Source organism: Apodemus sylvaticus, chromosome 4, assembly GCF_947179515.1.
Source record: "Apodemus sylvaticus chromosome 4, mApoSyl1.1, whole genome shotgun sequence".
Lineage (NCBI taxonomy): Eukaryota > Metazoa > Chordata > Mammalia > Rodentia > Muridae > Apodemus > Apodemus sylvaticus.
In genome coordinates this window covers 8,785,152-8,857,240 of record NC_067475.1, presented here as the reverse complement: position 1 = coordinate 8,857,240, position 72,089 = coordinate 8,785,152, and the positions used below count along the sequence as shown (strand labels likewise).

The 72,089-nt window shown below is 40.8% G+C and overlaps 1 protein-coding gene across 1 annotated transcript; it reads right to left on the bottom strand.

Moving 5' to 3' along the window:
- Nucleotides 1-18,388: 18,388 nt before the first annotated feature.
- Ptgfr (prostaglandin F receptor) lies at nucleotides 18,389-53,732 on the bottom strand. Its single transcript, XM_052178951.1, has 3 exons — nucleotides 53,478-53,732; nucleotides 51,174-52,049; nucleotides 18,389-21,995 (listed from the first exon to the last, which is right to left on the bottom strand). The coding sequence occupies exons 2-3, from the start codon at nucleotides 51,975-51,977 to the stop codon at nucleotides 21,693-21,695; spliced, it is 1,107 nt and encodes a 368-aa protein (XP_052034911.1). The 5' UTR covers nucleotides 51,978-52,049; nucleotides 53,478-53,732; the 3' UTR covers nucleotides 18,389-21,692.
- Nucleotides 53,733-72,089: the final 18,357 nt, after the last annotated feature.

Below are 72,089 nucleotides of genomic sequence, written 5' to 3'. Positions count from 1 at the left end.
GCTTTTTAATACTGCATGAAATTGAAGGTAGTATTTTATTAATGGAAAAATACATATGTGCTATTGTTTGTGGTTTTCAATTATCAATTGTATTGGTTTCTTCCCAAGTTTTCAAAAATGTGTGGGTTGTTGGGTTATTCTGAAAGGTCACTGGGTTTAATTTTAGCATCTCCCTATTTTGTCTGGTTTTTAAGTTATCATTTTTTCATCTTCTCCACTTCATTTTGGCATGGAAGCTGTCCCCCCTATACAACTGGAACTTTTCTTAATAGGACAGTGTGGAAATTGGGGTAGATTCTCCTTTTCACATCAGTCCTTTTAGCATTTCTGAGAGAGCATGACAACTGTCAACCCTTTAAGGTACTTACCAGGATATGCTACACATTGCTCTAAACATCATTATACTACATCTAAACAAAGAAATACAGTGGTCTTGTGTTCTTCCTCCCTTCTTGTAGTTCAACATTAACTGGAATGAAAGCCATACTCTGTTGGTGAATGCAATGCAGTTATGTAATGTAAATGTAATGCAGTGATGTAAATGCAATGCAGTGATGTAATGTCACATTCAATAGCAACAAAGCCAGTCACTTCAAAATCAGTGGGCAGTACTGGCTAAAATTAACACCAATGATTTTAATATTAAATTTGATTGTTAATAAATAAAATAGATCTTGATGGTTGTTACTCTGAATACCATTCTTAGAAGAAAGATCACTTCCTCAGTCAAATCCCAGAAGATCATTTACATACAAATCACCTGGGGGCAGTGAGAATATGTGTGCATTTGATTATATGTTGATACCAAGAACAGACTTCAGAATTTAATGGAGTCATCAGTCAGACAGAGACTTGGAAGCCTTGTCCTTCCTTAATCCCCTTGCCAAATGAATGAGCCTCATGATCATTGAGATCTTCAAGCCTTCCATAATTTCTTGACCAGTATTAGCTTTTTCTCATCCACATCAAAAAAAAAAAATCAAAGGATTCTAGATGTAATTTTTGCTTTAAAATTTTCAAGGTAAAGTAAATAAATTTAATTTGCTTTTATAGCATGTAGCTCCATATTCAGATTTTGAACTGTGAAGTCCCATGCAGCTGTAGAGTCCTAGAGGGACATAGAATCCATTCTCTTCTGCAGTGGTGTCTACTATTGGCCATCTACCATTTATTCTCATTGTTCCTAGCCCCAGTGACAACACTGATTTACACTGATTCTCTACCTTCTGGCCTCTGTGCCAGTTCATATGACCCACTGACCCAGATGTGACATGAGCAGGCATGACTTCCTGAAAGAAAGGAAGTCTAAGCACCTGGTACCCACTTGATAGTGAAGCTTATTAAGCTCATAGCAGAATTTTCATGTCCAGAGCCTTCTACCACTACACACCCACGTACAGTTCCTCATGTTTGCTTGGAAACCACTTTACTGATGGAGACATCTCAATACCCCCCTCCAATAAATATTAGAGAAATAAAGGAAGGTTAAAGTACCATGCTACTTGTGATATATTGTATCCATATTAATTATTCTATGCAAATTAGAGAGAAGCCATCATTCGATATTTTAACAGAAATGTTATAAATGTCTGTTACTGGCATGTCTCTGAGATGCCAGCTGCTAATTTGAATGTATAGAGCAGTTCTAAATCAACTTGTAGAAAAAGATAGATATAAAGTCATACTGAGTATTCTGGAGGAAAACTTTTCAAATACTGAAATTCAAACTAAATGTCACAATTTAGTTTGTGTCTCCATGCATAATGAATCAGTGGAATGCAATTTGGATTTAGGATGCTTTGCATAAAGTGATTAGTGACAGGATTTGAGTTATTGCCACTGCCTCTTCTTGCAAAGAAAGCCTACAAGTTTTAGTGGCTGCAAAAGAGCAGCTATTGATTGTCAACAGCTCAAAGGCTTTACGGACCTCTGAACCATAGCAGGGCGCAAAGAGCAAAAGGACAACAGGGCTTCCTGGCCCATCCTGTGAAGTCACAGCGGCTCCTTCCTGGCAGTTTCCTCATCTCTAAAACAGAACAACAGTTCTGCTTTTGATCCTCCCACAAGGCACTGACCTGAAATGACAATATTTAATATCAAGAAACAACTTTATAAAACTGTCTGGTTTTAAATTTTGAGTTAAAACAATTTACAAACTCACCAACAAATGTTTTACACATTGAAGTTAAGTTCATGCTTTACTAATGAACTGGAGTTTTTGCATTCATTGGGAACTTGTTTATTTAAAAGCTTCAGTTAGCCTGATTGTAGTCCTGCTTTAAACAACTACTTTAAAACAAACAAACAAACAAACAAACAAAAACCCTCAAAGCTCTCCACTTCCTCCAGCATAGCTTCCTGAATCCTGAGAGGAGAGGGCTGCTGAAGACATCCCATTTGGGACCGAGTTTTCCAAAGTCCCTCACTCTGCACATTGTCCAGTTGAGGTTCTGTGCAGTTGTAGTTCTACGTATTAGTTCACATCTACACAGGAGGAAGCTTCCTCAATTATGGCTGAGCGAGACAGTAATCTGTGGGTGTGGTGGAATGTCGCTGAGAGTCATTTTAGTGCTGTTTCTTCAGCAAAACAATAGTATTTGGTTTTCCCCTAGCTCCATGGCCTATCCAGGTTCCTGGCAGAAAGCAAGTTAAAGGGGGAGGATGACTCCATGGAAGCAGTGCCCTTCGCACACACTAGGACTGATGCACGTACAAACTCACCAAGATCACTTTCGCAGGGTGCAAATGTTCAGGCCAGACAGGGCCCCAATGCTGAGACGTAAAGTAGACATGGCCCAAACCAAGAGGCTATCTCCAGTTGCGAAGTGTTTGCAAAGGGAAAAAAAGAGGTTTCTCCAGTGGAGTCCTCCCTGAATATATTAACCACAAGTCAGGATAGGCCCCCTGCCCAGCAGTGAGGGGCAACACAAAATGAACTCAATGCTATTTTTGTAGATTTCTTCTCTCATATTGTTTTGGACATTTTTTTGTCTTACTCATCTTTTGCTTGTGTATAATGGTTTCCATTTTGGTGTTTTTGTGTGTGCTCTCTCTCTCTCTCTCTCTCTCTCCTCTCTCTCTCTCTCTCTCTCTCTCTCTCTCTCTGTCTTAGAATTGTGTGGGTAAAGAGGTGGAGAGGAGGATCTGGGAAGAGTTAAAGGAAGAAAAAGCATTATCCAAATATACTATATGAAAATAATTAGTTGAAATCTTAATGGTTAAATGGAAACAAGTATAACCTTTGTTTTGTGAAAAATCCAGTACAGGTTTCCCGGAGTATGCAGGGTCGGTGTCTGTCTGTTGCTTATCATCTTTCTGAGTCCAAGGCTAAGGCAGTTTTCACCTTTAGTGTATGGCTCTGTGGATTACTCTGGATGGTGCAATTACCCCTCCTTTAGAAAAGAAGAAAAATTGCATACAAGAGATTTTCTAGCCAGCCCCAAAGAAGTACAAATGTACAGTCTACGTTCTACTCAGTGGAACTCCGTCTCCAGTCTTAGTTGCAAGCTTCTGGAAATGCAGGCTTCTCCCGTGCTCAGTACACAGGGCATCATGATCATGTGCACTGCACCTCATCCTTTCCCAGGGTCCAGAAAAATACACACGATGTCATCCACAGCTTGGGTGGCTGTGAAGACTTAACGCAGGAAAATTCTACCATCTCTTCCTAGTTGACATTTTAAATATAACAAACTTATGGCTGTGACTGAAGTGTGACTCTTCTTCCCAAAACCTAAATGCTAATGTCCTATCCCCTCCACTTCCAAAAATGGGTACATTTGGGAAAAGGTATTTAAAGAGGTAAATAAGTTAAAATCTGTTGTGGAGGTGGACCCTAATCCTGTTGTGACTGATAACGTATATACAGGAGACACAGACACAGAGAGGAACCTTATGAGGACCAGGCATAGGCCAGCTGTGGGCAAGACAACGAGAGAGGCCTTACCGGAACCAAACTTGTTGATATTTTGAATCTATAGTTACAGTTTCTAGAACTGTTCAAATGAGTTTCTCTTTTAAGTCCCCAGCTGTGAAACAGTCCCATGGCATGCACAGCAAGTCAATGTTCTCATTTTACTCCTACAACAGAAACAAAAGTCACTTTAATGTATAAGGTATAAGTGGCAGGGTAGGACTACAGCAAACATCGTTCAGTAAAACCCGACATGCATAATGTGCTACCGAGTGGACAAATGGCGTTGGGCTTTGATTGATTTTGTTTTGTTTTGTTTTGTTTTCTAATGTAAGAAACATTTAAGACTTACACTTCACAGTGACCCCATGTGTATACACCACCATATTTAAGCATGTTTGTGTCCTTGTTACTTTGTGTTAAGACTTCCTGGATACAAGATCTTCATCAGATACTTGATTTGAAATTCTGAGTTACTTGTCTCTTATCTGCTGAACAGTGTGCCTGACTTAAAAAAATTATTTTATTTAAATAAATCTGACTTCATTCTTTCTTTGGTGAATTATGCTTTTGACATTATGTACAAAACTCATTACCAAAACAAAAAAAATGTGGATTTCTGCTATGCTTCTTTTCTGAGTATTTTTTTTATTCGATATAATTTATTTACATTTCAAATGATTTCCCCTCTTCTAGCCCCCCCACTCCCCGAAAGTCCCGCAAGCCCCCTTCTCTTCCCCTGTCCTCCCACCCACCCCTTCCCACTTCCCCGTTCTGGTTTTGCTGAATACTGTTTCACTGAGTCTTTCCAGAACCAGGGGCCACTCCTCCTTTCTTCTTGTACCTCATTTGATGTGTGGATTATGTTTTGGGTATTCCAGTTTTCTAGGTTAATATCCACTTATTAGTGAGTGCATACCATGATTCACCTTTTGAGTCTGGGTTACCTCACTTAGTATGATATTCTATAGCTCCATCCATTTGCCTAAGAATTTCATGAATTCATTGTTTCTAATGGCTGAATAGTACTCCATTGTGTAGATATACCACATTTTTTGCATCCACTCTTCTGTTGAGGGATACCTGGGTTCTTTCCAGCATCTGGCAATTACAAATAGGGCTGCTATGAACATAGTAGAACATGTATCCTTATTACATGGTGGGGAGTCTTCTGGGTATATGCCCAGGAGTGGTATAGCAGGATCTTCTGGAAGTAAGGTGCCCAGTTTTCGGAGGAACCGCCAGACTGATTTCCAGAGTGGTTGTACCAATTTGCAACCCCACCAGCAGTGGAGAAGTGTTCCTCTTTCTCCACACCCTCTCCAACACCTGCTGTCTCCTGAATTTTTAATCTTAGCCATTCTGACTGGTGTAAGATGAAATCTTAGGGTTGTTTTGATTTGCATTTCCCTAATGACTAATGAAGTTGAGCATTTTTTAAGATGCTTCTCCGCCATCCGAAGTTCTTCAGGTGAGAATTCTTTGTTTAACTCTGTACCCCATTTTTAATAGGGTTGTTTGGTTTTCTGGAGTCTAACTTCTTGAGTTCTTTATATATATTGGATATTAGCCCTCTATCTGATGTAGGATTGGTGAAGATCTTTTCCCAATTTGTTGGTTGCCGATTTGTCCTCTTGATGGTGTCCTTTGCCTTACAGAAACTTTGTAATTTTATGAGGTCCCATTTGTCAATTCTTGCTCTTAGAGCATACGCTATTGGTGTTCTGTTCAGAAACTTTCTCCCTGTACCGATGTCCTCAAGGGTCTTCCCCAGTTTTTTTTCTATTAGCCTCAGAGTGTCTGGCTTTATGTGGAGGTCCTTGATCCATTTGGATTTGAGCTTAGTACAAGGAGACAAGGATGGATCAATTCGCATTCTTCTGCATGCTGACCTCCAGTTGAACCAGCACCATTTGTTGAAAAGGTTATCTTTTTTCCATTGGATGCTTTCAGCCTCTTTGTCGAGGATCAAGTGGCCATAGGTGTGTGGGTTCATTTCTGGATCTTCAATCCTGTTCCATTGATCCTCCTGCCTGTCACTGTACCAATACCATGCAGTTTTTAACACTATTGCTCTGTAGTATTGCGTGAGGTCAGGGATACTGATTCCCCCAGATTTCCTTTTGTTGCTGAGAATAGTTTTAGCTATCCTGGGTTTTTTGTTGTTCCAGATGAATTTGATAATTGCTCTTTCTAACTCTGTGAAGAATTGAGTTGGGATTTTGATGGGTATTGCATTGAATCTGTATAGTGCTTTAGGCAAAATGGCCATTTTAACTATATTGATTCTACCGATCCATGAGCATGGGAGGTTTTCCCATTTTTTGAGGTCTTCTTCCATTTCCTTCTTCAGAGTCTTGAAGTTCTTGTCATACAGATCTTTCACATGTTTGGTAAGAGTCACCCCAAGATACTTTATACTGTTTGTGGCTATTGTGAAGGGGGTCATTTCCCTAATTTCTTTCTCAGCCTGCTTATCCTTTGAGTATAGGAAGGCCACTGATTTGCTTGAGTTGACTTTATAACCTGCCACTTTGCTGAAGTTGTTTATCAGCTGTAGGAGCTCTCTAGTGGAGTTCTTTGGGTCACTTAGGTAGACGATCATGTCGTCTGCAAATAATGATAGTTTGACTTCTTCCTTTCCAGTTTGTATCCCTTTGACCTCCTTATGTTGTCGAATTGCCCGAGCTAGTACCTCAAGTACAATATTGAAAAGATAAGGAGAAAGGGGGCAGCCTTGTCTGGTCCCTGATTTCAGTGGGATTGCTTCAAGTTTCTCTCCATTTAGTTTGATGCTGGCTACCGGTTTGCTGTATATTGCTTTTACTATGTTTAGGTATGGGCCTTGAATTCCTGTTCTCTCCAAGACTTTAAGCATGAAGGGATGCTGAATTTTGTCAAATGCTTTTTCAGCATCCAATGAAATGACCATGTGGTTTTGTTCTTTGAGTTTGTTTATGTAGTGGATTGTATTGATGGATTTCCGTATATTGAACCAACCCTGCATTCCCGGGATAAAGCCTACTTGATCATGGTGGATGATCGTTTTGATGTGTTCTTGGATTCAGTTGGCAAGAATTTTATTGAGTATTTTTGCATCGATGTTCATAAGGGAAATTGGTCTGAAGTTCTCTTTCTTTGTTGGATCTTTGTGTGGCTTTGGTATCAGCGTAATTGTGGCTTCATAGAAGGAATTGGGTAGTGTTCCTTCTGTTTCTATTTTGTGGAATAGTTTGAAGCGTATTGGTGTTAACTCTTCTTTGAAGGTCTGGTAGAATTCTGCACTGAAGCCATCTGGTCCTGTGCTTTTTTTGGTTGGAAGACTTTCTATGACTCCTTCTATTTCTTTAGGCATTATGGGACTGTTTAGATGGTCTAGTTGGTCCTGATTTAATTTTGGTATTTGGTATCTGTCAAGGAAATTGTCCGTTTCCTCCAGATTCTCCAGTTGTGTTGAGTATAGGCTCTTGTAGTAGGATCTGATGATTTTTTGGATTTCCTCAGTTTCCGTTGTTATATCTTCCTTTTCATTTCTAAGTTTGTTAATTTGGATACTTTCTCTGTGCCCTTTGGTCATTCTGGCTAAGGGTTTATCTATCTTGTTGATTTTCTCAAAGAACCAGCTCCTGGTATTGTTGATTTTTTGTATGGTTCTCTTTGTTTCTACTTGATTGATTTCGGCCCTGAGTTTGATGATTTCCTGCCTTCTACTCCTCCTGGGCGAAATAGCTTCTTTTTGTTCCAGGGCTTTCAGGTGTGTCATTAAGCTGGTAATGTATGCTCTCTCCATTTTCTTTTTGGAGGCACTCAGGGCTATGAGTTTTCCTCTTAGCACTGCTTTCATTGTGTCCCATAGATTTGGGTATGTTGTGTTTTCATTTTCATTGTGTTCTAAAAAGTCTTTAATTTCTTTCTTTATTTCTTCCTTGACCAAGGTATCATTGAGTAGAGTATTGTTCAGTTTCCACGTGTATGTGGGCTTTCTGTTGTCTCTGTTGCTATTGAAGACCACTTTTACTCCATAGTGATCAGATAGGAGGCATGGGATTAGTTCGATCTTCTTATATTTGTTGAGGTCTGTCTTGTGACCAATTATATGGTCGATTTTGGAGAAGGTACCATGAGGTGCTGAGAAAAAGGTATATTCTTTTGTTTTAGGATAGAATGTTCTATATATATCTGTTAAATCTAATTGGTCCAAAGCTTCAATTAGTTTCATTGTGTCCCTGTTTAGTTTCTGATTTCCTGATCGGTCCATTGAGGAAAGTGCAGTGTTGAAGTCACCCACAATTATTGTGTTAGGTGCAATGTGTGCTTTTAGTTTTAATAAAGTTTCTTTTACGAAAGAGGGTGCCCTTGCATTTGGGGCATAGATGTTCAGGATTGACAGTTCTTCTTTTTGTATTTTTCCTTTGACCAGCAAGAAGTGTCCCTCAGGGTCTCTTTTGATGACTTTGGGTTGAAAGTCAATTTTATCTGATATTAAAATGGCTACTCCAGCTTGTTTCCTGAGACCATTTGCTTGTAAAATTGTCTTCCAGCCTTTTACTCTAAGGTAGTGTTTGTCTTTGACCCTGAGGTGTGTTTCCTGTAAGCAGCAAAATGTAGGGTCCCGTTTACGTATCCATTCAGTTAGTCTGTGTCTTTTTATTGGGGCATTAAGTCCATTGATGTTAAGAGATATTAAGGAATAGTGATTGTTACTTCCTATCATTTTTGATGTTATTTTTTAAATTTGAATGCTTAACTTCTTTTGGGTTTGATGAAAGGTTACTATCTTGCTTTTTCCAGGGTGAAGTTTCCCTCCTTGTATTGGTGTTGTCCTCCTATTATCCTTTTTAGGGCCGGGTTTGTGGACAGATACTGGGTAAACTTGGCTTTGTCATGAAATATCTTAGTTTCTCCATCTATGGTGATTGAGAGTTTTGCTGGATATAGTAGTTTTGGTTGGCATTTGTGTTCTCTTAGAGTCTGCATGAGATCTGCCCAGGACCTTCTAGCCTTCATAGTCTCAGGTGAAAAGTCTGCTGTGATTCTGATAGGTCTTCCTTTATATGTTACTTGGCCTTTTTCTCTTACTGCCTTTAGTATTCTTTCTTTGTTTAGAACATTTGGTGTTTTGATTATTATGTGACGGGAAGTATTTCTGTTCTGGTCCAGTCTGTTTGGAGTTCTGTAGGCTTCTTGTATATTCATGGGCATCTCTCTCTTTAGGTTAGGGACGTTTTCTTCCATAATTTTATTGAAGATATTTGCTGGCCCTTTAAGTTGTAAATCTTCACTCTCATCTATGCCTATAATCCTTAGGTTTGGTCTTCTCATTGTGTCCTGGATTTCCTGGATATTTTGGGTTACAAGCTTTTTGCATTTTGCATTTTCTTTAACTGTTGAGTCCATGGTTTCTATGGAATCTTCAGCATCTGAGATTCTTTCTTCTTATCTCTTGTATTCTGTTGTTGATATTTGTATCTCTGTCCCCTGATTTCTTCCCAAGGCTTTCTATCTCCAAAGTTGTCTCCCTTTGAGTTTTCTTAGTTGTTTCTACTTCTGATTTTAGATCCTGGATGGTTTTGCTTAGCTCCTTCACTTGCATGTTTGTGTTTTCCTGTAATTCTTTAAGAGATTTTTGTGTTTCCTCTTTCATGAGCTCAGCCTGTTGACCAAAGTTCTCTTGTATTTCTTTAAGAGATTTTTGTGTTTCGTCTTTCATGACCTCAGCCTGTTGAGCAAAGTTCTCCTGTATTTCTTTAAGTGTTTTTTGCATTTCCTCCTTGTTGGCTTTTGTATTCTCCTGGATTTCTTTCAATGATTTTTGTGTTTCCCTTGCAAGGGCTTCTAACTTTTGATCCATTTTCTCCTGAATTTCTTTATGTATGACCTTCATGTGTTCCTGTACCAGCATCATGACCAGTGATTTTAAATCCAAATCTTGTTTTACTGGTGTGATGGGGTATCCAGGACATGTTGGTAGAGGAGAATTGGGTTCAGATGTTGCCATATTGCCTTGATTTCTGTTAGTGACGTTCCTGCGTTTGCCTTTTGCCATCTAGATCTCACTGGTGTTAGTTTATCTTGTCAGTGCTGGACTCACCAGTGCAAGCTGCCCCTTCCCAGTTGGCCTCTGGTGCACAGCTTACCTCCTGCACTGCTTGTAGACAGTGTGCTGCTGCCCAGGCTGTTCCGATCCCAAAGCAGGCACCCGAAGGCTCCCGCTGGGGCCCGCTGGATTCACTGGAGCACACTGACTTCTCCCAGCTGGCCGCCCGGAAGCCCAGCTAGCCACTTGCAGGACTTGGAGATGTAATGCTGCCGCCCAGACTGATCTGGATCCAGAAGCGGAGAGAGTAGAGCTAAGGGCTTCTGCCTGAGGCCTTGCCCCAGATTGTGTCTGTGGAGCAGATGGAGCCCGTGTGCACTCCCAGGGAGTGCCGACGGTGTATGCTACTGTGACCTCCCCTGTGTTCCGCTCACTCCGCTGGGCAGCCGATCTGCCAACCGGGCTGTCGCACACAAGGTTAGCCTGGCCGCCCAGTCCCTGAGTCCAGGCAAAAGCCTGGGAGGCCAAGGTCCGAGCAAAGTTCCCCTAGGGCTATGACTGTTAATTGGGTTTGCCAGGTGACTAGGATGGCGGGTGTGCACGCCCGCGCTCCCTGAAAGCGCCGGGAGAGTCTGCTTTGCTAACAATCACCTGGGCGGGTTGACTCACAGATGGCCCACCAAGCTGCCCAGTTCTTGGGGTCAGTCCTGTGCCTTTTGGGGCCTGGACCCCCGCTTTGTTAGCCTTAGGCTATGCCTGTTACAGGTCTGCCCGCCTGAGCTCTCTGTGGTCCTGCAGGCAAAATGGCGGCGGCGGCGCGCTCGCAGGCCTGGGCAAAAAACCTCCTGGTTGGGTTGGCACCCCGATGGCCCCCCGACCCGCCCAGGGCCTGGGTGCAGGCCAATGCCCGTCGGGCTCAGACCACCGCGGTGTTGGCCTCAGATTATGTTTGTGTACCTCAGTCTGTCCGATTCCTGGAGTACGGAACCAAGATGGATGCTCCTCTCCTGACTGGTGGGAGGCCGAGTTCTGAAGTGGCCTCCATGCAGGAAAGGCGCCGCACAACTGCAGCTGCTTGCTGTCCGGCTGGTCAGCGAAGGTCAGTGGTCGTGGGCGCAGGGCCTAACTGGTCCCTGTGACGCCTTGGTTCCACTGCTGATGGCCCTTCAGCTGGAGCAGCCACTGCTGCCGCTGCCGCCGCCGCTGCCGCCGCCGCCGATCTCCTTTTCTGAGTCTTACAGCTCTGTATTTTACATGTAAGTTTCTCATGTACCGAGATAATTTTTATGTAGTCTGAGGCATGTGCTGAGACTTTTTCTTGCTTATGGTGTTGAATGCTTGTCTTATCATATTTATTAGATATCATTTTAACTATATATCTATTGCATGTATGACATGTTATATTCAGGGCCCAAGTAAAAAGGCAAATACAATGTTCTACATTCAAAAATTATTAATCAGTTTAATACTGACCTCAAAACATTAAATCAAGCACAGCGTGCATCTGAGTTCAGGGTCTTGTGTTGCTGTTGGGCCTGTCCCACACCCATGAATCCAACTGTCTTGTCATATCTGTTCCTCTAGTTGTACCCCTGTGCCTTCCTTCATTGCTGTGAAAAAGCCAAAGCTCAGGTGATGTGACTTCTTCAACCATCCTTTTCAGAAATTCTCTACTACTCTGTTTCTGACACTATTCGGCTACTAATACACACAAAACAGCTTGCTGAGGCATTCATTGGATTATGGGTCCATAGCTGAAATTGAAAAAAAAAAAAAAACTGGAAGCTTAACGGTGAGTCTTCAAATCCACAAAATGTCTCACTGATTTGTATTTTTTAATATATCTTTCATTCCAACCATTTGCCTAAAAATTTCATGAATTCACAAGAAGAAGGAAGGAGAGGGCCCTGGTCCTAGAAAGGCTTGATGCAGCAATGTAGGGGATTACCAGGACAGAGAAGTAAGAAGGGGGTGATTGGGGAATTGGTGGAGGGAAGGGGGCTTATGGGACTTAAGGGGAGAGGGGAACCTGGAAAGGAGAAAACATTTGGAATGTAAACAAATATAGAAAATAAAAAAATAAAAAAAGAATATACAAATAAAAACAAAAATAGAAAGTAGGAAAAAATATTTTTAATTAACAGTTACCAATTTCAGCATATAGATCCTGTATATATTTTGTTATATTTCTATATAAAAGGGATATTTTGTTGATACCATTTTGATTTAGATTTTGTTGATAACATTTAGATTTTTGTGGACCTTTTTAAAATTTCAAACTAATTGCTCCATAGTGATACTGTGATTGATGTTTATCTGTAGATCTTGTAGTCCATGACATTGATAATTCCATCTCTAAATCCTAAGAAATATTGTAGATATGTCCATGTAGATACAGCAAGAACAGAGACAACTGTGCTTCTCCACCCATGTCCATTTACAAGTGCATTCCCACAGTCCTCTGTAGACCCATGAACTGTGTAAGCTTTCCTTTGTGTTACTGAAATAAAGATTATAACCAATAACACTCATAAATTTAATCAGTGTGCTTTTGTGTGCTTAAAGAAGCTAACAATTCTATTAAAGCAGTTTATATTTAATGAGCAGATCTCTGCACTGCGCCATATAGTCATCTCTAAGCCAACAGAGTATCCGGCATCCTTGCCTGTTAACTCATACATCAGACTCCATCTTTGTTTCTCTGTACCTGCCCCTGCAACCTGTTTTTTATTTAATTACATTTTATAAGAATGATAATCTTGTTTAAATTATCCACACAAATTCTTGTTTTATTTCATGAGACTAAACAGCTTTTAAATAATCCACCATAATTTCTATACTTTCTTCTAATTGTATCTTCTAGATCAGTGACCTGGACCTTTTCTTTCTTTCCTTTTTTTCTGAAAAAGGGGGTAAGTTTATAGAAAGCCAGATACACAGATTGCCCATTGAACTATTGAATTCACAGGTAATATAAAATGCATAGTTGTTCCTCTCTGATTCGCTACTTGGGCAGTCCACTGGACCGCTGGTTGTCATCTCTTTAGCCAGGAGTGGAATCGTCTACATAGATATGTTATAGAACAGACGGTGGAAATTTTAAGAGGAAACTAGATTATTAACTCTTTTCTCAGCAAGTCCCTTTCTGCTGACTATTCAAATACTGCAACTGAAGCGGGCCCTGGCTGACTCACCAAGACACTGAGCCGCTCCCCCAGCTCGCTGCTCTCAGGAATTATTCACTTTGGTTTCTCAGTAGCAGATCTTGTTTTCAGACTGTTGATCTTAATCTCTTAAGGTCTCCGATCTATATCACCATGGATAGTAGCACAAACATCAAGAATACACTTCCTACACTTCTGACAACTGATAGACTGATATTAAAGTGGGATCCATCCTGTGTCTGCTGAAGGCCTGCATTCATATTCGAAGGTGTCTATCTTCTCCTTAACTCTTTACACAGAGGACACGGGAGGAAGATAAACCCCCTCTTGTCTCCTCTTATGTAAGTAGTCATCCCACTGTCAGGGCTCCACCCTGATCACCCCCATGTAACTAGTTACCAGCAAAGTCCGACCTTCACCTTCCACTAGTGGGGATTGGAGTTTCAGTATCTGAATTTAGAGCAATGCTAATGTTCCGTTCATATCACTGTTGTTGATATTGCTTAATGATTTTGAGTTTTAAAGTAATTTTTCAGAGTTTCCCAGAAACTAATCAATTATCTCAGGTATAAAGATTAAGGTATGATTATATATAGATGTAGATATAGATATAGATATAGAGATAGAGATAGATAGAGATAGAGATAGATATAGAAAGATATTGCATTCTGTCATATCTGAGTAAGTTAAAGTAAAATGAAGAGGTCAAATTATTGCTAGAGTGTCTAGTGCATAGAACTACACCAATACTTAGAGATTCAGTCATTAACAGTGCAGCCCTTCAATATCCAAAAACAGTATCCAGATGAAAAACATAAAAACCTGAACAGTTCCCTATGCCAACTCATAAATTGGAGACTCTCCTAAATTATTATGTAAGAATCATTTATTTCCTTTCCTCCCCTTCCACCAGTTTATTTGATAAATCATTTGTATTAATGTACAAATATATAGTACATTATATTATTGTACATTATATAATATATATTGTATATGTTGTTCATTCTTCAACTTTGGTTGTGAATTCTTTCATGTTGGTGCCTTTGTCTCTTTAACACAGGTCAGGTTTTGGTTTTATTTCAGTTACTGTGAGATACTACAGGCTCCTTGTGCTTTCCCTAACCTGATCCAAGAAGCAACCATTATCCAGCACACGACTAATTTCACTCCAATATGACACCAATAAACCAATATTTAGGCACCAGAAAAGAATTTGACATAATTAGGAACCAGCCAGCAATATTTGCTCAGAAACTTCAGGAAGAGCAGGATGCCAAGGACCATCAGCCTGAACAATAGCAAACCGGATGCAGAACTCATTAAAATAAATAAGCCTGTGGCTGGCAGGTCAGTGGGAGATGGGGAAGCAAGGCTTACAGTTGAGATATTATTAAGATACAAGATGGTCTCCTGGGAAAGTTGAGTAGGCAATTGCTTCTTACCATAGTCCATGGAGTTGCTATGTATCTGTGGGAAAACAATTCATGTAAAGAGAGTGGAGAACTGCTTAGTATTGTATGAATGAATTGCACTACTGCTGCCTGCCTATTTTCTCAGAACTGAAACACTTCCCTTACAAGGAAGAAGAAACTTCACACAACTTACCTACCTCAGGAAGCTCAAAAGGGACTGGGTTCACAAGGCCTCAGCCCAAGCTTAAAAGCAGCGAGCAATTGCAGAGGAGACAAATCTATAGATTGTGTGTGGTGTGTGTGTGTGTGTGTGTGTGTGTGTGTGTGTGTGTGTTGAATTTTTTTATTATTGCTATTATTTTTGTTTGTAAGTTGGGCTCTTTTTATTGGTGTTTTTATTTCCTTAAGAATACATGTTCCACTATGTTCATAGCAGCCCTATTTATAATTGCCAGAAGTTGAAAAGAACCCAGGTATCCCTCAACAGAAGAGTGGATGCAAAAAATGTGGTATATCTACACAATGGAGTACTATTCAGCCATTAGAAACAATGAATTCTTGAAATTCTTAGGCAAATGGATGGAGCTGGAGAATATCATACTAAGTGAGGTAACCCAGACTCAAAAAATGAATCATGGTATGCACTCACTAATAAGTGGATATTAACCTAGAAAACTGGAATACCCAAAACATAATCCACACATCAAATGAGGTACAAGAAGAACGGAGGAGTGGCCCCTTGTTCTGAAAAGACTCAGTGAAGCAGTATAGAGCAAAATCAGAACAGGGAAGTGGGAAGGGTTGGGTGGGAAAACAGGGGGAGGGAAGGGGACTGATGGGAATTTCGGGGAGTGGGGGTCCAGAAAAGGGGAAATCATTTGAAATGTAAATAAATATATCAATAAATTAAAAAAGAATATATCCATTAAAAAAATTAAAAACATATACATATATGAAAAAATTGAAATGGAATCATTAAATAGCAGGGGAGACACAGCTCCAAATAGATTATCTCTTGTTTACCAAATGAAGCCTCCAATTCCAGGAATAGGTTGTATCTAATCAAGTTGTTGGCCAAAGGTACCTAATGAATACCACTAATGAACCCAAGCTGTTGGTTTCTCTACACAATTGATGGTAAAATCCTATTGCTAAAGACAACACCTACACAACTTAGTAAACATAGAGAAGTCAGTCTGGTGCTTAACATAAATCCCTAACCCCTACTGACTACTGTTTATGGTACAGAAAGGTACTCTGCATATTACCAGAAGAGAAATGGAAACAACAAACAAGTTAGAAACCCTGTCATATAAAATAATGACCAGCCTGCAAGACATACTGCTGCAGTAATGATAATTAGAATATATTGCATATTTGAAAATTGCCAGGAGAATGGATTTGGAGTATTCACTAAGAAAGAAAGCATGAGTTAAGAAATGTTAAAAAAATAAAAATAAAATAAAAATTTTAAAAATGCTAAAAAAAAGAATACCATTTAGATTACATTAAAACTTTAATAAACAAATTTCTTCAGGATAAGACTTGATTATCAATTTATTTTTATTTCACTTTCATCCACTGATGCCACTCTAACCCCATTTTGTAGAATCCATTGTAATAATTGACTTGCCATAGAACAAAAGCATTACCCTCCCATCTTATTTGGGAATAAATACTCAGTGCTCATCTAGAAAGCCAACACGGATTAAAGAGCTTTTTACTACAGTCAGAAGTGATTTTAAAACCAACTGGACTCAAACAAGAGTGGAAAATACCAAGATCAAAGAAGAATAGAACTATTATAAACATTGGAATTGTAGAGAAGAAACAGAAAAACAATCCAAATGGCCTTGAATTCTTCCAAGAAGAAAGGAATGGAGAGAAAGACCAAAAGGAAAAAGTTGAGCTACAGACTCAAACTCCAAACAATATTCTAAGAGACTAGTATAGAAATGTTGTTTTCTGAACAATCTTTTGGCAGCTATTAAAAGGCTAGAGACCAGCTACCCCTCGTTTCACTCCCTTTAGGAGTTGTTTTTATACAACTTCTTGTCTGTGTTCCTTCTGCATTTTTTCCTATTCAATTTGCTTAGGGTTGGGGAAAACTCAGGCTAGGTATAAAATGGCCAGTATGAAAATGGTGGTGAAATTTTGCATTTTTACAAAGCTTCTTTGTTCGTTGTACATTTTTAATGCTTTTAAGAAGGTAAGAGTGGTTTATTTTTATCTATGTTGAAATCATTGGTGCTGCCTACCAGTTATTTCTAAGCTGTGGGGTGTTTTATCCCATCTTTACCTGTTCCCTTTGATATCAGACAGCTGCATTGCTTGCTTCATCTGGAGGTGGGTGAGTGAGGATCATACCCCCAATCAAGGCTTCAGCAGCCTGTTAGGTACTCCATACGCTCCTCCCTCTGGAGTGAACAGTAGCATGTAACGGCAGCTAATTCATGTTTGAGTTCTCTGATCCCAATGACCAAACTGCTGCCTAGACAAGAGCCACGGGCAAAAAACACACCTTTGTGAGGATTGTGGCTCCGACATTTGAGGCTGTTTGACATGGTGGCCATTTGTAGACTGCTTGACTATTGCTACCCCACCAGATTTTAGAACCAGTGAGATCTGAACTATGGTGTGCCCAGGGAAAGTGAAGCTCGGATAAAAGAACCGCAGAGGTCACATAAGAGAGGGCAGGAAAGGAGAAACAAAAGCATGAAAAGAAAATTGAAGTTCTTCCCTCCCGGCAACAAACATAAATGAAAATTCCCCTTTGAGAGTCCCATATTTGTATGACTTTCTAAAGCTAACTTCTCAGGGTTCATATTCATCTATGCTGATCATAAAAATATTTAAAGTTTCAAGCTAGCTAAAGCTTTTAAATAACATGCAGTGCATACTAATGCAAGTAACAGTATATACATATCTTTATCATATACTCTTTTACTACAAGTATGAAGAACACAAAATGTATTTATTCACATAACAACAACAACAACAACAACAACAACAAAAACAACACTCACTTCCTCTCCAATTGAAATGTGTCAGGAATGACTTGAAGTCCACCACTATTTGCCAGGTGGTAAATTCTTCTGACAACCAGGTGAAGAATTAAGAAAATGTACAGTTTCTGTCTATATTCTGACCATAGCAAACAGTTCGTTTGTAGCTCTTGGTGGCACACAGTGAAGCAGGCAAGCAACTGCCTACCCTGTCTCAGTCTACATATTTAGCAAGTACCCTTATTTAGGACCTGACTTCACACTAGACACAAAAACAAGGCAAGATTACCTTTTAAGTCTGAATTGAGAATACTATTTATTATATAACAAATATATCCATTTATGTGCATGTTGATGTCTAGGATTTCTATGCTTCATAGCTGATTAGAAGCAGCATCCTGTCTTTAGAATATTTCCATTCCCTCATTAAATGCACTAGTAAGTGTCTTGGTTGAGAACCATGCCCATAGCTAATTACAATTCCGTATTCTCTCTGTATATTCAATCCTTGGAAAACATGACGTCTATTTTATCTGATTTCCATAAAAGATTTACAAAGACTCCAAAAAGGTTCAGTGTTTAGCGTTTGTTTGCTTCTTAAGATTGCTGCGGACCCAGAAAAGGGGAAATCATTTGCAATGTAAATAAAAAAATAAATTAAATTAAAAAAAGAACATATTATAAAAAAAAAAGATTGCATTTTTCCAGAAGCCCAGTGGTTTGATAGTATGTGAAGTTGTGCAGACAATAGTTTACCTCATACAACAGACAATAAATGTCAAAACAGAGATTAAACACTCATATTAGTGAGCTTGTTGGAACTTCTTGTACTATTTATTTTGATGAATAAGAAAAAGTACAGTTTTACTCAGGTCTATAGAAGTTATCAGCAAATGCATCCACTATTGCACACTGCACAGTAAACTATATACAATGGCCACTAAAACAAACAGAATTTTAGAGTCAGGTATAACATGAAATTTCTTCAATTTTTTTTACATTTATACTGTGGGTTATCCTCATCATAAGATCAGTTAGCTTGTCTTAAAAAATGCTTAGGTTGTAGAGATAAATCTTCCAGAATATGCACTGAAAAAAAAACTCCTTGGCACTTCCCAGAGCCTTGCCTTCATCACAGGATGATGTTAAAAGACAGTCTCACTGTAGACATCACAGCAGTAGAACTTTTGTGTCCATATCAGAGGCTCACAATGAAGAGAACTGGGGCCTCAAAACAAGGTCCCTCTCAGTGCCTTTCCTCAGCTGAAATGCATGGTAATGTTAATTGCAGAGTTTTACCAACTATAGTTGAAGAAGACAGGGATTTGGTTCTTTGTGCCTCAGTTTTTGAGATGCCAACGTCTTATTGCTGTAGGAAACAAATCTGCTCTGAATGCTAACTGTCCAAAGGTTTATCCAGGCTTTGAGTACTCTTGAAATTAAAGATGATAACATTTATGTAATGTAACAGTGATCATAAATTGCAATGCCTTTTTACAATCATATGCATTATACATATACATACACATACATATACACATATTCATAAACACATGCATGCACACAGGAACACTACTTATGTACATCATAAAAACCGACATGCAGCTGTCAGCTTAAATTTAAATTGTGCACACTCTTTACAACTCCAAGCTCAATTTACACCAAAAATTGTTTTCTATTCTCTGTATATTCTCTACATAAGAATCAGTTGTGTGATTGATCACTTGTCTTTAAGTTAAGATTATTACATAATAGTGTGTATTCCTTTCAAATCACCACAAATGATTTTCTTTAACTCTTCAACAAGGCTATTTGCTTAATTTCTTTTAATTTAGTTATGAGAATTTACCAAAAGCAGTGATCATATCTAATGTAAACTACCAATCAAAGAAAGCAGAAGCTATTGAAAATACTATTTTGAGTCTATTGAATTCACAGGGCTCCTAGAATCTAAAATCATTTGTATTGATAAAAATCATTCTGAAAAGCTAGAGAGACAGCTCAGCAGTTAACAGCGGCTGCTTGAAAATGATGCTTTCATTTCCTCAGACAAACGGATAAAAAGAAAGCCATACTCTAGCAGTGAGAACGCACAGCTTAGGCTGAGCCCAGAGCATTTCTTTCTCTGTTCTATCAATCCCTAGGCCTAGGCCTGAAAGCTTCTAGCCTCCAAACAATCTAATCTCCCGTGACCGATTGAATCTGGCTTCTCTCCACTTCTGCCTGATTGCTTGGCCTTGTACTAACTGGCGATAAGTTCTGCTCTTCTGACTCCTCCTACTCTTTGGTTCACTCGGTCTTCACCAGTATCCAGATTGTTCTCTCTGCTGATCTATGCAAAACTGTCCTGGTAAAACTGCCATAAACACACCACTGCCCTCCCCTCTCTCTCTCCTCACGTGAGTTGGGCATATCCTTTCTCTTAAGCCATTTGGTTAAAACTTTATCTGATTCATCACTCTGTCTGCCCCTAATTGGACATTACTTTCAAAAGTGGCTACTTCCTTCTACAAACTAACTTTACCTTCATTGTTAGGGATTAAATGTGTGTACTAAGGGTACATCTATATTACAGCCAGATCGTACTATAATCCAGGGCATGTCTGCATTCCAGCCAGATCATATAGACCTAGAAGGTCTTTGGATGTGATCTCTTGCCAGAGAAACCATGTTGAAGATACTATTTTAAGTCTATTGAATTCACAATGTTGCTGGATTAAAATTCTTCCACAGCTGCTCTTCCAGAGAACCTGGATTTGATTCCTAGTACCCACATGGTAGGTTTCAACCATCTGTAACTTCAGTTCCAGAGGATCTGATGCCCCTTTCTGGTTTCAGTAGGTTCCAGGAAGGTACATAACACACAGAAATACATTCACGTAAAACACCCATACACACTGCAAAAAAAAAAAAAAAGTAATAATCTTTAAATAAAGCCAAACTTGATGAAAGCAAGGTAAAATGTTAAATATGAAAAATACATTTCTTTATAAAGCATAACCACAAGCCTAGTCAGAGATGGACCTAATGTTCAGAATGATTACTGAAATTGAGTATCTTTGTGTTAAATTATACAAACAAAGGAGAAGTGTGAATTAAGATTGGGAAAGTTGGCAGCACAATCTTGTCCCTTAGCCTCAAGTTAACCATAAGAGTGGGTCCGAACTCCTGGCTGGTTTCACATCTTTCCACTCCTCACTGATAACTCGGGCTTTTGGAAATGTTCAACCTAGTTAGTGAAATTGCTGTTAGCAGAACTTCCTTATGCCTGTGTGTGTAAAGCAGAAACACAGTAGCTGCAAACAGACTTCGAATGTATCTTGTTTTTCTTTTATTCTCTGACATAGAAATGACAATTCAGGTAAAGCAATGTCTGCCATATTCTTGGCATGTGTAAGTGGGATTTTCAATGTTTGTATCATCCTTAATAGGGCTTATGATATGCTATCATGAGCTGACTCTGTGCTAAGACAACGCCTGTATGTCTCTACAATTTTCAGAGGAAAGGGAGATTACTTAGACACTGAAAACCTATGATTTTATAGGAGGATAACCAATATGAAAAAATAATTAGCCTTCATAACAAATGCTAGCAATCACACCTGTCAGTTGTGACAAGAATGATTATCCTCATCAGCCTAACAACGTCAGGCTGAGCAGCCTACATAGTGGCCATCAAAGTCACCTCGAGTCTCAGATGTCATGGCCATGCAGATATTGATTGAAGACACGTGGGCTGGTAAACAGAGCAGAACTGCACACACAAACACAAAACGTCTTGTACTACTTGAAGCTTTGTCTGTAAGTCAGGGGTCCTCAAATGGCCATGTCAGAGTGCAAGTAGCGTTAAGGTGCTTGGAAAAATAGACAATAAAGGCACTGGGCCTCAACAGAATCATTTATTCCAAGAACATAAGTCACACAGATAAACTCAAATGTGTGTTCTACTCAACTCCACCACATTGTATCTGCTTATCTCCTGTTGACACAAACAAATAAAAATACACAACCATGCAGCAGCCGGCATAATGAAAGTCAAGCTGTGTCTGACCACTGTACTCCTGAACTCCACAGAGGTCCATATGTTCCAGTTATGCTGTGAGTCTGGTGAGCTGAGATGTCTCTGAAGTTTCCATATCTTTCTTCCAACGCTGAGTTGTTTTACAGGCCAGCTTCACTGGATGCTTGCTGACTCTCCTTCTCTGCAGCCGGAGACTCCGAAATAGCAGCAACCTTTAAGGAATTCTTAATGGAGCTGAGTTCCCAGATGTGCAAGCTGATGATGTTCACCCCACAGCAGCGACTGGCAAGCTTGTACAGGTTCCTAAGGACAGCCTTCCGTAGCAGAATATAGACCCAGGGGTCTAAGATCTGATTCCATGTTGCCATTCGGAGAGCAAAAAGTGTCGTTTCACAGGTCACTGGGGAATTATTTCCATTTATTGCAATGTTGGCCATTGTTACCTAGAAAACAAGCAAAATAGGAAAAGCTCTTGATCACAGACATTTCTTCATTGCCACAGTTTTTCAAATTGACTACAAATGCAACATGACCTTTGTACCACAGCTCAGAAAGTGCCGCCATTTTGCAAAATACTGGTGGATATAAATGAATAATGCTATAAATCATGGATGCAGGCTATAGAATATTTTAATTCAAATTGACATGAAGACTAGAAAAGTGATATTCCACTGCGTACAAACAGAACCAAGGAGAAACAAACATAGATATCAGCAACTAGCCTTATACTTCTGGGAGTAAGGATTTAAAGTGAATACACATTAGTTTATTCAATAGAAAATGAAAGCATATTTAAGCAAATAAATTATTCATGAGCTTGTAAGTACTTTTAAGCAATGAACTTTGCTGGGCACTGTAATACACACATTCTAAAAATGGGAGCAAAAGGACCATGTCTCCATTGCAGTCTGAGTGTGTGGAGAGGGAAAAGAACTTCAGAATTTCCCATGGGTAGCTACAGTGTTCCCCTCATTTTCACTTGGTCCCAGCAGTCCCGCTTTCTTCCTCTCTGTCTTTACTTGGCTAACATTCCCACCAGGGCCAGGGAACTCTCCAAAGGCTTTATAGAAATGAGTCCCCACCCTAACTGTGGCTTAATCATATCAATGTCTATTTTGGTGTCCTGTGGCCATTTCCTGCATGCATCATTATAAAGATATCTGGTTCTGTAAGTGCTCGCCACTCTATGTTAAAATAAAGCGAATCACCAAGCCCAGCTCCGACAACCACATAAAAAGGTGCAAGTGGGAGAAAGGCGGGAACATCAGGCTACCAAAATAAGGAATAAATACATAAATCGAAGATGATTCTGAAAAGTTACAAAGATGATTGGACCATAGTACCAACTGTATTAAGATACAATATAGCAAAACCTGAAAATCCCTAAAGAAAATAAACTTAAACCTATTGTCAGAAAAAAATAAAAATGGCCTTCATTCATATCAATGATATCAGTGGATAGGGATCCCTTAACAAATGTTTATTGTCTACACAGCACATGCCACAGTGGCTGCTGCATAAATTACCTAAATATTGCTCTTACAACTTCTTATCTCATACATAGACCCTCTGCTCTCACTACTGGTGAGGACTTGCTTGTCCCAGAGATATAACAGGAGATATACTGCTCTTCTTTAAAACCTGCTACCTTATTTCTCTCCCCACTAATTCCTACCCAACCTACAAACTCCAAGAATGGTCTCATCTCTGTGTGATACTCATTGTCTCCATCATAGTGGGTTTGCAGCTGTTTCCCCTGCGGTGCTCCCTGTCCCTATCCACCTCTACCCAGACCCTAGAAGAATATGGTCATAGTCCTTATCCAAACCTACTCAGCCCCTAGTAGAGTCTAGATAGTCAGAGTCTCTATCCATACCTACTGAGCCCCTAGTACATACCTACTGTAGCTTGTCACAGCCCCTATGCACACCCACTCAGTCTCTAGTATAGTATAAATTATTGTAGTGCTCATGACAATCCTGTATACTCATCTGTGCACATTTGAGTGTCTTTTTATTTCTATTACCAAGTATAAAGCCTACACTTAAAATGTACTTCATAGATTCATTCCCATTTTTATTCCTCAAGGTTGTGCCTCAAAGCACAACTTATTATTAGATAAACCGTCTGCCCAGTCCTCACAAAGTGTTCAAATATTTTGAGGCATTAAACACATCTAAGTGTTTCTGTATCGGCATAAGCTAATGGAGGATTCCAGGTTGGCTTGCTATCACTCACAAGAAACAAGCCTGAGCAGATCCCTTGGGAAATGGCTCATTTTCCAGAAGAATAATCTATCAAACCTTCCTTTTGAAGGTGCCCAGAATTGCCTGGGAAGCTGAACTCTAATACAGCTGGCAGGTGTCAGAGAGTTGAGGTTAAGATGGGGACCACCTGTAAGCTGGGCAGGTGAGCACAGTCTGTAGTCATGTTCCCTGGCCTCTGATGGCAGGCCTCTTCACAAGTCTGGAAACCATGCTCTGACAGGCCCACCCAGACTTACATTACAGAGAGCGTTTTTGTTGATGTCAGAACTAATGACCTGGGCCTTGGAGCAATCGCTTCAAGCAACAGGTAAAGGGGAGAGTTTTGAAGGTCTGAGCACTGGCTTCCTGTACTACAATGAATCTAGACTTGTGATTCTTCAACAGATGACTGAATCACAGTTCACAGCCATGGATTGATCAAAGTACTGTCCCAGGAAACAGGAGACCCAGAGAGGTGCTGTGGTGGACAGACTCACTGTGTAGCCTCTGATGAGGAAGTACAGAAAGGTATATTGAGTTTTCTAAAATATCTTCTTTGGATCTTTCAGTGTTACATGTGTGTGTGTGTGTGTTTCTTTTTCTTTGTGTGTGACTGTGTATCTCTGACTGTGAGGCTGTGTACACAAGTTGCATGTTTCAGGATACACCTGTATTGTTAAAAGGTGACATTGGATGTCTTCTAAGGCATATTGAGCTCATCAATTCAGTTAGTCAAGCTAACCAAATGACTATAGGAATCCCATCTTTACCTCCCAAGTGCTGGGGTAACAGGGAGACCACTGTGCCACCTGGCATTTATCTAGGTCTTAGGGTCATAAGCTCCAGTCTAGTAAGCCCTGTGCTCAGTAAGATGCCATCCCCCTTTTCAGTGATTAGGAATTTTAGTAAAAAAGTAGATGGCACAAAATATTCAGATGATGTATGAAAACAATCCATCATTTACATCTATAACTTCTCAGATGCTCACAGAAGTGTTAAATAAATACATGAGGAGAGGTCATGTACATGTCCAGGTTTCAAAAAGTAAAATAAATAACAATATTTTTTGTTCCATTCGGGCTATAAAATAAAATTGTGTCAAAGGTCATAATAGTCGTGGATCTGCAACTTTAGTTATCAATAACAGAATCCATGCTAGCTACATTTCTACTGTAGGGATTATTAAAGCAGCACACACTCTATCTGTGTGCATGTTGGCCTGAGTCAGGGCGCCCTTGGCCATTGACGAGTCAAGCCCTGCTAAACATGATGATGCAGCACTTGAAAGGCTGCTTAAGAGGATCTTAAGTTTGAGAGCCACGTGGGCTTCATCATAAGCAAGCCTGAGCTGTGTGGTAAAACCCTGTCTCAAAAACAGCAGAGCAAAAAACAAATAAGAATGGCAAATTCAAGAAGCGTGTTTACGCTTCTGTCTCTTTGAGCTTTCAAGACGCCCACTAATCGAGCAGTGAGTGAATTTCTCTGTCCACAGTCCAGGCGTTGTGCAAGACATCAGTGATGCTGAAGACAAGCTTTAGGAAAATCCTGTCTAAAAAATGATTAATTTAGCCTTGTTATCTAACAAATCATCACACTAAAATATTGTCGTCTCAAAAACGCATGTGACCATCTGACTGATTCTTAGGGATGTTCCAACCCCAGCTTACGGTAGGGCAATCAGCTTCTTTTGTGTGAGTCTGGATGTCTCTAAGTGGACAGACCAACACGATGCATTCCTAATACTGCATGTAGCAGTGAGGACACCAATGGTGCTACAAGGAGGGCTATTTAAAAGCTTCATCATGAAGGTACACATTGTCACAATTCTGTGGTGCATTAGCACTTCCATTGCCCGGGCTTCATTAATTTTAAAAGGCTCAGTGGCTAAATGCTTGCCTAGCAAGTATGAGACCTGGTTTCGACCCCAGCACTATGATAAAAAAGAATGTCCCTATTGTATGAGCAGTTTTGAACTTAGCATCATTCAGATGTAATTCCCCAGTACATTGTTTGAAAATACCCTCAGTGAAAATACGAAGCCATTCCTGGAGAGACGCCTGTTCTGAGACACCCAGAGCCTTTGTGTAATAGTAACAACAGGCTTTCTCATGTGCACAGTGTCTATAAAAATACACAGAGTTCTCAACCAGTCATGGAAGCAGGTTATGCAGGCTAGTTTTATGTCAATGTGACATAAGCGAGGATCGCCTGAAAGGAAGGAATCTCAACAGAGAAATTCCCTCCACAAGATCCACCTGTAAGACATTTCCTTAATTAGTGATTGATGGGAGAGGGCCCAGCTCATGGTGGGTGGTGTCATCTCTGGGCTGGTGGTCCTGGGTTCTCTAAGAAAGCAGGCTGAGCAAGCCATGGGGAGCAAGCCAGTAAGCAGCATCCCTCCACGGCCTCCGCATCCGCTCCTGCCTGCAGGTTGCTCTCCTCTCAGGGTGGTGCCATCCCTGGGCTTGGGTTCTATAAGAAAGCAAGCTGAGTGAGTCAGGGGAAGCAAGCCAGTAAGGAACATCCTCCATGGTCTCCGCATCAGCTCCTGCTTCCTGACCTGCTTGAGTTCCAGTCCTGACTTCCTTTGGTAATGAACAGCAATGTGAATGTGTAAGCTGAATAAACCCTTTCCTCATCCCCAACTTGCTTCTTGGTCTTGATGTTTGTGCAGGAATAGAAACCCTGATGAAGACATCACACAAGTAGTTCACAATCACCTTTAACTCTAGTTCCAGAAGATCTGACTCTCTCTTCTCATGTCAGTGGGAATGCACCGACACAACCCACACATGGATGTGGATGCACACATATATGTAAATAAGATAAAATCTGGAAGAGTTTGGATTTGATGGTTGGGATCCGGTAGGTGAGGTGTGATGAACTGGCCTCCTTGGCTTTGGCAGGGCTCATGTTTCAAGCATGGTGTTTCCAGTTCCGTCCACATAGGTGTTCCATTGTCTCCCAGCTAACCTTCCACTGTCACCAGGACCTTTTCATAAAGCTTGAAAAGATGCTCATAGATGTTTTGTTCTGACTCTCCTGTGCCCATTACCACAGAATTTCCTAACAGACCAGATCCATTAGAACACAGATGGAGAGACGAAGCAGTGGAAAGAGTGCTTGCGATACAGTCTCCGCCAGAAATCCCACAAATGTACCCCCAGCTCCAAGGGGTCTGTTGGCCTCCTCTGGCCTCTTGTATGTAGACACAAGTATATACACATGTGAATACACTCACACACTCACACAAGACACACAAAGAAAGAGACACGCACAAATAAGTCTTTTTTTTTAAGACAAAAAGAAATACAGTTGTCAAAATGGTACAAGGTTAGAATCTGATCTGGAATGAAAGGGTGATTTGTGTAAACTATAAATTAACAAAAATAAAATGAATTGTTAGCACAAGGCCATGCCAGCATCTCTTATTTGTTTGTCTTGAGACAGGGTCTCACTATGTTGTCCTGGTTGGCCTAAAAGCTGCTATGTAGACCAAGATAGCCTCTTAACTTTGCCTCTGCATCCTGAGTGCTGTAACTAAAGGTGTGGCCATCCCTTCTTTTAAGTGGGTTAGGGTTAGGGTTAGGGTTAGGGTTAGGGTTAGGGTTAGGGTAGGGTTAGGGTTAGGGTTAGGGTTAGGGTTGGGTTAGGGTTAGGGTCAGGGTCAGGGTCAGGGTCAGGGTCAGGGTCAGGGTTGGGTTAGGGTCAGGGTCAGGGTCAGGGTTAGGGGTTAGGGTTAGGGTTAGGGTTAGGGTTAGGATTAGGGTTAGGGTTAGGGTTGGGTTAGGGTTGGGTTAGGGTTAGGGTTGGGGTTAGGGTTAGGGTTAGGGTTTATATCCTCCTATGATGAATGGCATGGTTTCATTTTGGTAGTCTCCTTCCTCTCATCCTCACTTTGATATTATTGGACCTTGTTTTATTATTATTGAATTGAAGCAGTCATTATTCTAATTATAATCCTCACTCCATCATTTCTGACTTTGCAATGAGGACAGTAAAAACTCAATAGGCAGAAAGGCAGTTTTAGGACAAGAGAGCTGGTACATACCCAACCACAATCTGAGGCATTTTACTTTGTGCGTTTTACAGCTCTGTGAATTCTGGTTTCCAGTCATGATGACTGTTATTAAACCCACAGTTAATATAAAAAATGTTTATATCCCAAATATAGACATAGATATATTCATCCAAATCAAGAAGTGTTTATCACTTATGGCCTAACCAGAGTAATCACAAGGATCATGTGTAGGAATTAGGATGGAGATGACTAGCTGGAAGTTGGTCACAGAGTTAGAGAGCCATTGTTTCAGGAGCAAAGCCTACTTTGACTGTTTACAACATGCCTTTTATAGCAAAAGCAGACGGTACCAATAAGGTGTCTGTGTAAACCATCTGTCCTGAAACAGAATGTTTTTCCAGAGAGAGAAATTTCCAATTGCGCTGGTGGTTTGTTATTACAGTAGTTTGAAAAGATTGCCCAAAGCCTTTCTAAGCTCTAGCACAATCATTTGTCATTTGGTGGGAACTCTTAATGAAGTGGCTGTCCTTTTAAAAATAAAAGACATCCATAAATTTCAGAGAAACTAAGGATTTGAAAAAGCTATTCTAAGCTAATAGACCACATGTACTCTCCACAACTCGCTGAATATTTTTATATCCTCTTTCCAGACAAGAAAATGGAACAATGGATCACACAGCTGGGTCAGGAGAAGAAATGAGGTCTGCCTGACTCTAAAGCATAACTGAAGTCTCAAATCAAAATCTACACAGGCTTCTGCTTAGGAATCAGTCCTTGCTCTCAGTCAGTCAGGTCAATGTAAAAAAAAAAACTTTATCATAATGTTTAGTCCATCGGCTTAATGGGCAGCATGGATGAGACAATGTAAATTACTGGTTCTTGGCATCTGGACTAACCATTTTAGGACCACATAGTTATTCTTTAATTATGCTCTTTGCTTAGTTCTCGTTGTCTTACTCAAGGTTTCAGGTAGCCAAGGCTGACCTCAAATTCACTATGTAGCCAAAGCTGGCCTTGAATTTCTTTTTGTCTCTACTTCTCATTTCTTCTTCCCAATGCTAGAAGTGTCACCATGCACTAAATCTGTGCTTTAATTTTCTTTAGAGTAGCACATTGAAATTCCTCTTCTTTAGTTTTAACTCAACATGGATACTCATATTTTCTAGATTACAACTTGTTGACTTGAATCTTTGATCAAGTTTGCCTTTACCCATTAATTTTCAGCACTTTAAATACCCGTTCCTATTAATATGTATAGATGTAGATAGGTATGTAAGTGTATATGTGCACAGATTATATAGTCTAAAATACTTGGCCATAGAATGCCGACTTCAGTCTAGTTCCATGAAGTATCTGAGTCTATGGTTGGTGGTACAGTCTGGTCATGGTCAGAGACTTCAGGCCATGGTTATTACATACCAAGACTTTTGGCCTTTGATGACACATGGGATCATGGTAGAATCCCTAGTAGAGAAAATAGTTCATTTAATGACAGCCAGGAGCAAAGAGGAATAGAGGCTGGATAAGGGTCCCAATAGCCTCTCAAAGATATGCCTACAATTATTTAATGTCCTTCTATTCACCACCATCCCTCACAGCTTCCCCATGAACCACGCCTTCAATAAACAGGCCATTGGAGTACATGAAGGATCCAAAGTATAGCGATGTTCTTTAAGGAAAGAGTAGAAATGGCATGAGGAGGGGCCAAGAAAATGGCTTAGCAGATAAGAGCAGTTGTTCTGCAACCATGAGGACCTGAGTTCAAATCTAGACATCCACATAAAAAGCTAGACATGGCCACTCATGCCTGTAGTGTGGGAACAGCGTCAGTGACAGGCAGTTCCTGAAAGCTCACAAGCTAATAAGCCTAGCGGAAACAGCAAACAGTTCAATGAGAGGCCATGCAACCATATGGAGAGAAACAGAGGAGCACGCATCATACACATGCTTCTTTATAGAGGATGAAGGCCCAGACAGCATCGCAAGGCTTCAGCGTCTGGGCTTTGGCTGCAGAGTCTCCATGACACACAGCCGAGGGCAGCTGTCCAGGGAGCAGTAAGTGAATGAGTTCATCTCAGACCAGGGGCGGAGAGACAGCAAGCTTCCTGTGTCCGGCTTTGTTCACTTCTTTCAAGGAACTAACAAAGTATCCCACAAGAACTAACCTGCCAAAGTCATACCACCAATGCCAGAAAGAACTCCCACTAGGCCCCGCCCTCTAACAGGCAAACCGGAGGACCAAGCCTTCACTGGCAGAGCTCTATTCAGGGCACAGATAGCATTCAATATTCAAATCTCAACAATACTAACTTAAAAACAATCAGGCACTTCTCTGTACTCTATACTAGCAAAATAGAATCCCACTAAAAATATTATTTGTAACAGTAATAATCCAGAGATCTAATCAAGAACAATATTTCTTAATACTATTTTTATGTGTATGAGCATCTATCTGTCCTTCTGTCTGCCTATATGTATGTACACATGCACGTGGGTAGTTACAGAGGCCAAGAGAGAACATCAGATCTCCCAGAGCTAGAGTTATGGGCAGATGGGAGCTGGACAACATGAGTGCTAGGAACCAAACTGCAGTCCTTAGAAGACCAAGTGTTCGTAAGAAAAGTTAACTGGTGAGCCATCTATCCAGTCCCAACAATAGCAACAAAAATAAATGAATAAATACATAAATAAGTAAATATGTAAATAAGTAAGTAAATAAGTTAATAAGTTAATGACTTAAATTTTGAATTTCTAAATTTGTTAATGTTATCTAGTGTATATCACTCATTTTGTTCATTATCACATATCTGATCAGTGGACATAATTAAAGTACTTAGCACAAGGAAGTTAGGATGGCATGAGTAATGGAGCAGAAGCCAAGCTCTACAGAGATGACAATGACTAACAAGAGTGTTGCACTCTACAGTTGTTAACCCATTGTCATGTTTCCCCCCTGGAAGTCACTGGAGAGACAAACACTAGACTTCTACTTTCATTATGAAGAATTTCTGGAGCATAGGTATAGGCAGATAGCTGCTGAAGTGTTTGCCGTGTAAGCACGATGACCTAAGAACTCTCATAGAGCCCACACTGGCCCTCCGAACTTGGGAGGGACAGGTGGGTTTATGGGGCTTGCTGTATGGTCAGCATATAAATGTGAGATAAATGTGTTGTCTTAAAAAACCATGGTGAATGGAATCTGAGGACTGACATCTGAGTTGACCTCTGGCTTCCACAAACAGGTGAATACATACCCATAAGCACCAACACACATGCAGTTGAACATATATAAACATACACCACACACACATGCACACACACTTGTTATTTTTATTTTTAAGAAAAAATATTTTCTCTCATTTAATAATTTTCCTATAGCCAATAGCATGATTACAACATAAAGGTTAAGATAAATCATATTAGAGGCTGCAGGGAGCAAAACAGTCTAGCACAGAAGAAGGTTTGGATCGGCAGCTCTGGAGGAGGAGAAATTAAGAAAGGCAGGGAGCCTATGTGACCGACCAGAAAGTGAGCAGCACGATGGCCCTCAAAACCACAGCTCAGGTGCTTCTCCCTGCACGGGCTCAGACTTGTCCCAAAATGTGAGCCCTGGAAACCTTGCCCTTACCTGACATAAGACTGGAAAATAGCAAAGTTAAAAAGCTCTCCTGGAAGTTTATTCTCAGGCCCCAAGGAGTAATCAAGACAGTGGTTAAAGACCCAACATCCCTCGCCAAGACCTTGACACAGTTCACCACAGTTAAGCTATGTAAACAAACATGCAAAAGAGCTTTCAGTATCAAATTACTTTTAAATTGTGAACACACTCAAGACAGGCAGTAGAGACACCTTTGTATGTGTTTTATAATTATTTCCAAATAGAAAACGTACAGTCATCAACCTGCTCCTGTCTGTCAGTCACTCACCGCTGTCGCTTCAGACCACTAACGACTCAACCTACCCTGGAGATGTCAGCAAATACCAGAAATATTCTTTCTTGGATTATTCTATAAACCTGGGTCCCCAGTTCTTCCACCCTTTTTTTCATTATATTAATTCTGTTATTCTTTCTATTATGTTGTGAGGTCTTGTGGTATTATTTGCAACAGCAGAAAGCCAAGCCTTTCCTCTGAAATTATGTGGAAGGTATCGTATCCTTGAGAGGCTTTGCAAATAATACCACAAAATGGCCTCGCTGAAAACAATGTGGTTTCTCTAGAAACAAACAAGAGAAAATAGAGATGACCTCTAGGTTCAGGTAAACTTTTTAATACAGAAGATAAAGTGGATTAACACCCAGATTCCCCTTGCTGGTGGCCAGTTTGAGATTCAAAATCTCTCTAATCCTAAACCCCCAAAGTCCAAATCCAGAAAAGTGATGGAGTCTGTTGACACTTCAGAGAAGAGTGGAACTCAGTAAGCAGATGCATACTAAAGAGAGCCAGGCTAAGGCAGGAGCTTTTCATGGCCTGCTACATTGTGGTGAATAAATATGTGAGGAAATTATGGGGTCATTTAACCTATGCAGGGAAAGAAGGTTCACGAGTCAACAATAAAACTCAGGAAGTAAGAACTGCCCTTCTCAAAGAGAAGACAGGGAAGAACTCATTTCACAAAACAGCGGTGATATGAGTCCAATTTCAGGGGTTTTGGCCAAGAACTCAGTATCTATTCCCTGTAGATGGTGATTCTCAGAAAATGAGTTCCTTGAAAAACCATGGATTTCATGGGTCTTTTGTAACAACAAGTTCTGCCCATACCTCCACAAATAAACTACACATTCCTTTGAGGTTTGGTTCTTAGTTTAGTCATATTTTATGCCCGTCTCACATGTGAAATGTCTGGTAGGTATTTGGTCAGTATTTTTCATTTACCACTGAATTTTACTGGAGTATAAAGTACGACCATGGCTGTAATCATGATGGGAATCCGGTAATGTCTTTTATTGGATATTTATGAGGTAATATATAAAAACTCATAATTTTCCCTTTTCTATTGTTATCCATGTACACTCAAACCTGAATTAAACATAGGTCCTTAATAGTCAAAAGATTTGTGGTTATGCTCAAAGTTGTTAGTAAGAAATTATACAGCATGCTATAGAAACTCACTTCATGGCTGAAGAGCTTCAAGCATGGACACAGAGACTAACTTCATTCTCTCATTGAGGTAGACTGCATGAATTGTTAAGCATGGAGTCAGCGCTGACAGAGATGATCACTGACAGCAACCATACAGTTGGGATCTCTCTGAACATAGTGAGTGTCTGACAGATGTGTGGTAGGTGAATACAAAACCAAAGGAGGAAGTGCAGACCTACTGTGTCCCTGGGAATGAATACGAGCCTTTCTATCCCAAGCACAGAAGTTGGAATGATGCAATCTACTGGGAAACAGTAGGTCTCTCAAGCCAGAATAGCCAAGGCTAATTTTGGTAGCACCATCTTTCTTTTTCTCTTCAGAAATAGTGCATGACCTCCTAGAAAAGCCCCAGGGTCATTCACAGCTGTATACTTGTAGGCATGCAGGCATGGGGTCCTGTCATTGGCCATCTGATCTAAAAACATCCCAAGCCCAAGCCCCATTCAGAGTAACTACAGTTTGGAAATATTCCTGATCATCTGTATGATTATAAACCCTCTGCCCCTCCATATACCCTCTGCAACCTATACCTGCAGAAGAGATTAACCTTCCCAGGAAAATAGCTACTGCTGACCATCTATCAGCACAGTCCCAGAAAGCTTGAATGAACATTGTCTGATAAGTGTTCATTCATTTGAGAAAAATATTATTGAATAAATGAATGAATATTTCTAAACATATCACATGTATCTTGTGTGTGTGTGTGTGCGTGTGTGTGGTTTTCATTGGTTTATTTTTTTTTAACGAATATACTAAATTTTCACTAAAGCCTTCTTTGGATCCACTGAAAACTCAAGAACTTGAAAATGGAGAGATGGCTCAGTAGCTAAGAGAAAGTATTGCTACTACAAATTCAGTTCCCAGAACCCATGTCAGATGGTTCACAACTGTGTGCAACTCCAGTTTCAGGAGACCCAGTGCAGTGTCCTGACCCCCAAGGGGCACTGTATGCATGTGTGTGTGCAGGCATACGTGCAAGCACACATGTTCATGCACATGTGTATACACACACACATACACACAAACACACACAAGCACACACACATACAGCAGCAGCAGCATGGGGTGGGGATGAGAGCATGAGAAACTGAGCTCATATCGCAGCACTCACAGGAAAACTTGGGTGCTGCCATGAGTGCCTACAAACCCAGCACTGTGGAAGGGGAAGGCAGAACACTATCCTGGTTCCGGGCTCAGTGAGAAAGCCTGCCTCAAGGGAAGAAGATGAAGGCAGCTCAGCTTCCCCCCTCTGGCTTTCTCATGTACACACGTGGATGTGCATAGCACTCATACACACACCAAGAGCTATGGTGTCCTCCCACTACAGACGTGTCTGGGCATGAGTGTCAGCCATGCTGTTCTGATTGCAAAGCCACCAGACATTGCAAGCACATGGGCCAATAAGCATTCCGTTCAAGGTGAAATGAAGACATTGAGACAAAAGTAACCAACGTGCTGCCGCTGGCTCCTTGCAGCTCCGTCTGGTTTGAGTCAAAGCCCGACAGGTCTGGGTCTGTCCTGGACACATGGAGGGGACTTGTGACCTCTGGGTGGGGCTTTTACATTTCAATAACAAGAGTAAAGATGTTTCTCAGAGGCCCAACTGTTTGCTTACAAAATCAAGAGTGATTTTAATATTCATTGCCAACTAAGGGGGCAGTCTGTTTTTAGTTTTGGAATCTTTAGATTTATTCAGGTAAATTAGAGATCAGCTTAGATAGAGTAGGGGAAGACTGGAGAGTAGGAAGTGTATTGTTCTATAGAGAAAAGAAAAAATACTTTTGAAAAATATTTTAAGAGAAATTCTTAGTAAATTTGTTCAGATAACCCTATAGTCAGGCCTACATTATCATAACAATAATGTACAAAATTAATATTCCTTTTAATCACATTTATTTTTCTCCACAAATCATGGTCAAATCAAAGTCTTTGTATTTTCCTTGTGTCAGAATGCTATTTCCTTATGTCTGGGGATATTTTACTTTTAATCATTATTTCAGATGTAATGTATGGTTAATTGTGTTGAATAATAATAGCTCATGAGGCTAAATGCAGATACTCTAAATTATTACATTCTTTGGGTTAAGCACCTCCTAATATTTATATTAATTAATGTTCTCTGTATCTGAGGACAAATACAAGGGAACTGTGAGATTCAACAGTTGGAATCTACAAGGCAGTTCAAACCTGCTCGCCTGTGTACACTGTAGAAGATAAACATGCAGGGCTTGTCCTAATTCATTAATTAATTCTAATTCTTAGAACAAAACCAACCTTGAAGTGAAACAATCACCACAATGACAGTTTTATAATTATATTTCAAAAAGTTATACATCTTTCAAAACCTTTATGTGACATCCTGGACAGTTAATAACCATTGCCACAGGGATGCTATTTCCTTCACTAATTGTATTGGAGATTAAAGGATTCTAAAAGATGAGCTGCATTTTCCTTAGACCTTTCCAAGCCATGTATGAGGTACCAAAGGAAGCAGAGTAGAAACAGATGACATGGCTGTGTCACTGGGGAGTTTCTACTAACTTGAGAGACAGTCACAAAACAAATACACTGGGAACAGATCAAATTTGATCTGTTTTGTCCAAAGTGAGATAAATGTAAGTTATAATGATCGGCACAGGTCTCACAGAGAATGCAGGAAAGGAAATGAAAGGCAAATTAAGAATTTCAGGCTTGCAATTCAACTCAGTAATTCACTTGTTTACTATGCTATAGTAATATATTTTTTGTTACTAATTGTTTGTTTGCTTGGTTTGATTTGGTTTGGTTTGGTTTTGACTCACAAACTACCATAGCCCAGGCTGGCCTTGAATGCAACTTGTAGTTGAGGTTGATCCTGAACTCCTGAACCTCCCGCCTCTACCTACCAAGGTAGCATATTCATAGAGATTTCACCAGACACATATACATTTGAATCTCCTTTAGTGAACCTATGCAAGCCTGCATGTTTTCTTTTTAAGATTCTGCAAGGAAAAGCATTATTCAACAGCTAGCACTCACAGGAAACTATTATGATTTTAGCTATAAAATACTTAATAAACTGTATTGATCTGTTCCTAAAAATCACCCTTTTTCAGGACAATAGCCCAGAGAGGCCCAGAGTTGTCCTTTCATATAGTGCCCAGTAACTTCCCATGGACAAGGAGTATGAAGTTCATTCCAAAGAGAGACCTTCATCTCTTAAGGTATAGTGTGTTCAGAGTGCTTGGGTCCTGTAAGGACTGAGATGGCAGCAGAGAAATTCCTGATGACTTCTTGCCCACTAGGGCTTTGCTCCATACCAAAATGAAGCGTGCCCTCTAAGTGATTTCTTCCTGTCTCCTTACGCTGTTTAACAGATGAATAGTCTCTGGTGAGATACTTATTTCAACCTCCGTTTTTGAGAACCGATCATAACAAACTCAAAAGTCCAAGAGAAAGCTAGTCCATCTTAATGAGCTCAAGAGGACACCTGCCTCCTAACACCATTCTAAATCAAAGGAAATGTGTGAGGTAAGGAAGGCAGGTCAAGCTTGTTTATCAGCCCACTGCATCAGCCATACCCAAAATGGTGTCCTAGATCAACAGTACAGAATACCACTCTCCTCTGAATATGTAGACTGGCTTTGAGTTAGTTGCAAACGTTTATCCTGTGGAGACAGATCAGACTGTGCCAACAGCACAAATAGATTTCACTCCCGGATAGATCACTGTCTTCCTTCACACCCAGGAACGCTTTTGGCAAGTTGGACTTGACACCAGGCTCACACATCAGCCTCTCTAAGTGTGAAAATCCAGTGCTGAAAAGCAGAGCCCCCCCTTCCCTGCCCCACAGTTAGGATTGTTTGGGCATCTTTCATCATTGGCACAGTGGCTGTTTATATTCTCTTGAAATAAGAGTCGGCCTTAGCTGTCTTCAGGCTTTTCAGAAGGGGAAAGAACTGCCACACACCCTATAAAAGTGACAGAACCTACCAATGTTTATAAGAGCTTTAGCTTTTTGTTTTTTAAATATTTGTTAGGGTGGGCACTTTTCTCATTCATGAATAGATATGGCTTCTCTGGTTTAAGGTGGTTCTTTAATCTTGCCCTAATTTCATTGGTATGATTTAATTATCAACACTATATACAAACCTTGGCAAAAGAAGGGCAAAGGGCTGAGATGGACTCAGGGATGCAGAAAATGGACTACAGACTGGAAACCTGTGGAAGCTATTGGTGGTGAAAATATATGGAAGAGAGAAATGTTGTAATTAAAGCATGTTCTCAAAAACACAAAATGCACAGTCCTAAGCATGTGATCCTAAACTACATCAGAGATGAGTCCACCATTCACTGGAATGATGGAGCTATCTGCTAATCTCTTAGTTACCATTAGGAAAGGAAGTAATGTACTCGGTCTCCAGGAAGTGCAGGAGACCTGGTGTGCACCGGGAGGCAGACTGGGAGCGCATAGCTTGCTCAGGCAGAGCTTAGGTTCCAGTCCTGAGGACTCTGGCAGGAGCCTTCAGATCTCCCCTTCGGGATCCAGAACAGCCTGGGCTGCAACACCACATCTCCAGGTCCTGCAAGAGGACAGAGGGGCACCCGAGAGGCCGGTTGGGAGGAGTCAGTGTGCTCTGGTGAGTCCAGCAGGCCCCGGCGGGAGCCTTCAGGTGTCTGCTTCAGGATCTGAACAGCCTGGGCCACAGCACCCTGTCTCCAGGCAGTGCAGGAGGTCAGCTGTGCACCAGAGGCCACCTGGGAAGAGGCAGCTTGCACTGGTGAGTCCAACATTGACAAGACCAACTAACACCAGTGAGAACTAGATGGCAAAAGGCAAACGCAGGAACGTCACTAACAGAAATCAAGGTAATATGGCAGCATCTGAACCCAATTCTCCTTTAACAGCATGTCCTGGATACCCCATCACACCAGAAAAACAGTATTTGGATTTAAAATCACTGGTCATGATGCTGGTAGAGGAATACATGAAGGACATACTTAAAGAAATTCAGGAGAAAATGGATCAAAAGTTAGAAGCCCTTACAACGGAAACACAAAAATCATTGAAAGAAATTCAGGAGAATACAAAAGCCAATAAGGAGGAAACACAAAAATCACTTAAAGAAATACAGGAGAACTTTGGTCAACAGGCTGAGGTCATGAAAGAGGAAACACAAAAATCTCTTAAAGAATTACAGGAAAGCACAAACAAGCAAGTGAAGGAGCTAAGCAAAACCATCCAGGATCTAAAATCAGAAGTAGAAACAACTAAGAAAATTCAAAGGGAGACAACTTTGGAGATAGAAAACCTTGGGAAGAAATCAGGGGACATAGATGCAAATATCAACAACAGAATACAAGAGATAGAAGAAAGAATCTCAGATGCCGAAGATACCATAGAAACCACAAACTCAACAGTTAAAGAAAATGCAAAATGCAAAAATCTTGTAACCCAAAATATCCAGGAAATCCAGGACACAATGAGAAGACCAAACCTAAGGATTATAGGCATAGATGATAGTGAAGATTTACAACTTAAAGGGCCAGCAAATATCTTCAATAAAATTATGGAAGAAAACTTCCCTAACCTAAAGAGAGAGATGCCCATGAATATACAAGAAGCCTACAGAACTCCAAACAGACTGGACCAGAACAGAAATACCTCCTATCACATAATAATCAAAACACCAAATGTACTAAACAAAGAAAGAATATTAAAGTCATTAAGAGAAAAAGGCCAAGTAACATATAAAGGAACACCTATCAGAATCACCCCAGACTTCTCACCTGAGACTATGAAGGCTAGAAGATCCTGGGAAGATCTCATGCAGACTCTAAGAGAACACAAATGCCAGCCAAAACTACTATACCCAGCAAAACTCTCAATCACCATAGATGAAGAAACAACGTTATTCCATGGCAAAACCAAGTTTACCCACTATCCATCCACAAACCCAGCCCTACAAAGGATAATAGGAGGAAAACAGCAATACAAGGAGGGAAACTACACCCTGGAAAAAGCAAGATAGTAACCTTCTTTCATCAAACCCAAAAGAAGTTAACCAATCAAATTTAAAAAATAACGTCAAAAATGACAGGAAGTAATAATCACTATTCCTTAATATCTCTTAACATCAATGGACTCAATGCCCCCAATTAAAAAAAAAAAAGGGGAAAGGAAGTAATACACTAGGGAATGAGGGATGTGGAGGTCTTCACACAGTTTATTCCCCCCTAGGTGCAATTATATCCAAGCCTTTCTGAAAAGGAACATTTCTCATTTAAGCAAACCCTTAGGGTATGCTACGCAGAAGGGAAATTCTCAGAAGCTTCATACTAATACACGGGTGTTAGGCAACACAGAACCCAAACCCTGGGAGGACCACAGGAGTAACTGGGGCAATTCCAGGTACTGGGGACCAGTACCAGGTTCCAGGAGCTCTTTAAAATCAACTTTTAAAACAAGGTTTATCTACGCCCTCCTTCACACTTCTCTGACTTGGCAGAGTAAAGTATCTACCCAGGTCCAGGCTGCTGAATGGGGAGAGAAAGTTGCAGCCAATGGGAACTGGAAGTTTCTCATCCTGTTTTGCTTTCTTGCTCCCACCCTCAAAAGCCAACCAAAGACACTGAAAGAAAGAGAGAAGAGGAAGAAAATCTTGACCTGTTTTGCTTGAAAGATGCGTTGCAGGAATGTCTATGCCCAAATACAAAGACAGCTCAGGACTGTCTGAAAATTGACTCAATACAATGTGGTTATGCTGTTCATTCCAAAATTTTACAGAAAAAAAATTATTGCAGTGGCAAAATCACATATTAAATTAATTTGACATTATAAAACCAGTTTCTATTGTTTATATATGATAGTGTAAGAAATATGAGTTTTGAGAAACAATGACCTCTCTGGTTTAAGCAAGTGATTCATTATTCTTGCCCTCATTCCACCAACATGACCAATTAGTTATACCTTATATTTCTACCAACCTTGTCAAAGGAAGGACAGAAAGCAGAGAAGGCCCCAGTGGCAAAGAGAGGGGACCACATAAACCTTGAAACAGCTCTGCAGTGTAGAGCAAGACCTGGCACTCTGTGGGGGCTGTAGCTCAGTCCCAGGCTGTCAATGATATGGTAAAAGCAGTCATAGCTGACACACAGGCTAGCAAGGGCCAGGATGAGACAAAGGCTGTACGCCAAGCAACCCTGGCCATAGTAAAACTTATGAAAAAAGGCTTCTCATCTAACTCATGCTATTTCCAAATGAATACACCTCACAGACAACTATTATTGCCAAATTTCAAAATACAACCAGTACAATAAAAATGGGACACCAAATTTCTTCAGACAATTTGTATTGAATTTTGTGAAGAAAGGGATAAAAAGATACATGCAATAGATAAATAGCTGAGTACCTTTAATCCCAGTACTTGGGAGGCAAAAGTATAAAAGTATGTGGATCTCTTTGAGTTAGAGCCCAGCCTGGTCTACATGGAGGATTTCAGGACAGCAGGGCCATAAAGGAAGACCTTGTCTCAGATAGATAGATAGATAGATAGATAGATAGATAGATAGATAGATAGATAGATAGATAGATAGATAAATAGATAGATAGAGTGATAGAGTGATAGATAGAGTGATAGATAGAGTGATAGATAGAGTGATAGATAGATAGATAGATAGATAGATAGATAGATAGATAGATAGATAGATAGATAGATAGATAGAGTGATAGAGTGATAGAGTGATAGATAGAGTGATAGATAGGTAGATAGATAGATAGATAGATAGATAGATAGATAGATAGATAGATAGATAGATAGATAGAGTGATAGAGTGATAGAGTGATAGATAGAGTGATAGATAGATAGATAGAGTGATAGATAGAGTGATAGAGTGATGATAGATAGATAGATAGATAGATAGATAGATAGATAGATAGAGTGATAGAGTGATAGAGTGACAGAGTGATAGAGTGATGGAGTGATTGATAGATAGAATAGGATGATAGGTTCAGAAGATCCCAGCATGTACTATACAAAAGTTCCATATATCAGATGAGTTGATATTTAAAATGATAACTAGTAATTTGGAGACAAGTAGCTACCTATTGAAAACAAAACTCAGATTATTAACTTTTAAATCAAACCAAATCACGTTATAAATTTATTTAAAACATAAACACAGGGTCTGATGAATGGCCCTGTGCTTTTCTGGAAGCACGGGGAAAAAAAGTAATGCTTTTTCCAGAAGCGTGAGGCTCAGAGCTGCAAAAAACAGGCAGGCCTGGCTGTGAGTGCTTACAATCCAAGTAGGATACGTTGTGTATATAGATCCATTCAGAGATTAAACTATAAATGCGGATGTAGGTATGGACACAGAAAATAGAGATAGAGATAAGGAGGTGAGATAAATATTGTCACATCGGCTTATTCTGAGAAAATCACCACCTACAAACCAAGCAAAGGCATTAACCACAGAAGAAATTGATCAGTTTTCTAGCTACAAAGTGAAGAACTAAATTAAATGGCAATGAACATTCAAAAGTTTCTTTTATACGATTAATTTTCTGATTTTTTTAAGTATCAGAATTACCTGTTTCTTGATACCCAAAGAATTCTTGAAAAACGAGTTCAGAAAATACACACATGCCTTGCACAGACGTGAAGGAACAAAGAATCTTTCAGTGCATCAATCAAAGACCTAAAGTAACACATGACCAGGCTAGCAGAGTAAAAGACAGTATCCAAAACGCTAACGGGGGTTCTCTCAGGGGAGTGGGGTTTAGGACATTTGACCCTAACTCAGAGTCCACTCTGTTCTTCACAGATTATTTTATGTAACTTAAAAAGGATGAAATGCATGAAATTGAATGTTCTTCAGTGAGAGGGCATCAGCTGTTGACGTGACATCAGCTGTTGACATGATGTTGACGTGGCTTACCAACAGAGTTCCTAAGCAGACCATGCCCCATTTCCCAGCCTTCTTCAGCCCTCACCACCTTGTCTGCTCTCCATCCCCACCCTTGCCCCAGCCTCTCAGCCATGCACTCATTCCTAACTTGCTTCCTCTCTCCTGCTCCCGAGTGAGCAGTGACATGAATGTGGAAGGCACAGCAATGACCGTGGGGTCATCTTGTGCTACAACTTGTGGGCTACAACTTGTGATTGCAGCCGTCATGTGTGCTTGCGCTCTACCTGGGGCTTCTCGGCCAGTGAGAAGTTAACCTCCTGCCTCATCCCGAGCAGATCTAGGAAAATGGAAATAGATATGTCCATCCCTTATTTTAAAAGTATTTGTGTGTAACCATTCCATTTATTAGACAGATTATAGGCGTGGATTAGAAATTATTGTCATTACATACAGGCATAAGTATTTTTATAGGGCTGGAATGTTGAACCTGCGATGGTTGGCATACTAGGCAAGAGCTCTAACCACTTGCTAGCACGGCCTGTGAATGAGCAGGAGGTTTGATTCTGGAGTTCATGGCGCTTATTCTCCGAGTTTGTTTCTCCTTTTGGGTTCTCTGCCCTCTACATGGGACACTCCAGGTCTCCCCTCAGCAAAGAACTGGCCAATGGAGGACTTAGTGAATAAATGAAAGGCCAGGCAAGTTTTTAGTTTCACTGTTTCCATTATTAAAATTCATAGAAATCTGAATTAATTTTTCTATGTTCAGTCTTTTCCAAAATGTGTTTTTAACCTGCGTGCCTAGAAAGCATAGCAACTTTGCAGTGCCTTTCTCACCAATATCTAATGTGTCTTCTATAGCCTGAGTCGTGTCACTAATTCAACGATTTATGAAATATTAATTTAATCATTCAATATTTATATCTGATTTAACTGTTTAGTGCTGGTTCTTTACTTGAAGAATCAAAACTCTTAATATTAATTCACTAAACACTCAACACTCTGGGAGGGATGGAAGGTGGAGAAACTGGTTAGGGTGTGTTGTATGGGAGAAGAATCTCTTTTCAATAAAAATATTAATCCTCCTCTATCTACTATATTCTAATGTTGTGACAACCTGTACCAACACCACTGTATGAAATGCACACTTTTTTATCTGTAGGCATTATCCTCTTTCCTTTTTGGCTTGACTTGTGTTTGGGTTTGTATGCCAACTTTCCTTTCTAAACGATGTTCTCTAGACACTTTCCATTGTAGGAATTGTCAAAGGAGATCTCATCCTCAAACATCCACAACAGAACACCTGCTATTACTTTATTTCAACTACTGACACACATCCTTCTTAATTTCTTCAAGGACCCTTGTCTGTGACCATAAACTTTATGTACTGTTGAATCACAGTGAATGATATTCTCAATAATATAAGAGCACCTGGCACATGACAAGTGCCCAATAGGAATTTTTCAAATCAGTAAGTCAGTACTAGTGAGTCTCCACAGAGGAAGGGACAACTCCTGCTGGAAGACTCACTTCCCTGACTACATACATTTGAAGTCCTTTTGATGATCTCATAGACAAAATTACTATATGACAGCATTGCCATTTAAAAGTACCAGCAACAATAAAAAACATAAAAAATAGCATAATGACTGAAAACACATGGTACTAATGTACGTCAGACACAACTTTAAGTGCTTCTTCACACATTAACCTATCTAGTTTTTTGCCACAGACCTATAAAGTCGGTGCTATTGGGATACCCACTCTGTAAGTGAATAAATCATTCTAATCACATAGCCAAAAGTGGAAGAAAGGGGCTTGGAAGCAAGTTCTAACCCACTGTGCTTACCTCTTCAAGAGCAGAAGCCTGAGACCTTGTCCATCGTCTGAGCTGTTCCCTCTCTCTGGGAAAGGAGCTCATTTGCTCCTGGCCCCGCTCACAGCCCCAAACATGGTGCCACGCGATCATGCCAACAATTTTTGCTAATTTGAACTTGATTTGTTATCTACAGTCTAAGAAACAGTATTCAAACTGGAGCAAGATGCAAGGAGCAGTGTACTTTGGAAGAGAATCTGTAATAAGAACCAGAACCAAGGAAAAATGTCTAAGAAATGTTTTCTGAAACTATAAGCTTCTGCCCTTGTCCTCTGTATCAGCCAGCCCGTCTGATGATGCTGGGGGAGACATTAAAAACATCAGAACTAAACATGATTAATTTAATCAGGATGGTGAGAAAAAAAAATCACGGCAATAGTTTTATAGAGGCTTTCTTTTATGTTGTATGTCTACTATGTGCCAATTTCTCTGTTACAGTTTTTAGGAGAGTGAACCTATTCCATTCAATAATGCCTCCGAATAAGTATGATTATTGCAATCAGTTCCCAGATGTACAAAATTATCTCCGGGTAACTCCAAGGTCATAGCTGAGGTGCTCAGGGTGTCCGCCCTGTTCCCAGCATGTGCTCTAAATAACTACTCTCAAGGGTATGCTTGATTTGCAACAATGCTCAAAAAGCTAGGATGATTCCTTCCACAGAATCCATTGTCTATGTCTCAATCGGCATCCCAGCACAGCTCACTCCCTCTGGTTTTTATTTGGGGATTCAATAGCAAGGGGGAGAGAGGAAACCACCTCCCTCACTGTGTAAACCACAACTGCATCCAGTCTGCTGTGGCATTCACACCCTCACACGCAGGTCGGAGAACACACAGAGGGACGAGTTTGTACCAGCTTTGAAAGATATGTTTACAAGAATCAAAAGGCAAATTTCTCCCATTCCTTCCTGAACACAGATAAACAATATAGTTATGCCAGGACAAATCAGTGTGGCTGTTAACGCCTTCTAAACCAAACACAGATGTGACCACATTTCATATACCTCCTGTTCACATCAGTCCATGCACATAAACTTATGTGTGGGAAACCTGGAAGCACTCGCACCTCGAATTATACCTTAAATGTATGGAGGATTAATAAAAGGCCACACAGTAAATGAGAAGACTTTGAGAGTAAAACTATAATGCACATGTTTGTGATTTGCTTATACATGAATGGTTCAGGCTATGTTTTGTAAGTGCTGTCTCTATGTCTGCGACATCTTTGGGCATTTTTATGTCTTCTGGAAAACAAGAAATTTTGTTTTGCCAAGAATGAATGAACTTAAAATTAAAAAAGAAAATCTTCCAGACCACCATGCTCATCTTAAGCAATTTACTTTTGGGTAATTTCTCAGCCTAGCAGTGTCTTTTCTTTAACTAACCAAACTTCACTGGGCAGAGTTTTCCATGAGGAAAAATGTTACTCTTCTCAATCAAGGTCAGTTCACAGGCAGAGGGCAACATGTTTACCTGGTCCTATTTCAATCTGCATGCAATGTTCTTGACATGTAGGTAAGGCATGAACAGTTACAAATCTCTGTCTCAAGATGAACTCTGCAAACAATTAGCTTGGAATGAAGGTCTGTACAATGAACCTGCTTCAAAGTGTGGCATGGTGCAGGTAGCACTACCAGGCAGAGACCAAGCTGTCCAGAAACCACCAGGGAAGCCCGCTGCAGATACCTCAGCAAACCTGGAAGCAGTAAGTGCCCTGAGGATGTGTCCCAAATGAGACAAGGAGCAGAGTAGTCTCTCAGTCTCATGTTTATTTATTACTGTATAGAATGACCACAGACAGAGACAGTGTCACATGGTGGGTAAAGTAGCTATGCTCAACTGAAATATCCCCCAGCAAGACTCATCCAAAGGGGTGTCTCTATGGGGTGCTTCCACATTCATAAAAATATTCTGTCTGGTTACTCTGAGACGTGATCTCTGGTCTTGCTCTACAAACCGAGAGCTGGAAACATAAGTTTCCATTGTCACAGTGCTTGCTAAGTATACACAATGCCTTAGATTCCATCTCCAGCACTGTGTAAATCAGGTGTGGGAGCCTACACTTGTACTCCTAGAACTCAGGACATAGAGACAAAAGTTTGAAGTTATCTTTGGCTACTTAATGAGTTCAAGGCCAGGTGGAATAGCTAATACTTGCCTCAAAAATATATAAATCAAGATATGAGTAGGAAGTTAGCTAGCTAGTTAGTTAAGTAGATAGATAGATAGATAGATAGATAGATAGATAGATAGATAGATAGATAGATAGATGGATGGATGGATGGATGGATGGATGGATAGATAGATAGATAGATAGATAGATAGATAGATAGATAGATAGATAGATAGATAGATAGATAGATAGACAGATGATAGATGATAGGTAGATAGATAAACATATATGCACACAAATTGATCCAATCAGCCAGAAGAGATATGACATCACCAAGCTCAATTTTAGACAAATTTCAACATTTAAAGTAAAGATTTCATTTTATGGCACTGTCCATGCAACATCTGGAGCTCTTTATTCGAAGTAATTTGCTCCTCTTCACTCCCACACATGTTTTGGTGGTGTTTGTAAAAAGACAGACAATGCTAAAGACTATGGGGATATATTATAACACATTCTATTGCTTAATGTTTTCCTTCACCTTGAAACTACCCACTCAGTGCTTGGTTTATTAATTTTTTTATTAAATGCATGTTGACTAATGCCCCCCTCATGTTTAAAAACTAAAACACAAATGCCATAGGACACAACACCAAGAACTACTGAGGCTAATTGAGGAAATGACACATAAATAGATTATTGTAATAGTGTAAAAATAAAATCCCAAACATGGTTTGTCAATTAGATGCTTCTGATTCTGACAAGATCCTAAATTCTAACTCAGATGCAAGCTTCGGAATGGCCAGGATTCTTGCAGGCTCTTTTACTTGGAAACTTCCAGGCGGAAGCGTTTCTCCTCCAATTCCAATCATGAATTGAAGGTTCAAAACCAACCAGGTCACATATAGAATGCAAGGTGAGACAATACAGTCATGCATTAAATATTCTTTTGCATGGTATTCAGCTGGCACCTACTGTAGAAACCAACCCAGGCCCAACGCTGGTCTAGGAGCTGAGGACGCAGCAGTACACACCGTCCCCCACCTCTTTGTAGCTTTCATGTAAGAGCAAAATCCAAGCAACTAACAGGTCAACTAAGAAATGTCTGAGTGCTCTGAGGGAAGTAATGCAAAGGAATAGAAGAGAGAAGCTGAGGAATAATATTTTTTAAGACAGCATAGAAGGGGTAACAATATGCATAGATACAAATGTGTATTTTATATGTGCACTGGAGAGATGGCTTAATATTTAAGAGCACTTGCTTATCTTCTGAACAACCTTAGTTCAATTCTCAATACCTATGTCAGGCTGCTCACAACAATTTGTAACTCAAGTTCCAAAAAAACTTGATGCCCTCTCCTGGCCTCCAAGGGAACTTGTATATACATGGAGTAAATTACACATACAAACACACACACACACACACACACACACACACACACAAGTAATAATAAAATAAGTAAAAAAAAATTAAAGAACATACAGTGCATATACATATATATACACACTATTTACATACACAAATGCATGTTACAAGCACAGATTTAGACCCATAGTAATGGTTGACTGTCATGTACACAAAATGTTAAAAGATTAGAAATGTTTGACCAAGATCTAGAACAGAATACATGTTCCATATATTCTCTTCACCTAACACATGCAGATGTGCGTCCATCTACCATCCTTTAGTGCTAAAGCAAGGGCGCAGATATGTAGAGTCTCCATTGAGTGCTTTAAAATGATGACAAGCATCAGCCTCCCAAAGACAACAGTCTCAACAGAACAGCCACAGGACAGAGCCCTCCATCCCATCATTGGCTACTCACTCTATAACAGCTGGTCAGTGTAATACTGGCATAGTAGCAATTTCAGTCAAAGTTAACCTAACATCCAATTGATCTGTATCTGATAATCACCTTAGAGACTAAATATTTTATTACAAAGATGACCAGAAAGATTTGCCTAAGAGTTACAGCCTGTGGAAAAAAATAAAAATTCAGCTCTACATATACAAAAGAACACATTTCTTGGGTTAACTCTATTACATAGGAAATCATCTTGCTCCTCAGATACTTTATGTTTTCCTTCATTTAAAATTATCGCCTTTTTCTGAAAAGATTGTAAAACAAATTGCCGAATTTCAACATTTCGTTACTCTACGGGTGCTAACCTGGGAAACATTAAACTTGACCATTTATTTGGTTTCAGTATTTGCTTAACTCCTATCTTCAAAATTCAGAATCCATTCTGGTCAATCATTTCCAATCTCTTGACATTCATCCTACTTAGGTTTCAATCAACCAGTGAACAAGTATTTATTGCCCTACCAAATTGTAGAAATATGCATAGTAGTTACAGCAAACTCCTTTTAAAGTTGTACATTCTATGAAAAGAGCATTAAAAGGCATCATTATGTATATAAAGGCAAAACAAAGATTGCTAAGACATTGTTACTTGAAGATGGGCACAGCGGGACATGCTTTTAACCCCAGCTCTTGGGTGCAGGACAAGAAAATCACCAGATGCTCAAGGACAGCCGCCTCCACCTAGTGAGTTCCAGGTAAATGTAGCTCGAAAGACCATTTTATAAATGTTTGACTCTCAGAGTTTGGAGTGAACTTGTTTCTATATGGAACTCTGAACTAAAAGCCTAATGTAGGTTCTTGCATTTGTCAGCCGGAATTTTAATTGAGAGAATTTATCTGAGTTAATAATATTTACAACTATGAAATACAGATATAGAAAAACATAAATGTTACTAGTAAGTTATATTTTAAACAAATGCAATAGTCATTCTTGACTCCTAAATCTCAATTCCTAAGAAAAGCAAATTTCATTTTCCTCCTACATGAAGGGAGATAACACCATGATTACAAGCCATAATGGGGTGAATGGTAGACATTTGACATTATCATACATGGACAGAACTCTTAGAATGTTGAAACAATTCATAATATCAGCTAATTGAGAGGCATCTGTGTACTTAACACAGTTAAGTCGCCTGTGCACTTCACACAGGAGGAATTTACACACTGAAAAGCATTTCGGACATAATGATGTGTAAGTACACCAATAATTCCTAAAGAGAAAGTAAAGAAAATGCCCCAGGAAAATCTGCAACTCTGTATATCACTCCGAAAGAGGAGGAAGAAGAGGAAAAAGAAGAAGAGAAGGAAGAGGAGGGGGAAGAGGAAAAAGAAGAAGAGAAGGAAGAGGAGGGAGAAGAGGAGGAAGAGAAAGAGGATCAGGAAAAGGAGGAAGAGAAGGAGGAGGAAGAGGAGGAAAAGGAAGAGGAGAAAGAAAGAGAAGGAAGAGGAGGAGGAAGAGGAGGAAGAGAGAGGAGAAGGAAGGGGAAGAGGAGGGAGAGAAGGAAGAGAAAAGGAAATCTCAAAATGAATGCCATTAAAAATTATTTGAAATATGAATTAAGTCATATCATCTATGTAATCAATAAAAGAAACCAATTTTTCAGAAAAAACGAAAAGGAGAGAAAATGTAAAGTCCACATATCCCTGGCAAGAATCTGGGATCCCACGTCCTCTGTGGTCTTACAGAAGCTAATCTTTCACTCCAGTTCCTCAAAGTCAAAAGCCAGAGCTAAAGGAAATGTTCAAGATGATTAAGAACAGATCCACACTCACCTCAATGACCACCTCTGCTGTCTGAGGCCTGGTCCCTCTAAGGCACTTATCACAGGGTCCTTCCAAGCTATGACCTTCACCCTTCACACTCAAAGTTCCCCTAACATTCTCACCCTGCTCTTTTCATTTTACCTCCACAACTGCCAAATTAAGCACAGTTCTCTCAGTCCTCATTCTGTGTTTTGAAAAACCACATTAGTTTAAAAACATAACAAATTCCACGTGCCAAGTATCATAAGTTTGAATTAAGCACTTGAAATCACTGATGTAGTTCAAAATGTTAGATCTGATATTTGTCCTTCAACTAAAACATTAGACTACTAAGGAAAATGTGGCTTCTGCCTTCACCCACCACAGCTCCCACACGTCTTCCCAAAGCTCAGTTGTCATGAATAGCCTCAGCCCTCTTACGTAGATCCTTATACCTGGCCAGCCCAAGGAAAGCATGAGTAGATTTTTATTTCTTTTTAATTATATAACAGAAAATAAGAAGCCAAATTAAAATTGTAAAGCCATAAAATGAAAACAAGCAAGTATTTATAAAAGAAGACCTTTTGTAAAACAAAGGCATCTTTTTCCTTGGCTCCTGAGAAGGAGCCACACTCACAACCTTTTCTCACACCGAGATCCCCTATGCTGTGTATGAAAGCTGTGCGGTCTGCCCTTCTTGAACAGCAGGTGGCCATAGAGGGATACAGGAAAGGACATTACTCATCTACTCACCGGTCTGCAGCAACCTCTTCAGTGATGGCCATACCTGGTGCTGCCTCTACCTCCAGCCTGCCTCATGTCAACCTGGGTCCAACCTGAATGCCCGCCTCTGGGTGCCAACCCGCTTCCCTACCTCTGCAACAAAGGAACGAACCCACTGACGCTCTCCCTTCCTCCTGCAGAAGGGCGGCTCTTCTTTAACTGCACATCATCATAAAGTGGATGATGATGATCACTACTCTCATCATAAAGTGGATCAGCTGGGGCCACGGCTTCCCTTACAGTTTTCCTTCTTCTGTCTGGGAGAGAATATGAATGTTTCACTTCTGTTACAAACTTCCCTTAGTTCCGGACTAAATACCAAGCTGTCACAGGTGCCTGCTCACTACAGAGCATTTAAAGGAGTGAAAGTTGTACTCTCATGAATGTCTGACATCTGGGCTCCCTGCCAGTCAGATATCTCCCCACGGTGTCCGCAGCGCTGTGACCTTGGTGAACTAGTGATGTCTTGTCTTCCTTACCCACAGGGCTGGCTGAACTCTCCATTAGCTTAGCTCATCCCCAGAGATGGCAAGCGGTGACTTCGTCTTTACATTATGAACAGTCCCACAACTGTTCTCCTCTGTCTGCAGATGAAAACGGAAGCCTACGTGACCCAATGGTCTACATGGCCACCCATTCTACCAGCATTTTGAAGATAACACCCAGTGTGCTGAAGCTACTGTTACTTGACACTACCTCACATGGAAGCAGGCAAGAGTATAACTACACTGTTCAGAAACACTTTCCTTACACTGGGATCTATGGGAAAATAAACCTGTGGACCAAACACAACTTAATTCTAAGCCAGAGCTGAGCACTGAAATCTATTTTAGCATTTAAAGGATTGACGTTCTAGGCCAGAAACCCTCATAATGGCTACAAACTTTGCATAGAACATAGATAAACTCAAGAAAGCAGAAACTACCAATCCCATCGGGTCTTACCAGAAAGGGACTCCAGCAGACGCAGGAGACACACATTATGGCCAGGAGCTGGATGACCATCTCCAGGTGGTGAGACCTGCCTTGCCTGTGCTGCTGACTTCTGAACTTCACTCTTAAGAGTGTGACTCCCGTGACGGCGTTGCACGAGAATGAAACTCCGAGAGCTAAGAGTCCGAGGAGAGAAAAGAACAAGAGATAAAATCTGTCTTCCCAGTCTTCGATGTTCTCCGTGTTGTAGAAGCACCAGGTTCTGGACGCTTGGATTTGATAATCTCGGTGTCCGAGGATGGGCAACAAAGCCACGAAGACAGCAAACATGCACACGCCACTCAGAATCATTTTCACGTGTTTCGATGTGATCTTCGTAGAGTGGAATATAGGATTGGTGACTCCTATGCACCTCTCAATGGCCATCGCACTGCCTAGGAAGAGCGGGCACAAGCCAGAAAAGACCATGGAGATTCCGAAAATACTGCACAGGATGTTTGACTGATCGAAGCGGGTCCAGTCTTTATCAGAAGCGTATACAAACACAGCTATCCCTCCATTGACGAGGTGGCCAAAGAAGTCCGTGATCACCAGGCCACTAGCCAAAAGCAGGAAGGAAGCCTTGGACTTCTGTCTGAATCTCTGGTACGCCTTCACGAGAATGGCGATGGCCAGGCTGTTAGATAAAATCCCCACTGTCATGAAGATGATTGAAAAAAATACTGAAAGACGGTTCTCCGTCTGGCACGTGGTGTTCGCGATGAGTCCAGCTGCAGGAGACACTGGCTGTCTGGAACCGTTCATGGACATTGACATTGTTGTGGAGGTAAACGCTGTGCCCTCAAGTCATCTCCCTGTCACAACTGTGCAGTCTCGAAGTGCAGACATCTGCAGCACACAGGATGGGAATTACAAAGACCTAATTACCAGTCATCTGACATTTAGAGCCAAGTGCCTCAACACCCTGGGCGGGACGGATTTGCCCAGCCTATCAGGCTGCAGAACTCTGACTCCAGCATGCATCTCCTCCCTGGGTGATTTTCTCTTTCGAGATAAAGATACCACCCAAACTGACACCCGTCAGCTCACTTCCCTAGAAAGAGAGAAATCTTAAAATAATAATAATAATAATAATAATAATAATAATAATAATAATAAAATGTTGATGTGTGTCCTTGACATCTTGGATCATTTGAGTCTTACTAGAACACTAACAAGATTAGATTTCAATCCAATGAAGTCTTTAAAGCACAGCCATCTATTGAAATAACTAATCCTTTAAGACCTTGCTCTTTTCTCTGTCAGACATCGACCCCCAAGTAATTGATCCCTGCTGGTCATAAAACCAAGGTCATGAAAGGTCAACACAAGAATCTCTCTCTCTCTCTCTCTCTCTCTCTCTCTCTCTCTCTCTCACACACACACACACACACACACACACACACACACACACACCACTCAGTGACACTTTGACTCCTGGAAGAGTGTTAAGGCTCTGAGTTCTGATCTAGCCTACTTCTTTCGCAGGGCAGAAATCCCTGCACAGCATGAGGAAGGGAGAAAGCTGCTCCCTCTCAGTACTTTGTCCTGAAACGCTGTCCGGTTACTGTAACCTCCAGTGAGAAGCACTGTACTGTTTGCTGTTGGGGGTTTTCCCCCCTAATGTGCTGAGTCCTAAGTCCGCCCTAGCTTCAGGACCACAGCCACCCACCACTAGACAATTAGATTGTTTTCCCAGAGCAGCTTTCCGGGAGGCTGGGGATTTGACAGTGGCTTTAGGTGCCTGGAGGGAAGAGGCTGGCTGCCCGCTGTGCTAGCTCTCAGTTCTACTTTCGCCAGTTGCAAAGCCCACACCCCAAGGGGCCTCAGCTTGCAACATTGCCTCTAAACCAAACCTAACCAACTTGCTGAAACTTTTTGCAATTTCTCAAACTCCAGAGAGATCTTTCCCCTCCCACCCTGGGGGGCGCCAAAGGTCTGTGGCAACCGGGGTAGAGACCATGAAGTGCTGCCAGCCAGCAGGGAATCTCAGGGAAAGAAGGAGTAGTCCTGTGTGCGTGCTTCTCTCCTGGGGTTGGGGGTGGGGGGATTCTTGCTACTGAGCCCCATACTTACAGCCAAGCCCCAAAACCCTTCTTTCCCCACAGCACACCACGATCTGGGTCCAAAATCCTTGCAAATCTCAGCCTATATTTGCTCTCCAGTGGGAGCCCCTGCGACTCTGGCCACAGGAGTTTATCAACCCTGGGTCCAGCTGGAGAATCCAGGGGCCGTGGGAATCCGGCCGTGGGAATGCAGCCACAGGGTTGTTGTTACCTCGGCATCCTGGGCCACTGAGTGGCTGTGTCCAGAGCAGAAGAGCGCTGAGCCCCGTGTTCCATGGCGCAACCAGCCCGGCGCAGCCGCAACCTCGGGTTCCACCGCTCCTGCCTCCCTAGGACTCTTCTGAGCGCTGGATCCTGGATCGCTGGCAGGACCTACTGTGCCCTGGACTACAGAGCACCTAGAGATGCTCCCAGCCTCGGAGGGTGGAGGGCTGGGTGACCTCCGCCCCTTCCTCCGCTCTCTCCTCTCCGCCCACTTTCTCTGCCCGCTCAGGGTGAAGCTGCGGCACCGTCCTCTGATGCTTTGGCCACCGAGCAGCAGAAGACAATGCTTTCAGCCACCAGACAACTACAACTACGGAAAGTTTTGCTTTAAACTCGTTTCCAAATGAAAGAAGTCATTTCTTAAGCTTCAAGACAGAATGAGGAGAGCCAAGGCATGTTTAGACCCTGGTGTGTGGGGCTGTCGGATACAGCCTATGGGGAATGAATTAATTCCAAGCCCAACCAAATGGGGTAAAGGTTTGCCAGTTTGAAAGAGAACTTCTAGCAGACACCCACAGGGAGTGAATGAAAAGTTCTGGACAACTGCTGTAAGCGGAACAGCCTTAGGCTCCGCTGCTGTCACTGGAGTGCACGTCCATCTGGGTAAGAAGATAGAGGGACGCATGCACTGCATTCTTGAGCACCTGCTGGCCTGGGGTTCGAGACCATAGATTTCCTTGAGAGACTTTCTGGGGATATCCACAGCAAAAGATGTGCACCTTATAGACTTTGTAAAAAGTACTTTATGTTCAAGTAAAGACATGCTAATTTTTCATTAAGAATTGCTATGTGAACTTGTTAAATGTATAGTGCTGTGTGAGCTTGTACAATGTGAATCCTTTCCACTATAATTGTTTTTAGCTAATCACACACACACACACACACACACACACACACACACACACACCTGTGAACATGACATTTCCAACCCAACACTTTTGTGCCCCTATTACTGCTCTTAATTTCCCTTCTGAACCTGGCAAAATATTGTCGCTAGCTGTGTGAAAAATAGTGCCACACTGGAATAAATCTGTTTCTCCATTCCAGAACCAGAAGGTGCTTCCAAATTCCTGAATATCGAAAAGGGACCATAAAGTGCAAAAGCCAGATAAAATAAATTAGCCATTAACTGTAGAAAAGTCCGACTGCACACTTTCCCCCTGTGGTGGAGATAGAGAATTTTTACATTGATATTATCATAGCATGTTTAAACTGTGACTTGGGTATGGTTGGAGAAGTGAATGTTTTGATTAGTAGAAAATTGTTGTGCCTGCATGGCCAGTATCCAAAAAAAACAACCCTGTCACAAGCCACACCGAAAATGTGACACAGAGTGCCACTCTTTCCTTTAATGATTAACAGTCCTTAGTTGCAGTTCCATGTGTTGATGGTTTTCCTTGTGTTTCTCTCGTGGAAATGGCCCTCTGCGGAGCTATTCTCTGTCATTCCCCTGTTCTCACTAAGAACCACATGTGGACATTCACCTAACCTTTAAAGTAATGAACTCTAGAGTCAGGAATCCGACTTTGGATCTCTGCAGCTTGGAGACGGCGTCTCACACCGGTGCTGTGGAACTGGGTATGGAAGGAAGAAAACATGCTCCCTCGTTTGATGTCGGATTGTAAAAATCAATAAAACCAAGGCAATAGTGGTTTCTTTTCCAAAGTACTACATAAATTGTATCACTTTTTCAATCTCTTCTGCATCTGTTATTGAAATTCCTTATTTAGAACCCCATTCTTTAACCAAAACATAGTTCAGACAAACAAGACACATTAATATTAGCAGGGCAAGCTGCTCCCAAAGAGTGAACAATGAACAGCTTTTAGTGTTGCCCCAGGCCTATGTGCCACCCTAGTCTGATTCCCTATTCATATTCCTCAAAAATGGCGCAACAAAACTGGTTAATCCACAGGGGGAAAAAAGCTGTCAGACCAAAACATAAGAGGAGAGGGTGAGAGGTTGGCCAACATTCCTAAAATATAGTTTAGTTTGCTTTTATTGCTGCATGTGAGAAGTTGATTCTCCTATAAAGCTATTTGTAGACACATCCATTCAACAGATTCAGTGAGAATTAGCCCTCTCCCAGGACTGTTTCTAGGAGACAGATACAAATGCTGTGTGAGCAAGCTTGGAGCCCTGTATTGTGTGGGTCCTGCTAGGAGGTCAACATGCTTCTGCAGTACGCATGGGATGGGGTTTGGAATAACCAGCATTCTCTTTGTATTGAATGGAGACAAAATTGATGCTAGCTTTGTCTCCATTCAAGGAAACAAGAGAGGAATGCACTGTACAGGTATACTTAGCAATCATTTATGGCATTAGACATGGAGCAATTTAGACAGGAAATGTGCACACTCCATGACATTGAAATTGAAAGAAAAAATACTCCATAAAAAAATCAAAAATAAATGTTGAAAACTGAGGTTTGGCATTTTAATTAAACTGCCTGCAAAGGATTATTGGAATTTGCCACTGAGATTAATGCAGGAAACATGCTCCGATTTGGTTATTATGAAAATTACAACTTTGGTCTTTTCATGTTTATTATATAAACACTTGATACATGAAAATTAATATATGTAATACATTTGTGAGAAGAAAATTATAAAAATGTAATAAAATTAACTCAGAGACTTACTACCTAGTAAAAGATGTGTTAGCTTCTAGAGCTGTGTGTCCGAGTACCACAGAGACGGCAATATGAACAACAGGAATCCAGGTCTCTGCAGTGCGTGGCTAGGATCCCAGTCCCAGCCGTGAAGAAAAAACAGGTGAGTGGTTGAAAAGGGCCTTCAGTGGGCTCCTCCTCTGAGGGAAGCAGAAGGGGTTGGAAGCAGAAGGCATAGCTGGTGTTTAGGACTTTTAAGAACATTCAGGTGGACTGTGTCTTGATAAGGAATTAGATTCTAAAGAAGTAATTCCAGTAATATATACAAAGTAGGTTGGAAAAATAATGCAATTTATGTAGTTCTTAAAAAAATAAATTGTCAGGGAGTGGGGGTCTAGAAAAGGGGAAATCATTTCAAATGTAAATAAAAAAATTATCGAATAAAAAAAATAAATTGCTACTGTTCTGACTTTATTAAAGGAGCACTCTGATTTGACACTGGATGAGCGAGCATTGCTTTCCTCTCCATACAGAGAGTTGTGGTCCAGAGCAAGCAGTTCTGCTCACTCGGCTATCTGCCCCATCTCCCTTGTGTATGAACATGGAAACAACCCAGCCAGCCATTGCTCAGTGAGTGGAAGGAGCCTGTCACAAACTGGGCAGAGGACCGGTGATCCAAATACCCTTCTTTCTTTTAAAAAACATATTTATTTTTGAACTACATTTATTTAGTCATTTTCTGTGCATGTGGAGGGAGGGTGGCCCACAGTGCGAGCGTGTCCCAGGGTGCATGAGAAACTCAAAGAGCAATCTGGGGGAGTCGGCTATTTCCTTCTCTCACTTGACCCTTGGGGATCACACTCAGACATCAGACTTGGTGATGAGTGCCTCCCTGTGGCATAATCTCCCTGGCCCTCCAGAATACCTTTCTATCCAACATTTCTCAACTTTCCTTTCTTCTTATCTGCTAGCTTTTCTACACTGTCACCATCAATAGTTAACAGCAACAAAAAATGGCATGGCTGGTCTGAGATGGTTGTGAAAGAATGCAGATTGGATATTAAAACCTTCTGCACTCAATCCAAAACAATGCAGACATCTGTCCTTCTTCTGCTTTGGTTCTCAGCAGCAATCGTAGATATAAAGGACACTGCTTTATGTTTTTACAAAAGCCAGGGTTGTGTGAAGACTTGGGAAGAGTTCCAGTTTGTGGTCAGACACACTGATTTTCACCTTGTATCCCTGCTGTTTGAGAAGCTAAGTTATTCGGCATCTTAGTGTTTGGGATCACACATCTGGTTTAAGTAACTTCATTACCTTGTTCCTTTATTCATTTGTTCCTGAGGACCTACTGTAGTGAATAAAGCTGTCGATCATACAATGACCGCAGATTGATGGCCTACAAAATAGACATTAATCTTTCTTGTGAAGTACAGGTTCCTGAAGAATGACTGGGAGTCAGTTATTGTTGGAACGATTGGTGTAAGGCTGTAAAAGATAGAGTGAATCATGTGCAAAGTCCTACAGACCTCAGAATCTAAGGGTATGGCCTGAAGCAAAGACTCGAAAGGGTAAGGGAAAGTAGTAAGGTTTGGGGGAGGAGTAACTGAATTGCCTGGGAAGATCACTGAAATCTAGGTTAAGTAGGACAGAGTTGGTAAGAGAGCATCCGGCATAGTGCGTCCCAATGGCACTAGAGTTCTGGTGGTCCCAGAGATCATTATCTGCTTTCTAGAAGATTAGCCATGTCGGTTAATTGTTTGCAATAAAGATCTCTGCCCAACATGTGTTTAATTATTACAAACAATAATTATTATTTTACTCTTGTGGACTGAGACTCCAAAAGACTTGTTTGGGGAAATTGGGAATATATTTCAGTTATAATTGAGGAACTAATGAAATCACATATCTTTATATAAAGATACATCAACACCTACCACAGACAGAGTATTAGATATTTTTAAACTACTTAATTTGATCCTTATTAGAAGTCTGTGAGGTGGGTAGTCATGTTGTGTCTTTTCATCATTACAAGGAAGAAAACAAGTATAAAGACATCTGGTGATTTCCTTAGGTTACCTACCATCATCATGTCTGAAAAAAAAAACATAATTTGGTCAATTTTCTTCATGGCAGCCATACTACTGGCTGCTAATAGTATATCATACTATTATAGGTATAGCTGCATAGGAAGGTCAGAGAAGAGGCAAATGCACCTAGATACAATGAAGAAGGGAGTTGTTACTGTAGTTTTGGCAAGAGTTTTGTAGATGTAACCACAACTAGGCCATGCTGGCATACAACTTCTCATCCACTATGACTGAGGTCTGTGTGCATAGATAACCTGCGATACTGCACCACAGAGGTTTCCACACACATGTGAAAATCAAGGTAGAAGCTGACATGCTACAGCTACAGAGCCAGGACTGCTCAGGATCACTCAGGCAAGCACCAGGCAGGCAAATGGCAGGGGACAGATTCCCTCACAGCTCTCAGAGTACCTAACCTCACTGTCATTACCACCAGGCCTACAGCCATCTGAGACACTACAATTTTGTCTTTCCTAAACTTACCATGGAGCTGAGGATGACCTTGGTCTTTTGATCCCTGTATTTCAGGTCTCAAGTCTGTGGTTTCAGGTGTGGACTCTTGTATAGTGCTAAGAACAAATTCAGAGCCTTGTATGTTTTAGGTGAGTGTCATACTAATTGAGCTACATCTCTAGTTCCACTTTATGTTGTGTATACTGTCCAGTCTGTAGTACTTGGTTACACAGCCCTTGCAAACAAATACAGTCCTTTATTGTGTTCATTTAGTGGGTTATTAGATTCATTGGTTAATTTTATCATATTCTTGACAATCAGCCCATGCAGTCTCATTGAACATGGAGTCTAATGGTTGCTATGCTTCAAGTCAACACTGGAAAGCCCCCATCCTGACATCTTAATTATTCTTTTTTAAGTTTATGTGTTGTAAGTAAACTCCAACAGAACAATAGAGCATTGGCCAGGAACCTGAGCTTCCCCAAGAAGGGTCTCCCGGAAACATCTTCTCATCCAGCACCTACGTGAGAGTGGACTAGGGGATCTTCCTTCCTTCCCTTAGCATTAATGCAAACCAGCTTGAGACCAAACTCTTCCCCAGGGAAGGGCAGAAGCAGTTACTGGGCATGTTTGAGAAAAGAGAAAGAAGAATGAGTAGGAGCTTAGAGATAGGAAAGTGCATTGTTTGCTGTACTGAGAGGAACTACTGGGCTCAGCAAGTCACACATGCACGCCAAACCACTAAGCAGGATCAGTGTTGGTCCCGTAAGCATCCCTACATTCCAAGTGCTGGCTTCAGCGCTGTGCCTATGGGGTCCATTATTCCTCCTCCTAAACTCTGTGATCCTGTCTTGATTCTCTCTCCTCTAACCACTCAGAGTCACAATGAATAAAATGCCACAGGATAAAATGTTGCAAAATTCTGATGATTTTCAAATCAATCGAAGTATTCCATTTGTATTTAAATCGGCATTGTACATAAGGATGCACAGTAAACTCAAGACAGTAGCATGACATTTTAATTTCTTTGACTCTGAGTGTCCCTCCAATGGCCCGACTTCCTCCCATAAGCCTCTTCCAAATGTTCCACTGCTTCATGGGCTGGGTACCACACCTTTAGCACAAGGACCTTTGTGGGCCTTCTAAGATTGAAACTTTACTATAGAGTGAATAGATGAAAAACCAAGGAAGTCACTCTTGATTTGTACAAAGGATAAGCTTGAAAAAATATGGAGAGAAAAGTCATTTCAGCCTGAATTTTCCAGATGATTCTCAAATCTTACAAATGCCTGGTGTCCACCAATAGCAAAGTGCCATTCCTTATGGAGGCCTTACTCTAACAGCAATGTCGTTGAGTTCCTCTTATGAAACTTGAAGCTGAAAACCAAAAGCACAGGTTTAACCGGCCATAAGCACTTATAACTTCAGCTCCAGGCAATTCGCACCTCTCCTCTGGCCTCCTCGGGCATCCATGCTCACTCACACACAACCTCATGCACACACAAGACACAAAGACACTGAATCAAAAGTAAATCTTTTTCTTAAATGTGTAAAAACATAGTTTTACTGTCTGTGTATGATTTCTTTGATAATAAAAGGACATCATTTTATGGAAAGGTTAACCATGCACACTGGCGTCAGATGGTACGCCTGAGACATAAGAACATTTTTACAGGAGAAGCTTGGTCTTTTCCAAGGTCGAATCATTTTCTATCCCTGGATAATCATCATGCAGAAATGTCTCCCTCCAGGATCCAATCAAGTGAAGTGTTCCATTTGTATTTAAATCGGCATGGCAAATAAGGATGTGCAGTAAAGTCAAGACAGTGGCATGACATTTTAATTTCTTTGACTTTGAGTGTCCCTCCAATGGCTCAACTTCCTCCCATTAGGCCTCTTCCAAATGTTCCACTGCTTCACGGGCTGTGGAGGAAATACTCCCCTTATCTATTCCCTTTTAATATCTCTGCCACGGTTAAAGATCTAAACAGATACAGCTCACCACCATCATTCAACATTAGCAGCGGGTCAGTGAATCATCAGTCATCACCAATACCTCATCTCAGACACTGCATACCTGATCCATCTTACATAAGTTGCCTGACCCACTGAGTTCCAGATGTCTTATCTGCATCCCAGAGAATGGAGACTGCTAAGATAAGATAGAGAGACAAACTACAGCTATCCATAAGACATTCTATTAAAGGTCTCTAAAGAAACAGAGGCAACAAAGTATGTGGTGTGTGTGTGTGTGTGTGTGTGTGTGTCTGTGTGTGTGCGCGCATGCGCACGCACGCGCACAGCACAACAACAACAAAAAAAAATAAGTTAAGTAGTTGGTGTAGTCACCTAAGGAGAATAAAAGACTAGCAGACTACACTCCTAAAAGCTGGAGTGCTGTCCTCCCAATCCAACTGCATTAGACAGATACCCTGGAAGATAGTCCATGTCCAATCTGAGTGCAGTCTCCAGGAGAATTCTCTCACTGGAGGAGGCTGATTCTACTGTTCTATTTACATTTTCCAAGGTTTGGATTGAGAGCAATCTTCTTTTCCTAAATGTCACAAACTGAAATATTAACCTCATATAAAAACATTAAGTTAATACATATGATTAACTCTTACAGATTCCTTCTACAGCCCAAATACTTTCAAACTAAGTCCTAAACCCAACTGATTCTAGTTGTTTTATTGTTACTTTATTGATAAGTCAGTCAGTTTTCTATTGCTTTAACAAAATACCAGGAACAGTCAACTTGGGGAAAGGTTTACTTTGGCTCCGGTTCATGATAAAGTCCATGTTGTTTGGTGCTGTGGTGAGGTACTGCATCATGGTAGGGAGTGCATGGTAGTACAGTGTCACCTTACGATGTCTGGGAAACAATGAGAAGGGAGAGGGAGAATCTGGAATTCCAATAGCTCCTTGAAAAGCATATCACAACCATCCTGTATCTGGACTCCATCTGCAAAGGGTGCCACCAGCTCCTAATGAGGTCATGGACTCTTGAATAAGACTTCAACAATGGTACTCTCAAGGACTTTTGATATCTAAACCCCAACAGCAGCTGTTAAGGACTTTTTGCATCTGTCTCCTAACCTTGAGTAATTCTAGTTGCCCAAGATCAGGACTCTACTTCTTTAAGTTGATCACCCCCAGCCTAATTCCTCTTTCTTCCCACTTTGTATCATACCACATGGTGTTGATTAATTAATCCACATGAATTAAGCAAGACAAAAATCTTCCTAAAGTTAAAATTTGGGGTTAACATCTTCAATAATTTCTAATTAACTATCAGTAAGCATTTGCTGTCAGTAGTTGACAAGACCTCCACCATCTTAGGGTTCATCTTTCTCCTTTCTCATTACCTGCATACAGACCTCACTGCCTTCCAAACATACCCTTGAGTTTCTCACATCCATGCCCCATCAGCTCCTCCTTAAATACTTACCTCAACCCTCTACACGTAAATATTGCCTGTACATTGAGCCCTATCCAGTGGCCATCTTTTCCATCAAACTTCACCCAGATTTTCCTCTTACCTATTTCCAAATTGAAACCTGTAACATAAAATAACTACAGATAGAACTTTCTTTCTTCCAAAGATAAAACTGTTTTTCAAGATGGATATGTATGTTTTTTATCTCATTATTCCTAGTTATTATTAATTTATTAAGAGCACAGATGCCAATTAAATGCTTTAATGGGTAAAGACAGATGTCTTTGTAAGTGGATATGCAGTGAAATTTTTGAACAATTAGATCTGATAGGATGATAAAGAATCATTGTATACATAGACACATGTCTGTGAGTATACAGGATTGCAGATATAAAGATATAGAGGGACATATAACACTTATGTTTTCTGATGAATGCTAACACATTCTTCCAATCCTGTTCCTTAGCCTACTATAGGAAAATCATTCTCCTTTATATCCTATAGTAAGTAGCTAGGGATCCATTGGGATAACACTCCCTACATATCACCAGACTCACAAGGGAATTTGGCATAGAAAAGAATCGAGAAGAAAAGCCTGATTGTCCATAGTAGGTGAGTTTAGTAACAGAAGACTCAGTTGAGTAGACCTGCAAAACCTAGAACTCACACAGGTACCCTGTGTAAGAGGTGTTTTCCAGTTCCCTTTGCTGACACTGTAGGACACTGAAATGTCTTCATTTCATATCTGACCAAACTGAGAAAGCTATGAGAGGTAAAAGTTTACAGGAGCCAGGAAAGGCAGGGCTACAACTCCACCCTGCCTGCCCCCCAGCTAAAGGATACAGCCCTGCCCTACCCAGCCAAGAAAGACAGAGATACAACCCCCCCACAACCACCACCACCCCAGCTAAGGGATACAACCCTGCCCTGACCCCCAGCTAATTCTAACACTAGTCTATTCATGTAGTCAACAAATATTTGTCTATTTAGCTTGAACAAAATTCTAGATAGAATAATTCTACAGTTTTTGGAGTTTGCATAGATTGTTTTTGCCAAATTTTAAATAAGCAAGATATCATCGATAGAATGAGCATGATAAACATAATCCAAATACAACATGAGGAGAAGAAAGTGAAGCTGGACTCATAATTACACCACATCTGCAGGTGATTTCAGAATCTAATCACATCCAGGGCGTGCATGGAGAACACATTGGGCAAACCCCGCTGGAGTTGAAAGGCACAAGGTACTTGGAATACAAAATAAATGCTGGGCCAGCACTGGACTGGCTCCAGCCACTGTGTGCTGTGGCTGCCCCTTTCCAGGACGGCTGCTCCAGAACAGCATGCCGGGCCAACCCAAACGCAGGCACTACTTTTCATAGCCTGGTCTCACACAAAGGATCAGTCATAATTTCAAATTCATCAAATCCACATGTAGATGATACCAAATAGGAGTCCTATCACCCAGAACTGCATGCTAAAAAAATTAAGAAATTATTTCAACAAAGTTATCAGATTTTGACTTGAAAACAATTGGTTTTATTAAAAATAAAAGAGCATTTATCAGGGGAAACATATTCGGCTTCCAGTTGGTTTCTTGTGCGTTTATACTCCAAATCTATGGGAAACTACTTTATCTGTTGGCTCTCCAAAATACAAACTCTATTAAAGTATATGGCACAGTACAATGACTATGGTTCTATATCTCAAATTATAGAAGGTCCTGAGTGTTCACCATACAAAAATAAACAAATGTTTGAAATGACAGAAATGCTAATCACTTGACAAAAACCAGTGTATACCACATTCATGTGCTAAAGTAGCCCACTACACACTATAAATTTCTATAACTAATACCTTTTAATTAAAAATAAAAGCTAAAATAGCTTTGAAACCCATGGAAGCCATCTGCCTGCTGGCTTCTTCCTTCCATGCTGTCATTTTGAAATGAGTAAGGAAAATACCCACTTTGTGTCACTGAGAACTCTGTTTGTCGAAAGCTGTTTTACTAAAGTGACGAGATGACCAGAAATTAGTTCTAGATGAGTTAAAAATCACTTCTTCTTGCTCAGTGAAGACGTAGCAATGACTGTGGAAGCAGTCACAGCTCTAAAATCTTTCCTCTCGCCTCCAGTTTGCTCACCTTCTCTTTCCTCTTTTAATTGTTTGTATTTTCTTGACTACAACGTGGAGGCTCTGGCTTGGAACCTGCTTAAACTGCTCCTTGGCCTGCAGACAGCTAACTCTTGCATCAATGTCACATCTTCTCAAAAACCTCACCATCTCCGAGATGTCTGTTCTGATACCATATTTAACATTAGTGATCCATCCCCACAGCTCTAACACTGCACAGAACAGCACCCAGCTACTGCCCTTCTAGTACAGCAGATGACTGCTCAATACCGATAGCACTTGTCAGTATTTGCACTTCCTCCTCTACGACGAAATCCCTGTGAAGGCTTGTGGTTGTGGCTACCACAAACGATTTACCACAAGTTCAGTGTCTTAAAATTATTGTAAAATAATTTTAAATTTTAAATTTATTAATGAAAAAGACTAAGTTAATCAAACTTGATGGTTCTTTTATAGTGTCCCATCTGGTCATCTCACCAAGAACAACCGCCATCATGTTTCCCCACCACAAATTCAGTAAGGAGGTATAGCCTTAAACATCAGCAGCACAGCAAGCTGGCCTTCAGCTTTGCAGTGCTATCTGTATCTGTTAACAAAGCAAGAGTGACCACATCCCATTAGGTGAGGGCTTCTGTACTTCTCCAGACCATCCGCAGACATTTTGTAATGGTCATGGGCTATCACATCCTCTGAAAACTCTAGAAATCCTGTGTTCTCTTACACAAACTTTGTCAACAGCATGCTTGGACTTTCTGAAGTCATAAACAGTGTGTAAGCACCAGCTAGGTACGCGACCCCTGACCTGTGCACTTCCCATGTATGACCTCTCTGATGTGCTTACTCTCTGGCTGACAATACTGTGCCTATGTTCTTAGTTCCTCATTTTGAAGGGAGGAAAATGAGATGCCAGGAGGCTGAGGCATATGCCCAGAGTCTCACAGCTAGAAAATGGGACGTTGAGAGCAAAAGGAAATCATGAGGATCCAGAGTCTACGTCTACACTCTCCCTGATTCTGAAGGTTGGGTCCACAGTAAACATCAGAAAGTGCTGGAACATATTTGCTATTAGAATTTCACTCTAACAAAACTGGAATTATCAAAGGAGAAAGGAAATACACAACTGTAGGAATCAATGTAGTCTATGTGCTAGAAAAATTACCTCCTCTTCCTCCTCTGTGTTTCTGTTAAATCAATCATTTGTACTTGGGCCCAGCATCTACAAGGTACCCGCTAGCTTGCTACTATGAGTCTTCTCTCCTAACTGAGGAATGAATGAATGAGGATACGACATGATCATTGACCCAACCTTGACATCACATGAGCCATTCAACTATCATTCTGGGTTAAACCAGAGTAAGGATCAAAGTACAAATAACATACTAAAGAAATATTAAGGATTAAAGACCTTGCATTACAAGTCAAATGTCAGAGGGCTATTCTTTATTTTATGATCTGTAACAGTTGTTATATACTGGTAAGACATTCTCACCTTGTAATTTTCTATATTTTTCATATAAATATTTTTTATGAACTAGATATGTAGTTGAACATAGTGGTCCACATCTATAATCCAGCAGTTAACGAGACTGAGGAGGAAGGAAAATGACAACATTACAGAAGCCTAACCAACTTAATGGGGTCCTGTTTCAAAAATGTAATATGGGCCAATGGTAGCATGCTTTCCCTGAACTCACCTCTGAATTCTGTGGACAAACTTGGTGGTTGAACACCTTGATTAATATAAACAAGGTCTAAGGTTCAATCCCAATGCTACAAAAACCTGACTAAATGGATAGGTGGATTAATAAATAGTTTACACATGTATATATACTATATAATTATATATATAATTGTGATTTTTCACATTTTTATCTCATTAACACTTCTAAAATCTTTTATCAGTTTTAAATCTGTTTCCACAGAAAAATTTTAACTACATATTGCTCCAGACTTTTGTAAACTGGAAATTTAAAAAAAAAAAAAACAAACAACATAATGCATATGCCTTAGACAAGTTCTGTTGTAATTCTGTTTCACGGCTTTTAGAAATTGGCTCAACAACTGAATTATTTACATCACTCGAAATAGACAAACAAGCAGCAAGACATTTAAAACCTATTGATGTTCTATCTACTCAAATCCCTGCACTACCCAAGCAGAATACATCTCTATAAGGCTGCATTTCACAATGGCAAACTAGATTTGAGCCTCAGTTCTCTAGCTTATGATGTCTGGGGTTAATGAAGTATTCCCTCTGGCATTTGTATTGCTCAACATGAGAAATCTCAATATTTGAGATCTGGTATTTAAAATAATGAAATGTTTTCATTACAGAAGATTGAAAGCTATACATGTATGAGCAGGTATGCATGCACGCACACATACACACAGAAACACATGTGTGCATGTGCAACCCCCCTCACACACACACACATTTTATCCAGGCCCCTCCTACTACTGTTATAGGCCTCCCTTCCACCACTAGTACACAGTTAGGTGCCAAAGCTTTGACCATCAGATTCCTCATGACCCTGATCCAGCTTTGTAGCCTGAATCCAGGTCCACAGGCCTTCCCCCATATCTATCAGATGGTGAATTATCTTGAATTTCACTTCTAACTTCCTTGATATGAGGAATAAATAAGTTTCATACATATTGTTCAAAAGATATATACTGTCACTACTATCAACAATATCTTCTGTACACACACACACACACAAAAACACCACCACCACCACCACCACCACCACCACCACCACCACCAGTTAAATATGTTTTCGTTCCTGTTTTCTTTGTAGGGAATAGCATGAGGTCTTCAAGCTATCAGAGTAGTCTGTTACAACAAAGAGTTTAACTGTGAATGCCGGCTTCATTACTGTTAAGAAAGCAGGTTTTCCTCAGAAACACAAGGGTGACAAGTTAACAGATTATTTAAAAAGTGATATGACCATATATGGATAGAGCTGTAACATTTCTCTTTGTACAATGTGAGCTTTTAATTATATGTGTGTGTGTATGTATATATGTATATATATAAATGTATTTTCTCTGGGGGCCAACAGGACCCAATATTTCTAGTTAAATAGTTAAATAGAAAGGACTACTTAACAGCATTGGTAAAACAAAAGCACTGTTTCCAAATAATAGTTTGGGGATTTTCAATATAATTGAATACTTGTATGAATAAAAAAGCTGAAGTGTACAAAGGTTGAAATTTTCAATCTAGAAAATATTTCAATTTACAACCTATTATAAACTGAAGCCCTTGATTTCCCCTAGAGGCCCTGCAAGATCTAAGTTAAACAGGCTTAGCGTTTGTATATAAGCAAGCTTGTGTGCCTGGGAAAAGCACAAGGTAGGCTAAGCAGGTTCCAGACAGATCGATCAGCTGTGAGCTACAGGTAATACCCGATGGCCTAAATGAATCCATTGTCTTGTAAAATCTAAGCCACAGTCAATAACAAGACCATTCCGTTCGCTGCTGTTGTCTGTGGCTGCCGCTATTCCCCTGCCCCAGCAGCGTTTTCTTTCCATCCACCTGCAGCCTCTACAAATGTCACACTAAAAACTCATCGCGCCATTTTCATGAGGTATAAGGTAACGTAATACAAGCTGAAACTTCGATTCTAGATCTCTTCCAGAAAATTGGTGATGTATAAAGGCCGCACTGCGCATGCACCAGCATCGTTCGAACACCCAGGAAAGCAGAATAAGAGATTCAGAGGAGGAACAACGCAAAAACCTCAGTGGAGCTGTTCCCAGCAGCAGTAGACAGCAGCCTGTGCAGGGCCAGTGTGATGGTTTATATACGCTTAGCCCAGGGAGTGGCATTAATTAGAAGGCGGGGCCCAGTTGCAGTAGGTATGGCCTTGTTGGAGGAGGTGTGTCACTGTGGGTGTGAGCTTTGAGACCCTCATCCTAGCTGCCTAGAAGAGAGTCTTCCACTAGCAGCCTTCAGATGAAGATGTAGAACTCTCAGCTCCTGCACCATGCCTGCCTGGATGCTGCCCTGCTCCCACCTTGATGATAATGGACTAAACCTCTGAACCAGTAAGCCAGCCTCAATTATATGTTGTCCTTATAAGAGTTGCCTTGGTCATGGTGTCTGTTCACAGCAGTAAGACCCTAACTAAGACAGCCAGCCTGGCATGGAATGCAAACACCTCAGTCGAGCTGTTCCCAGCAGCTGTAGGCAGAAACCGTGCAAGACCAACCTGGCCTGAGATGCCCTTGTTCCTGTTACACACTTTCTTGCAGAAAAGAAGCAAGTATTAAAGTATTTAGAACTAGACGGCCAAAAGATTCCAGATAAATGCTTGAATATTACTATCATTTTCCTTATTTATTTAAAAAAAAGGAAAAATAAAAAGGTTCCATTTAAAAATAAATAGGCATTTTTTTATCAAAAGGAAATTCTAAAACTATGTATGATTTCAATTAAATGTTCTCTTTGAAACTATAAAACACAGTTTCTCAGTGGTTGCAATGAAAGAAGTAGACTTTTAAACCAGCAGCATTGGCAAGACAGGGCAAGATGGCAGCTGGGTAAGACCTTCCATTAATTATCTCTCCACGGAAACATCAAGTTGAAGTTATCCACACACCCAAGTATCTCCACTGGAGCCTAGGAAACTAGATGAGGGATCCCGGGACCTGATGTTAGCATAAGAAGAAGATCACTGCATAAGAGATAAACAGGAAGATTTACTCACAGGGCCATTCCCCCAGCTCCGTGAACTAGCAGGATGGTTGGGAACATCCCCTGCTTGGGAGAGAAGGGAAGTGAGTCCAGGGTTCAAATTTACAACCCCTACCAGTCAAGCCATGCTGAGGACCAGAAGGGAGTGGGGTTCGAAATACCCTACAGCTCCACCCCACCCCCAGCTTCACATCAGCCAGGTGAACAGCCCACTGTCTATAGCACCCCTGCACAGCTTCCGGCAGCAGGGCACACCGCCACCAGCAAAACCTGCAGCCTGCAGTGAGGAAGGATGAAAAAGTAAGAACAGGACTCTCTCTTGGAACTCTGAGGTGTCAGGCCCACTTCAGTAAAACCCAGAAGAATCCAGGGACACCTTGTCCCCTGGCCAACGTCTGTAAACAGTATCTGGACCTGCCACCGCACCAAGGAAAGACCTGTGTCCCAGTAGCAAAGTCTCAAGTTTCACCCGACACACCCCCAGCTGTGGAAGGGGCCAGGGGTACATGCCCAAGACTGCAGGTTCCTAAAGCCGTGAGACTCAGAAGCAACCAAGCTTACTGTCAGCTTTGGCGACTGAGGTACTGACTGCCCACCATGCCAAGCTCCAGTCTCAGGAATCACAATAGACAGAGCAGATTCTACTCGAGGAAAGACAAAAGAGCTGGATACCAAGTCATGATATGGGGATGTAAACCCAGTCCCTCCTTGATAGAGGCCCAGAAGCAGGAAGCTTCCTGCAGCACTTGGTCGCAGACCAACAATTGTGGGTGAGACCTGCAGGCTGCCCTGGTGCAGGTTCGCAAGTGTAAGTGAATCTTTAAGGAACTCCAAGTTCATTTTGAACATCATTTACCAACTGCAACTTTTGGGTTGATTCTTGCTTTGTGTCCCCCTTCAGTATAAACATTTGACAAACACATCAGTCACATACATATAGCCAAACTTTCTTACTTATGATCCTATCTAGAGTTCTACTTCAGCTGATGTGACCAGAGTTTCACTAGAATTAGAGGCACAAAGCCAAAAGATGTGGACAAGAACAAGCACCTAATTCAAGGAATAAACAACTTTGTTTACCAATGTACACCACAAACCATCCAAGAAGGTGACCTCACGTAGCAAAGTAAGAGACCACAAGCTGAGTCTATAGCAGACAATATGTGTGGACTCTTGGACAGAAAACACAAGGTTTATTTTAAGCTAGATGTGATGGCACATGCTTTGACCAGCCCTGCAATCCCAGAATTTGAGAGCTACAGAAAGACCATGAGGCTGAGGCTGGCCTCAGTGACAGAGTAAGACCGTGTCACAAAATTTTCTAAAAATTTTTAAAAGCTGAAATCACATCAAGTATCTTTTCCAACCACCATGGAATAAAACTAGAAATCAATAAGGAAAACTGCAGAAATTATACAAACACAAGAAAATTAAACAACTTCTGAAACACCACTTGTTGAGAAAAGAAATTAGGAAACTTTTCATTATCAAACAAATAAACGTAAAAGTACCCTTGCCAGAACCTATCAGACACAGCCAAGACATTACTAAGAAGAAGTGGCTGGGGTTGAAGAGAACACCAAGAAGATGAAAAGACATCTATGTCTGTGGACTGAAAGAATCCGTGTTAGCATTTCCAAACGCCCAAAGTGGTCTATGCTGCCATCATCACAACGTGGTCTCTATCAAAACATCAATGATAGCCTTCACAGAAGCAGCAAACCACAAAGTATTCTTCACAGCCAGAGCAGCCTTGAACAAAGAGGACAAAGCAGGAGATGTTAAATTACCTCACTTCAAAAATCACCAAAAGGCTTTAGTTATCAACAAATATATATGATACCTGCAAAATAGCAGACACATAGACCAACACCCAATGGCACAAATACCAAGGCCAGTTCAAGCATCTACAACCAGCAGAGTCTAGGAAAAATGCCACAAGTGTACATTGGTTAAAAGATAGCCTCTTCAGTAAGTTAGACACCCATAATGCAGAAGGTTAAACTTTACTCCTGTGTCTTAGAGTGTAGTGTAAGACAATCCAAAATATCAAAGGCCCACAAAGTTTAAAAAAAAGGAAAGAAGAAAGGAGGGGGAGATGGAGGATGCAAGGAGAAGGGACACAGGGAGAGAGGGAGGGAGAGAGGGAGGGAGGGACGGAGGGAGGGAGGGAGGGAGGGAGGGAGGGAGGGAGGGAGGGAGGGAGGGAGGGAGGGAGGGAGGATGGAAATAAGCACAGAGTTGTGAAGTAGAGAAAGCCAAACCAGGATGAAAATTCTTTCATCGAGGATTTTTTTTCTTAACATGGGATCCCAAAAGCATAAGCAAAAATATACAAACGAACAAACAGAGTGCTCTTTTTGTTCTTTACTTAAGTGAAATACCAGAGTTAATGGAAGTATGAAGAGGAACGGCTGGGTAGGTTTCAATTCACAGTTCAATGGTCCTATATGTTTAGGCTCAAGGAGAGAAAACATCCCCACAGGAAACATGGCAGAACAAAAACGTTGCCTCATGACTGAGGAAGCAAAATGAAGAGAAAGCCATGGTTCTAGCATCCCCTTCAGAGGCACTGTCCGCTAAAATGTCCTCCACCAGGCCCCACCTCTTATACATCTTACCACCTCCTAGGCCCCAACTTGTACATCAGCTGTCTAAAACACGGACCCAGGGACCAAACAAACTCAGACAGTTCTTCACAGTAAAGGAAATGGTCATGACTAAAGAGACAGCCAGGAAAATGCATCATCTATGGAACCCAAGACCTCAAAAGTTACAAAGACATATTCTTTAAAATTCTACAAATAGCCAAAAAGCATATGAACAATTCTCATAATCACCATGGGAATGGTGTCATCTCATCTGTTATAAAAGGACCCTAAGGAGAGGCAGGGGGTGACTCTTAGTGGCATAGCATTTGCCTGGTGTACACAGACTTGTGTTCATCCCAGTACCACAAAAAAGTCACTAAAAATATGGAAGGTAATAATAAAGGCTAATGTGGATGCATAGGAAAGGGTGCTCTCACACACTACTGATAGAAAAGTAGAAGACCATACATGTTATGGGAAACAGCATGGATTTTCCTCAAAAGAAACCTGATAGTAAATTATTGTACAATCTAGCATACCATCC

Bases quoted from the DNA above. Each gene is read 5' to 3' on its own strand.
- Ptgfr (XM_052178951.1), bottom strand. From the start codon at position 51,977: ATGTCAATGTCCATGAACGGTTCCAGACAGCCAGTGTCTCCTGCAGCT. The intron at 21,996-51,173 runs GTAAGACCCGAT...CTTGTTTTCTAG, and splicing joins TCTGCTGGAGTCCCTTTCTG to GTAACAATGGCCAACATTGC.